The sequence below is a fragment of the Strix uralensis genome, chromosome 22 (assembly GCF_047716275.1).
Source record: "Strix uralensis isolate ZFMK-TIS-50842 chromosome 22, bStrUra1, whole genome shotgun sequence".
Classification (NCBI taxonomy): Eukaryota; Metazoa; Chordata; class Aves; order Strigiformes; family Strigidae; genus Strix; species Strix uralensis.
This window is the reverse complement of record NC_133993.1, coordinates 4,618,933-4,689,408: the sequence shown is the minus strand read 5'-3', so window position 1 is coordinate 4,689,408 and position 70,476 is coordinate 4,618,933. Positions and strand designations below refer to the sequence as shown.

At 53.4% G+C, this 70,476-nt stretch overlaps 2 protein-coding genes and 1 pseudogene across 2 annotated transcripts; 2 read left to right on the top strand and 1 right to left on the bottom strand.

Moving 5' to 3' along the window:
- Positions 1 to 12,697: 12,697 nt before the first annotated feature.
- LOC141953717 (feather keratin Cos1-1/Cos1-3/Cos2-1-like) lies at positions 12,698 to 13,003 on the bottom strand. Its single transcript, XM_074892510.1, has one exon. The coding sequence runs from the start codon at positions 13,001 to 13,003 to the stop codon at positions 12,698 to 12,700; it is 306 nt and encodes a 101-aa protein (XP_074748611.1).
- Positions 13,004 to 14,147: 1,144 nt separating this feature from the next.
- LOC141953261 (uncharacterized) lies at positions 14,148 to 17,596 on the top strand (annotated as a pseudogene).
- An 8,174-nt stretch (positions 17,597 to 25,770) lies between these two features.
- On the top strand, positions 25,771 to 26,076 carry LOC141953714 (feather keratin Cos1-2). The gene has a single exon (XM_074892507.1). It carries the CDS (start codon positions 25,771 to 25,773, stop codon positions 26,074 to 26,076), a length of 306 nt encoding a protein of 101 aa, XP_074748608.1.
- The last annotated feature ends 44,400 nt before the right edge of the window (positions 26,077 to 70,476 follow it).

Below are 70,476 nucleotides of genomic sequence, written 5' to 3'. Positions count from 1 at the left end.
CTGACACAGCTCTTCAAAGCTCATGGTCAGAGGTTCCGAGGTACAGAGTGAAGGATCAGCCATGGTGCCTGTCCCAGCTGGACTTTGTAACTGTGTTTGCAGGGAACTACTGGCAGGGGGACAAACAAGGCAGAGCCACAGGCATGGCCAGGCCAGCACAGGGATCAGCCCCATGGTCACACTCAATCTGCCTCTCTCATCCCTGCCTCTATCTTTCTTCCCATGCTTGCTGCAGGACAGACTGCCTTGATCCTTCTCTCTGCTTGTCTCTGCTCCTTCCCCTAAGCATCCCATGTCTTGCACAATCCCCAAATGCTTTTCCACTACATCCCATAAGAAATCCAATCCCCCTGTAGGCAGAAATGCATTTGTAAGATGATCCTCTCTTCTCACCCTTCTAGGGGCACACATCCCCAGGTAAAGGGGATGATTGTGACACCTGAAGGGATGTGGACAAGCTGTCTGTGAAGCAGAGGGTTGTGCTGGATGTCCTGCTACCCAAGAGAGTGATGTGTCTGACTCTGGGTAGGGGTGGTCACAGCACGTGCTGTTCCCAGAGATGTTTCCCTTGAAGCCGTGGCCTCAGAGGAGGGGACAGGGAGTCAGACACCCCCTTCCAGGTGCCTGTGGCTCTTCCTGGTTCTGCCTCCCTTCAGACGCTACCGAGGGACAAGGAGCACATCAGGGGCTGCCAAGGGGCCTGTCTCCAACCGAGAGAGGTGGGTGCAGGCCCCTGTCTCTGGCTGGGCACTGGATGACAGCAGAAGTTCACCATGGACACTCCTCCCATGCTGGGGACTGGTTGGGCTGGTTGTGGTCATGCAGCCCCTGTTCAAGCCGGGTCAGGTAGAGCAGGATGCCCAGGATCATGCTAGGTTGGGTTTTTGAACTGGTGTCCACTACCTCTGCTCCTGCCAGTGGGCACTACTGAGAAGAGTCTCCATTCCCTCCCATCAGGCATTTACAGAGACTGCCAAGATCCCCCTCGAGCCTTCTCTTCCCCAGGCTGAACACTGCCAGCCCGCTCAGCCTGTCCTCGTAGGAAAGCTGCTCCAGTCCCTGCACCATTTTGCTGGGCTCATTCAGCTATCTGTCTTGTACTGGGGAGCCCAGAACTGGACCCAGCACTCCAGAGGTGGCCTCACCAGCTTTGAGTAGACAGGAAGGATCAGTCCCCTTGTCCTTCTGGTGATGCTCTTCCTACTGCAGCCCAGGCTGCTCTTGGCTTTCCTTGCCACGAGGGTGCATTGCCACAGCAGACTCGGGAACAATCCTGAGCTGCTGAAAATGATCAGGACACAGACATGAGTCTTCAGGAGAAGTATCCCAGCTGCTGGTCCAAATCTTACTCTTCCTCAGCATCCACCAATGAGCATTATAGGGCGAGGGGGTTCTTGGTAGGAGACATAAGTGCTCCTGTGGTTTTACCTCCTGGAAAGAAAAGCCAAAGGAGGGAAGATGTCCTCCTAGCCCTGCATGTGGGGATCAGTGAAAGCCTCAACATGTGACAAAGGCCCATCAGCCAGACACTGGACAAGATGCTCTGTTCAACCCCTTGAGCTCTCCCCCTGCTTTTCAGGTCTCTTTCAGCTCTAGGGACTCCCCAGACTCACCATGGGCTTTCCCCCAGAGCCTTGACTCAAGAGACCAAATTTTCAATGGGGACAGGAGCCTTTCAGCTTCTTGAGGAACTCACACACCTGAGGAACTTCACCAGAAGATACCGTCAGGGCTGAGAGTGGAAGCTGAGAGCAACAGGTTGACTAAAGCTCTCTGATCAAGTCCCCTTCCCTTTCAAAGGGAAGAACAAGTCAAAGGGAAAGTGATAATCAAGGCACACAATGACAGCAGTCTCTCAGGAAGTGATGAGGGAGACAAGGAGGGAGACCAGAGCTCTTCAGCCTCCAATTGATGGGCCATCAGGGAACTGCAGGGGAAGCTTTGGAGTGTTTGAGGCTGAGCTTTGTAAGTGACAAGAAGTGACAAGAGGAACCTGAGGATTTGGGATGTTTGAGGGGGGTCCTATGGGACTAGGGAACAGTTCTGAAAGAATGTTTAGGGGAAGGGTCAAAGGTGGTGGGGAAGAAGGGACTGAGGAGGAGCAAGGGGAGTCGATAGACAGGAGGAAAGAAACGAGGAGCCAGTGGCAGAGAAACAGTGTTCAGTCAGAGCTCATGTTGGGATGTTCCTTGTGCCTGATCACTGTTGACTCCCTTGACTTGTGAAATCCTTTTTTAACCATCCTACTGAAGTAACTTCACTCCCTTTCCCAAATAGCAGTGCTGCAAGGTCTGAGTGCCAGTAACTGGAGAGACTGGTGTGAAAGAGAGAGCTGGGTGCCAGGAACGGGACAACCAACCAATGCCCATAGGGATTGTAGGCCTGGGGGCCAGCAGTTGAATCACTGGAGCTGTGTGCTGTAAAATCTAAGTGCCAGCAACTGGATAGGGGTCACTTGTCATAGAGCCTATCACCCTCTGCACCAGCAGCTGGGGGCACTGGAGTGTAAGCAAGGTCTGGGTGCCAGCAACTGGAGACGGAAGAACATGGCAGAGGGGTCATACATCTTGCTGTCAGCAACTGCAGGGACCACATTGCACGTGTATGTGTGGCAGGTCTAAGAACCAGTGACTGGAGGGACCTCAGTGTGTTTCTCATTCTTCTTTGTGAAATGAACCCGATGGTCACGGGGGTGTATGTGGAATTGGCAGCATATTTCAGGGAGTGGGCAGAAAAGCTGTATCTGAAGTCTGAGACAGAGGTGGGTAAGGGAGCCCAGGGCCCACTCATGGCTGCTAGACAGGCTGATATTACCAAGCCATGGTAATGTTTGAGGGATCCAAGAGTGTGGGGATGATGGTGAGAGGAGTAGGAGATTTCACACATCTTTTTGCTAGTGAACATCAGGCTGGCCTAGCCAGAGAGAAGGAGGAGACGCAGGTGCTGGGCCCAGGCTCCAGGCAGGGCTATTAGATGGGCTGAGGGCCAGTGCTGGTATCTGGGGGATGCTCAACTGTGAGTGTTGAGTGACAGCAGAGGGTGTAGGGGTGTGTGTTTTCACTGAGAACTGTATGTCACAGCCATACTGGAGACAGTCAAGCCATGGGCTACTTAGGTGATGAATAGCCTGGAGCATGTCTTGTGTGGAGATCCCAGCTGAAAGAGCTGGGACTGTTCAGCACAGAGAAGAGAAGTCTCAGGGGAGCTCTCATCACTGTGTACAAATACCGGGAGGGAGGGTGTGAAGAAGGCAGAGCCAGGCTCTTCTGCGTGGTGCCCTGTGACAGGACAAGGGACATTGGGCACAAAGTGAAACACAGGAGGCTCTCTCTGAACACCAGGGAACCCTTTTTTCATTGTGAGGGTGAGGGAGCACTGGACAGGATGCCCAGAGAGGTTGTGGAGAAATTTGTAACACTTTTTTTTAATGCTGGGTGTGCAGCATGGGTCTAGAGAGTCCCAGTAAGAACGAGACTCTGGCTCCACAGAGTGTTGATTAAAATACCATTAATTGGAGACAACAAAATGACAAAAAGGACAACATGGGTGACGTTCAGATTCCAACAACCCTGAGTTCTGCGGGTCGGTGCCTACTCAGGACTCAGGTTAACTTAAACAGTAATGAAGTTTGTTATCTCTGCCCCGACCGGTGCATGGGATCACTTTGGAGCTGAACTGGAAAGGGCGTGGGAGTGGGGCACCCCACCTGTCCATCCCCCTCAGCTTCACATGCCCTTGCAGCTCTGGGGTGCAGGGTTACCCTATGCCCACCGCTGGCAGTGCAGCACTTCAATGGGTGCCTCATGTGCTCCCAGGGAGTGGGGGGGTGACCCACTGATCACTCATCCTGTTCCCTCCTGATCCCTCATCCTTGTCATCTCTGGGTTTGTGGCACCTAACAACAGCACTGGAGCCAAGTTCCTCTCTTGCACTGTGGATTATCCCAGCAGAATAAGACACAGCAGAACCCCTGGGCTGCTGCATAATGGGCTTCATCTCTTTTGGATGATTTGGGGGAGGGGTGGTGTTTCCACGCAGATGAAGAAAGAAAGGGAAGATGTGAGAGAAACTGAAGAGACTTCAGTTCCCAGGAGAAATAGCAGTGTCACCAGAGAGCTGAGGACCTCAGGGAAAGTTGTGAAACCCCTGACCTCCCAGATGGCCCAGCAGTGGCTGTGCAGAAGAGCAGGCGATTCTAGCTGGGGAGGTGAGGACTCCACTGCCAGCTGACCGGGAACAGCCTCTTCCCATAACTGGGACACCCAGAGCCCCCAGTGCCTCTCACTGTGGAGATGCTGAGAATGCCCTTGGCTGAGGGAGCCACAGGTGTTGCTGTTGAGGGAGGGAGAAACACAGAAGGAGCATTTCAGGCACAGGAAGAACAAATCATTTCTCTCCCCTGCTTCTTCCTTTGCTCCCCCAACAGAGTAATTTCCGGCAGCTCTGTTATCTCAGGGCTGGGAGGTGCTTTTCTGACTTTCTCTCACTCAGCAAATGGGCAGGTTGGTCTCGACATGCACCTGGGAAATCTCATCCTCACGGCCTTCCTGGGGCAACTGCTGGGTAAGTTCTGGCTTTCTACAAACACATAGTTCTTCTTCTCAGGAAACCCTCAACAGCCTTATCGGGTCCATACGGGGAAGTACTCTTGAATTACAGGAAAATAATAAGAAATGTTGGCCCCCCCTTTTGCTTTTGCACTGATTCTATCAAGATGCTCTTACTTTTGGAGAGAGGAGAGATACTACAGACCCCTTCTCCTGCTTTTCTCTCCCCTTCAGTCCATTTCTCTCTACCTCTCTCCTGATCCACCTGCTGTCACCATAGGAGATCTCAGTTGTCTCTACACTCCAACATTTCTCCCTTTCCACCACAAATTAGCAGATCTTATCAGTGATGCCCCAGGGACTTGAAAGCTCTCATCCCACTGACATCAGTAGGGTGTCCCATTCTGCCTCTTGGCTGGCACATGCCTGACATGGCCTCCAGTTTTCTTCTGGTTGGCAACACAATCAGGGCTCCCTCTTGGGAGTACATCCAATGGGCTCAGCATTGCATGTACTCAGGGAGCTAGGAGCCCTCTGAGATGACAGAGGTGGGGAAGCAGCAGGAATCTTTTTGCTGGAGGTCCTCAGGCCCCTCAACCTGCTGGACCACAAGACACAAAGGACAGGGATACGATGCTGTTCCCTGCTCTTCTGAGCAGTAGGAGAAGGAGCAGGGAGGAGAAGGAGCAGGGAAACAGCACAGGTCTCCTCAGGATCCACACTGTTTTGAGTGCTCCAAGTTCCTGCCCAAAACTAGTCTCCACCTTGCTGTGCCCAGGCCTCATGATGTTCCTACAGGACAAGGGAGAGGGAGCCTTCTCCTCCAGGGTTTTGTATCCATTCTTGGTTTGCTTACACGAGCCCCTCCCAGCAGAGCTACTGACCTTCCCTTTCTTCCAGGCACCATGGGGCAGAGCACAGTCACCCAGCAAGAAGGACAAGTCACAGTGAAGCACAGAGATACCTTCCAAACAACCTGCACATACCAGATCTCTGGCTTTGATGCCTTGCTCTGGTACCAGCAGAGGAAAGGCCAAGCTCCCCAGCTGCTCTCGTATCATGCAGCAGCTGGCCCCAGGCACAGCCGCTGTCTCACCACGCTGCTGAACACCACAGGGAAATACAGCATCCAGCAGCTGGAGGAAGTCAAGGTCTCTGACAGTGCCTTGTACCTCTGTGCTGTGGGTGTCACCCTGGTGCAGGGAGCTTCCTTGGCTGTGCAAGAAGCCAGGGGAGGGAGGGGATGTGTGTGTGCAAGGCTGAGCTTGGGGGAAGGGTCCCTCAGCTCTCCCCTGGCAGCTCTGCTTCCCTGGGCACCCAGAGATATGCAGGCCAAGATCCTATGATGCAATGTTTTCTGTTCATTCCAGCCACCAATTTATGCAGACATGGTATTAAATCATAGAATCACAGAATGGTTTGGGTTGGAAGGGACCTTAAAGATCATGTAGTTCCAACCCCCCTGCCGTGGGGTCTTCCACTAGCCCAGGTTGCTCAAAGCCCTATCCAACCTGGCCTTGAACTCTTCCAGGGATGGGTCATCCACAACTTCTCTGGGCAACTTATGCCAGTGTCTCGTCACCCTCACGGTAAAGAAGTTCTTCCTAATATCTAACCTAAATCTACTCTCTTTCAGTTTAAAACTGTTACACCTCATCCTACCCCTACACTCCCTGATAAAGAGTCTCTCACCAGCTTTTCTGTAGGCCCGCTTTAAGCACTGGGAGGCTGCTATAAAGTCTCCCGAGAGCCTTCTCTTCTCCAGCCTGAACAACCCCAACTCTCTCAGCCTGTCCTCATACGGGAGGTGCTCCAGCCCCACAGTCATCCTTGTGGCCTCCTCTGGACCCTCTCAAGCAGGTCCATGTTATTCCTGTACTGGGGGCCCCAGAACTGAACACAGCACTGCAGGTGGAGTCTCATGAGATTAGAGTAGAGGGGGAGAATACCCTCCCTCAACCTGCTGGCCACAGTTCTCTTGATGCAGCCCGGGTTGGTTTTCTGGGCTGTGAGCTCACATTGCTGGCTCGTAGTCAGTTTTCCATCCACTAATACCCCCAAGTCCTTCTCCACAGGGCTGCTCTCAATCCACTCATCACCCACCCTGGATTTGTGCTTGGCATTGCCTCAAGACATGTACAGGACCTCGTACTTGGCCTTGCTGAACTTCATGGGATTCACACAGGCCCACCTCTCCAGCCTGTCCATGACCCTCTGGATGGCATCTCTTCCCTCCAGCATGTCGACCGCATCACACAGCTTGGTGTAATCAGCAAACTTGCTGAGGGTGCCCTCAATCCCACTGTCCATGTCATCAACAAAGATGGTAAACAGTTACACATTCCCACACCACACTAAATAAAGGTGCAATCTTCCCATTGCCAATGCACTGGAAGCTCCACTGCCTGGTAAAGTGCAACCAGCACACACACGAGCCATTGCATTCACCTATTAACAATCTGTTCATCTTGACCACTATTAATAACTGCAGGCACATCCATCCTCCCTGACAACACCTGGTTTTGTCTTGTGTCATGGTTTAACCCCAGCTGGCAACTAAGCCCCACACAGCCAATAGCTCACACCCCACACCACCCAGTGGGATGTGGGAGAGAACAGAAAAGATAAAAGTGAGAAAACTTGTGGGTTGACACAAAGATGGTTTAAAAGCAAAAGCTGCTCACACAAGCAAAGCAAAATAAGGAATTCATTCACCACTTTTCATCAGCAGGCAGCTGTTCAGCCATCTCCAGGAAAGCAGGGCTCCATCATGTGTAACATTACTTGGCAAGACAAATGCCATCACTCCAAAAGTCCTCCCCTTCCTTCTTCCCCCAGGTTTATATGCTGAACATGATGTCATATGGTCTGGGATATCCCTTGGGTCAGCTGGGATCAGCTGTTCCAGCTGTGTCCCCTCCCAACTACTTGTGCACCCCACCTTACTCGCTGGTGGGGTGGAGTGAGATTCAGAGAAGGCCTTGACTCTGTGTAAGCCCTGCTCAGCAGTAACTGAATCATCCCTGTGTTATCAACACTGTTTTCAGCACAAATCCAAAACATAACCCCATACTAGCTACTATGAATAAAATTAACTCTATCCCAGCCAAAACCAGCATATATTGTTTCGAGATGGTGATACCCTAATACCGGTCCCATTGTGTTATTTCCTCTTGAAGTTCAGCCATGGCAGTTGATGTAAAGAGGTGGTCTATGCTTTCTTCTCCTATCTATCGATATGGTGATAAATCAAAACAAATGTAGACCATGAAAACCTCAATTCAGGCAGCTCCCAGCATGGGGCATCCATGACCCTCACTCCCCTGTTCTCTCTGGGGAGACAGCCCCAGCCTCAGCCACCTGTCAGCACTACCCCACTGGATCATTGCCCCAGTTTGTTGCTGGGGACATTAGACATTCCAGGGGGACCAGGTCTTTCCCTCCTGCCCAGTTGGGATTATGAACTGGCACGTCTGGTACCCCGTGTCCTGTGTCTGCTCAGTCACAACTGAACAATCTGTGCCTGCAGAACCGCTCTCTTCCTCTAAAGGAGTTTTCTGTCCTTTTCTCCCTGGGCACAGAAGTGGCTCCTCAAGGGAAACATCTACATGAAGAGCAGCTGCTGCAGAAACTCCCCCTGCAGGGACAGGCACTGTCCCTCACTCTGCTGGGTGGGGGGGACACCCAGCACAGCCCTCTGCTTTACACACAGCCCCTCCCCAAGCTTCACGTAGTGACATGTGTGACCTCCCAACTCTGGTGACAGCCAGGGCTCTGGACCCTGTCCCCTGGGCATACCCTTTGGGACAGGCTGAGAGCCTTCTTCAGGGAGATGGGAAAAACCTCACAGGCACAGGCTCTGCTACCCATGGGTGACTATTTCCAGCTCAGTATCTACTGCAGGGACATGTCTGGCACATATGGAAGACAAATTTTTGATGCAGGAAATCCATGATCGCACTAGGGGAGAAGTTCTGTTGGACATGCTACTCACAAATGAAGAAGAACTGTTGGATGATGTAAAGTTCAAGGAGAGCCTTGCTGTAGTGCCCAGGAGACCACAGAGCTTAAGATCCTCAGAGAACTGACCAAGACAAACAGGAAGATTACTGCCCCTGACTTGAGAAGAGCACATCTCAGTCTCATGAGGGACTTTCCTGCCTGGTAGGATGCCATGGGAATCTGCCCTGGAGTGCAGGTCATCTGCAACGTGAAGAACAGCTCGAATGCTAGCTAGCAAGAGAGTTTAAGGGAATCAGGAAAGGTACCTCTGAGCCTATTGGCAGCAAAAGGAAGGCTGAGTAGATGAGGGCTCATTGTTGGTGAGGAAGACTTGGTGACAAATGATAGGGAAAAGGCTGGTGTAATCAATGCCTATTTCTCCTCAGTTTTTACTGATACGGTTTCTCCTCAGGCCTACCACAACCCTCAACTTCCCGCAGACTCTCTGGGAATGAAGCAGTGCCCACAGTAGAAGAAGAAAGAACTAAGGAGCTCTTACTCTCATCTGGCCATACACAAGTTCATGGGATCACATGGGATGTATCCAAGGGTGTTCAAGGAGCTGCCCAGACAGTCTCTACTCAGTCCGTGGAAGGGAGATGGAGCAAATACTCTCAGAAGCCGTTCCTAAACAACTGAAAGGCACAACCACACATGTCACGCCCACAGAGCAACTCATATATATGCCCTTAGAAAGAGGGGTGTACACACATGTTTCCAAAGGAGCCCATGCCCATACCAACATGCACAGCCACCCCCCATGCCAACATGTACGCACAGATATTCACACATGCTTACACAGATGTATGTTCCTGCACACATGCATTTGTATACAGATATACCTGCATGCTCCTCTACACAGATGTACACACACAAAAGCACACATCTACATGCACCTGTGTCCATGCAATTCTGTGTATGCTGACCGGTCACACACACTCATGTTCTCCTGCATGAAGGCAGGTGTCTATGCTAAAACACACGCACAGTTGTGAACACACTTACCCAAACTCACACACACACACAGAGAACATTTGTGCACACCCATGTTTACATGTGCGTTGCCATGGTCACATACATACATGTGAATGCACACATGAGCACGGGCACATGAACACATACGTGACCATGATCATGCACACACACCACTGAGAACCAGGACTGCCAACACCAGCTCTCAGCCCCTCTAGACAACTCCAGGCAAGTCCTTCAGACCCCACAGTTAAGGCAGCGATTCAGTCCCTGCCCATTGCCATCAGCTCTAGTGAGCTCAAGGGTTTGGCAGTGCTTCAGTCAGCTGTTTTTCAGTTTTAGAGACAAACCACAGCAGAGGCCGTGTTGTCATGGCCTTTGCAGACACTAAGCCTCTCCACATGTGAAGTCTGTGTGTGAAGGATAATGTAAAAGCCAGAGAACATCCATATTGCTGCAGCCACAAAGAATCCCCACATTGCAAGTGAGACAACTCTTACAGCCTTAGATGCTCCCAGTTGTGCTTAGTGGTCTCCTGAAGGGAGATGTGGGGGTGGGGCACAAGCCCCTGCTCTGTAAAGGAAATGGTGCCTCAGTGGTGTATTCACACAGCAGCAGAGCGTGGTGTCCCCAGGACAAGCCTGGGTGTCTCCACAGGCTGCAGACAGTGAGGCTGGGGCACCAGAAATGAGAGTGCCTGGTTCCAGTAAGAGAGGTACTCAGCCTCTTCCAAGCATTCCTTAAAATGCCCATTATTAGTGCTATGACAAGAAAGGAAGGGAGGATTATGTCCGTGACCTTACATCCCTTCAAGTGCTGGGAACCCTGAGCTGCTCTACATCAGTTGCTCTCACAGAATGAGAGAATCACAGAGCAGCTGAGGTGGGAAGGGACCTCTGGATGTCATCTGGTCCAAGCCCCCTGCTCAAGCAGGGCCACCTACAGCCAGTTGCTCAGGACTGTGTCGAGGTGGTTGTTTTGAGTATCTCTGAGGAATGAATCTCTCTGGGCAACTCATGCCAGTGCTCACTCACTGCCACAGCAGTGGGAAAACTGTTGTCCCCTCTCCAGGACACTCTACCGACCCCATTCACAGAAAGGTTACCCAGTTTTAGACAGTCAAGCTTTACAGCATATTCTTCAAAAGAAAAAGCTCTGTTCTTCATTTCTAGAGTCAAACACTACCACCCTGACAGTTGTTTACTGGATGTGAACCACTACGAGAAGCTTTCACATGTTTGCTTCTTAGGGTGTAAAACAAATATTTCATCAGGGGAGTAAGAGCGATGTAAAGAACAGCCACCGCTCTGTCTAGTGACCCTTTTGAGGTCAGTTCCCATGGAGGTGAAGACACACAGGCCATAGAAACAGGCCACAGCACTGAAATGGGAGGCAAAGGCAAAGAGAGCCCAGTGCCTGCATCCCGCACAGCAGAGACACAGGATGGTTCTCGCTCTGCACCTGTAAGAAGTGAGGATGAAGAGGAAGCAGCCGAGAGTCACATCACCAATACGGAATGTGATCCCAGCCTTGTTGTCAGATGGGGCAGCACAAGCCATGTCCAGGAAGGCTGGTGGAACACCAGAGAAGTGGTGGATGTGCCTGGGCCCGCAGTAAACCAAGTGGGAGGTGAGTATTGTGTGCAGAGCAGGAGGCAGGGAACCAGCCAGCCATGTCCCTGCCACCTGCCAGGTGCACACAGCCTGATGCGTGATGGCCCCATGGCACAGTGGGATGCAGGTAACCAAGCAGTGGCCATCGGCCATGAGAAGGTGGAGGAAGCATTGGTCCCTGCCCAGGAGCTGGGAGGAGGACAGCTGGGCCATGCAGCTATGGCAGGAGAGGGGTATGTCCCCTGGTTTGAGGAAGCCCTCCAGCATCTTTGGAAGGAAGTCACTGGGCAAGAGAGACTGAAACTTTTGGCCTTCAGTCGTTCTCAGATATGCTTCGTTAGCCATCATTCCCTCTCAGTGGAGGACATTGGGAGGGGGATTCCCATTCTTCCACTTGTACACTTTTGTCAACCATCTGGATTTTCATGGCTGGAAATAGGATCTGAGACTCTAATGGCTGCCAAGTTAGGGGTGAGATTTAGATGTGAAAAAATCCTCATCGCCCCAGAATGGCAGCCAATAACTGAGCACAAATTCTCGGTGGGCACCAATGAAGCAGTCAAGAGCTCTGCACCCGCCTGCAGCTCTCTTGGGAATTGCACCCAGTACCCTTGTCCTTGCTGATCTCCATGTTCCCCTACATGCTCTGTATCAGAGCTGTTTGATTTTTTGTGTGATGGGCGACTTTGTGCTGCGACTCCTGCCCATGTGTGATGGCCATGTTCCTTTGACTGGGTGTTGGAGAGGAGAGGAGCTGGAGTAGCAGCTCTGGGCCATCCCAAGGGCTGTTCTCCAAAATACCGCTCTTGCCATTCTGCAAAGCAAATCATCTTCTGGAGACCCACACTCTCCCACCACCACCCCACTGAAGCTCCAACTAAGAACAGGCAAGAGGAACACGCTTCCTCAAGAGCTCTTGGGGCTGCTGAGCCCTCAGGGCCTCCTGCCTTTCTGGGCATTTGTGGGCACAGACACAGCAAGGTAAGGCCTGATGGTCAGTGGCAGCAGAGCAGCCAGGGGTGACTTCCTCAGCTCCAAGGATGGAGGATGGTGCCCAAAAGAGGAGCCACTGCAGGGTGTCCCAGCCTCCCATTCTCTGTGAATGGAGAAGGGTGTCATTGTGTTCTCACCTGATTTTACCCCAGAGCAACACCCTTCTCCTCTGGCATCTTAAGAAGTGTTAGAATGGGCAAGGACCACATGGAGACCAGACTTGAACGCAGCAGAAATTTAATGAGTCAAAAGAGGGTAACAAAATCACTCCAAGTGGAGGTCAGCAGTGCAGGGATCCCCGGGGGGAAGCCATGACTCTGCAGTTCTTGGCTGTAGAGAAGTTCCTGCCTGATGTTCATCTGCCTGCCCCATAGAGGGAGAGGAGACAGATGGTCCCCACCAGGCTGGACTTGGAGAGATCTTGCTGTCAATGGGAACCAAAGCAAAGAAAATGGAGAGGAAGACAAAGCCATTCAGCTATCCCGAAAACAACTTCCAAAGTGTCAATCCTCTGGCCAGCACAACATTCTGAGTTCTTCAAGGTGTGTCCCTGGGGCTTTGCCAGCGCCTTTAGCAAGGGGGGCACCTTCTGCCACAGTAGCGGCTGGTAATGCAGGAGAGGTCAAAGCCCCCAGAGTTGATGGGCACTCCGTCACAGCTGAGGATGCTGCCAACGGCAGCGGAGGTGGAGGAGCCCACAACGGTGTTCTGTGGGAAGGAGCTGAGGATGGGTCCGGGCAGGGTCACCACCACGGGGGAGGGCTGGATAACGATGGTGGAGTTCTGGCACTGCCTGACACAGGGCTCATTGCAGCTGTTGGCCAGCGGGGTCGGGCCGCAGGGCCGGCATGGCAGGCACTGGTCATAGCAGAACATGTCTCTGAGGGTGGAGGTGCACCTGGGAGAGAGGGCAGGGAGGAAGCAGAGCACAAGGGTGGGTGAGGAGCTGCCTGGTTATCCTGGCACAAAGCAGTCAAGGTCACTGCTGAGTGGGGAACAAGGAAATTGTTCCAGGGGCCACATGGTCTTTATCTCCCTATGAAATGCAGACTGGACCAGAGAGACTCTCTTAATTCATAAACTGAAAAACACCTGAGCCTTCTTACGGACTCTTTCTGGGCAGACCTTCTCCCCACTTCCCTTTGTCATGACAACATCCAAAATGTAGGACAGGACAAAGCAATATAAACTGAGACATTCGTTGTGGAGAGATCTCCTTTGGAAGAGGAGGAGAAGGGGCTTCAGTCTCACCTGGTTCCCAAGCAGAAGGAGCCAAGAGAAGTGCATGAGAGAGCAGGGACTTGGGCTGCCTTTTATACCTGCCCTTCACTGCCGCAGGACCAGAGGCACCTTTGCAGAGGTAACAATGTTCTGACAAGCTCATCTTGAATGCAAACCATCGCAGCTAATGATATGGGCTGTGCTTTCATTTCCTGCACTGCTCCTTTTCATTTCCAGGTTTGTGCCATGCCCATTCCCCAGTGAAGGCTTGTTCTGAGCACTGGGATGAAAGGCCCCAGGATTTCTAGGGCAGGAATGCAGCAGTGCTGGCAGAAGACTCAGCTCAAGTGTTGGATGTTTCCAGAGCAGGCAAGTGATGTCAGTCTGGGTCACTCTATCAGGGCTGTTTGAAGTGTTGGTCTGTTGTTAACAATGGGCTCCCATGCTTGAGGACGTGCCCACGTCCAGTCCATCTCTTTCTTTCCCTCCTCAGCTCACCTCATTGCTCACTGGTTGTTTCCTCCCCTCTGTCTGCGTTGTGCTGCTGGGTTTTGACCCCAGCCTGCCTAACACTGCCCTCAGGATCATTTCTGGCCTGTTTGGATTTGTCTGCTCTCTGTGCAGGCTCTGAACACACCAACAGTGGTATGAGCATTCCTGGGGCCTTGTCCTTGCCCACAATGCTCTAGCCCTGCTGCTCTTGTCCCCAGCTGTCCTCAGCAGAGACCATGTTTGGGTGTGTTCCTACGTGTGTTCTGGTCTTGTGTGATTTTGTGAGCAGCTCTGTTTGTGTGGATGCATGTGGCAGTACGAGTTCCTGTACCATTCCATGCTGGTATCCATGAGCCTGTGTGTGTGTGTCCTTGTGTGTCCTTCATCACAAGGGAATGTGCTGCTCATGGCCCAGACACTCTCCTCTGCTCTGTCCATGAGCACCACAGAGCAGCAGGTTGCCAGGGTCAGAAGGAGCCTGAGTGCAGCTGAACGGTGATGGCACCAGCCTGCTAGAGATGTGTCCAGGGAAGAGGCTCTGAAGTGCAGCCCCTGGCTCCTGAGACCTCCTTTTCTTGCTGTGGGCTGTGTACAGTGGGTAAATGTTCTAAGCCCATCTCCCCTCCTGAATATTTGTCTGCCTGGGCTCAGGCCCAGCTTGGACACAGTGCAGCCAAGGCTTCCCCCCTTCCCTTGAGTGACCTCGGGGAGATCAGTGCCAGGGAGCTCTGCTGGGAGAGCTCAGCCAGGGCTGATTCCCCTCTCCGTGGAGCTGCTGCTGAGCTGAGGCTTTAGTGTAGCTGAGGGCCACCCTCATTGTTTTCTGAGGAAGTAACAGGCACTGTGGACAGGGAAAGGTCAGGGGAGTTGTGTACCTAGAGTTTAGAAAGACCTTAACAGCCTCTCTCATACTTCCATTATGAACGAATTTGTGAGAAATGTGTTCAGTCAATGTGAGTGGAATATTGGCTGGACTACCAGGCTCAAACAGTTGTTGATGAGTGGTGCAAAGCCCGTCTAGCAGACACGTACTGATGGTCTTTCTCAGGGATCAGCAGGAGGATCAATAGTCCAAAGATTTCATGAACACCACGAGCAGTGCGAAGGTCAGAACTTCCTGCAAGTTTGGGGATGACACCCAACCACAGGGAACAGGCAGACACTGATCTCTCTCAGCCAAATTGTTCCTGGCAGATCTAGGGAATAAGTGTTCAAAAGAAAGAGAGAAGATGGACTGGACCATGGAGGTCCCCTGTGACATGAGTCGAGGCAATGGAAGAGGGAGATTTCTAGTTAAACAAGAGGGTAAGAGAAAGAAGGAGAACAGGAATGGATTTCCCTGGGAGATTTTGCAATCTCCATCTGTGAGCAGACTGATGTAATGGGAACTGTTGCAAGCGGGGGTTGATGCAGACAACCTCTGCGGGTCCCTGCTCAGCTACACTGTGACTCTGTGATTCCCCCTGTCCCCTGCCCTCCCTGAACCCTGCACGCCCAGGTCACCCTTGGCCTCCCATCCCCTCTGCTAGAGAGCAGCTCGGAGGCATTGTGCTCGGCCTGCAGAGGGGCAGCTGAAGGGAGGCTCTCAGCCTCCTCCGTGCCATGGGCAGGAGGTGAGTGGCTGCTGTTTGCAGGCGCTGAGCTCGGGGACAGCTCTGGGAAGCTGCTGCATGTGCTGGGCCAAGGCCTTGCTGCTGGCCCAGGCTGCAGCTGGCGCTGGGCAGGCTTCTTGTTGCTGGGGAGCCCTTGCTGGAGGAGGGAGAGAGTGGGATTGCCGGGAGCGCAAGTGGTGGCGGTGCAGAGCCGCTGAGCACTCTGAGCCCGGGCGAGCCCCCGAGCGGCGCCGGCGCAGGGCTCAGCCCCGGGGCGGAGCTGGCGGCGGCCGAGAGGAGCGGAGGCGGCGGAGAGGAGGCGCCGCGGCCGGAGCAGAGAGCCGGGGCTGGCGGGGGGCAGCGAGGCGCGGGCGGCGGAGCGGCGGGATGCGGCGGGGCCGGGGCGCAGGGCTGGCGGGGCTGGCCGCGGTGCTCCTGGGTGCGCGGGGCTGCCGGCGGGGGCTGGGACAGGGGCTGCGGGGGCCGGGGAGGGGCCTTCTATAACCTTATTCATTTCTGTGTCCTCCCTTCTGCCCCCAATAAGCTCATTCCCTCCCAGCTTGCCTCTCTATTCTCTTACTCCACTTCTGCATCCATCCATCCATCCATCCATCCATCCATCCATCCATCCATCCATCCATCCATCCCAGCCAATCTCTTTTCCTCACTGTCTTCTCCTCTTCCTCACTCGGACTGTCCTTCCAAACATCCCTCATACATTCCTGTCCCCAAACAACCACTCTCAGGGAAAGTGTCTCTCCATCCCGTGTTCTCAGATCACACCCCCATCATCTGTGAAGTGTCCCCACTCCCCTCTCCCTCTGCACGACATGTTCAGCTGAAGCAAAGGGATTCTTCTTTTCTCCTCGGCAGTGGCTGCGGGCAGAGCCCAGGTGCAGCAGGAGCCGTCGGCAGAGACCAACGAGGGCACCGGCGTCACCATCAACTGCTCCCACCCCAACATCCAGTCTTACGACTACATCCACTGGTACCGTCAGCTCCCGGGCAGAGGCCCCGCATTCCTCGTGAGCGCTTATGAGGGCTCCGAAGATCTGCAGGCCCCGCCGGGGCGGCTGTCGGTGGCGGCAGACCGCCGGTCCAGCGCCCTGTGGCTCGCCCGGCCCCGGCGCGGGGACGCGGCGGTGTATTACTGCGCGCTGGGAGACACGGGGAGAGGAGCCGGGGCTGCGGCCGGGCACGAACCGCCGCGGGCGGGGCCGGCGGGGGCGGGGGGACAGACCGGGGAGGGCCCGCCAGGGGGCGCTGCCGCTCCGCCAGCCAGGGGCAGCCTCGCCCCGCCCGGCCCCGCCTGTCCCCGGGCCCCGGGCCGCTTCCCCCGCCCGCCCGGCCCCGCCACCAACACCGGCACCACCAGGCCCCCCAGCAGTCAAGGCCTGGCCTCAGCACCTCTTCTCATTGACGGCCGCTGCGGGTCTGTGCTCCCGAGGCCACCAAAGAGCCGCGCTTGGGCAGCGCTGCCCAGGGACAGGCAGACGGGCTGGGCAAGGCAGGCAGGGCAGGGCGGGCTTTCCCCCAGGCTCTCTTGCTGCCTCCCGACGGGCTCAGACTCTGCTGCCTAACGGGGCATCCTCGGGCCTGTCTGTAACGGCCGGCCAGCTCTGCCTCAGAAATGCCTCGCCCAGGGGACAGAGTCCCAGAGCTTTTGCCCTTCCCGGGCACATGCACCAAGGGCTCCCCCAAGGCTGTTAGTACCGCCAACAGCCTCCCTGCACGTTCGACGGAGCCAATTAGCAACGGGGCAATTAAGAAGCCAACGCACCCAGGAAGTACCCGGTGCAGCAGAGCTCCTCCTGCCCACGGGCAGCCGGGCAGCCCTCGGCTCACACGGAACATACAGGGCCCCTCCTCGGGCTCCGGCCTTTCCCCCCGAGGACAGCCAAGGGAACCCCGAGCAGGTGCTTTCCTCTGCCCCGGCCCCACGGGCACTCCAGGGCTGAGTTGCTAATGAAAAGCTTTCCTTGAGAAAGAACAGCCAGGAGGGGTTGCACATTTCGTTACTGAATGAAAAATTGTATCCTCTGGCTAAAGGTTTCATGGAGCTTTCAAACTGTTCCTGCTCCCGTTACAGATTCATCCCATGGAGTCAGGAGTTCAAGCTCCACAGCGAGAGGAGAAGGGGATGTCGAGGTCACAGGCACCTTGAAATGCTCCCCACAGTACCTCAGTGTTGAGACCATGAGCTTCTGTGACACACAGGGGTGTGTGTTTTCACTGAGAACTGTATGTCACAGCCATACTGGAGACAGTCAAGCCACGAGCAATTTAGGTGATGAAGGGACTGGAGCATGTCTTGTGTGGAGATCCCAGCTGGGACTGTTCAGCACAGAGAAGAGAAGTCTCAGGGGAGCTCTCATCACTGTGTACAAATACCGGGAGGGAGGGTGTGAAGAAGGCAGAGCCAGGCTCTTCTGCGTGGTGCCCTGTGACAGGACAAGGGACATTGGGCACAAAGTGAAACACAGGAGGCTCTGTCTGAACACCAGGGAACCCTTTTTCATTGTGAGGGTGAGGGAGCACTGGACAGGTTGTGGAGAAATTTGTAACATTTTTTTTTAATGCTGGGTGTGAAGTATGGGTCTAGAGAGTCCCAGTAAGAACGGGACTCTGGCTCCACAGAGTGTTGATTAAAATACCATTAATTGGAGACAACAAAATGACAAAAAGGACAACATGGGTGACGTTCAGATTCCAACAACCCTGAGTTCTGCGGGTTGGTGCCTACTCAGGACTCAGGTTAACTTAAACAGTAATGAAGTTTGTTATCTCTGCCCCAACTGGTGCATGGGATCACTTTGGAGCTGAACTGGAAAGGGCGTGGGAGTGGGGCACCCCACCTGTCCATCCCCCTCAGCTTCACATGCCCTTGCAGCTCTGGGGTGCAGGGTTACCCTATGCCCACCGCTGGCAGTGCAGCACTTCAATGGGTGCCTCATGTGCTCCCAGGGAGTGGGGGGGTGACCCACTGGTCCCTCATCCTCTTACCTCCTGATCCCTCATCCTTGTCATCTCTGGGTTTGTGGCACCTAACAACAGCACTGGAACCAAGTGTCTAGATAATCCAAGTGCTGGATTATCCCAGCAGAACAAGATACACCAGAACCCCTGGGCTGCTGTGTAATGGGCTTCATCTCTTTTGGATGATTTGGGGGAGGGGTGGTGTTTCCACGCAGATGAGGAAAGAAAGGGAAGATGTGAGAGAAACTGAAGAGACTTCAGTTCCCAGGAGAAATAGCAGTGTCCCCAGAGAGCTGAGGACCTCAAGGGAAGATGTGAAACCCCTGACCTCCCAGATGGCCCAGCAGTGGCTGTGCAGAAGAGCAGGCGATTCTAGCTGGGGAGGTGAGGACTCCACTGTCAGCTGACCAGGAACAGCCCCTTCCCACAACTGGGACCCCCAGATCCCTCAGGGCCCCTCATTGTGGAGATGCTGAGAATGCCCTTGGTTACCAGCCAAGCTGCTACCAGTCGCTACTGTGGCAGAAGCTGCCCCCCCACCCACACCGCCCCCCCCTTAAAGATTCTTAAAATGGCCTCAGACAAGGACTCCCAGGAACTCAGAACATGGCACTGGATGGAGGATTAATCTTCATGTCATTGTTTTAAGAGTAGCTGACCACCTCTGGCTTGGCCCGCAAGGGGAGACTGGAGGCGAGCAGCCTTGGCTTTCTGAAAACGTGACCAATGTCTACCTTTCCTGTCTTCCACTCACCCTTTTCCCTCTTTTCTTTGTTGTGGTTTTGTGTTCCCCTCAAAGCCTGCTGTGAGGACCCCAGAAACCGGCCTGGAGTGACATGCTAGCCTGTCTCCTTTCATGGGGCAGATTGACAGGAAAAGAGAAACAGAGTCTTTGTTGCTTCTCCCTGCACTGGGCACCTCCACTTGGAGTGACCACATTTCCCTCTTTAGATTCAAAATTTGCTGCAACTCTGCCTGTGTCCCTCAGGTGTTCTTTCCATCTGCATACTGACTGCTGATGACAAAAACCATTGTTTTGAGGAAGGAATTAGTTGGGGGACAGGGGAACCCTTCATCACTCCTAGAGGCATTGGAGGGTGGGACACACTGCAGTGAGTTGTCTTTCAGGCACTGCCTCTTGAAGGTGAGGAAGACAACCCTTGGTACTCCACAGCCAGTAGCCAGTTGCCTTGCTGCATCTCTGCTCAGAAATACCTCTTTGACCCTGGAACACATCATGTGAGTTGTCCTCAAGAGAGAAACTGTGGGCATGTAGGAGGCCCCAGGGAGGTCAGCAGTCCCACAATCTCTTGGGGAAGAGTGCTCCTCTTGCTTTGGCTAGAGCTGTGTTGAGCAATGAGACTTAGAATACTGTGTTACCAAAGGATGGCAGGAATTGGGAGTGGGGGGTGGCCCTTACTTCACCTGGTATGTAGGCCATGGCCAGCCAAGAAGGAATATGCTTGTCCTGCCCTGGTTTACCCAGGAGCACTTGTGCATTCTTCTGATACTGTGGATGCGCATTATCACAGAATCACACAGAACCAACTAGGTTGGAAAGGACCTTGAGGATCATCCAGTCCAACCATTAACCTAGCACTGCCAGTTCCCATCTACACCATATCTCTCAGCGCTGTGACGACCCTACTCTTAAACACCTCCAGGGATGGGGACTCCACCACCTCCCTGGGCAATTCATTCCACTGCCTAATAACCCATTCTGTAAAGAAATACTTCCTGACATCTAGTCTAAACCTTCCCTGGCGCAACTTGAGGCCATTCCCTCTTGTCCTATCACTTGTTCCTTGGTTAAAGAGACTCATCCCCCCTCTCTGCACCCTCCTTTCAGGTAGTTGTAGAGGGCGATGAGGTCTCCCCTCAGCCTCCTCTTCTCCAGACTAAACCCCCCCAGTTCCCTCAGCCGCTCCCCATCAGACCTGTGCTCCAGACCCTGCACCAGCTTCGTTGCCCTTCTCTGGACACGCTCGAGTAATTCAATGTCCTTTTTGGGGTGAGGGGCCCAAAACTGAACACAGTAATCGAGGTGCAGCCTCACCAGTGCCGAGTACAGGGGTAAGATCACTTCCCTGTCTCTGCTGGCCACGCTATTTCTGATACAGGCCAGGATGCCATTGGCTTTCTTGGCCACCTGGGCACACTGCTGGCTCATGTTCAGCCGGCTGTCAATCACCCCCCCCAGGTCCCTCTCTGACTGGCAGCTCTCCAGCCACTGCTCCCCAAGCCTGTAGCGCTGCTGGGGGTTGTTGTGACCCAAGTGCAGCACCCGGCATTTGGCCTTATTGAACTTCATACAGTTAAGGCACTTCTTGAACAGGTTGGAATCCTCAGGAATCTCCAGGGGCTTTTCCACCTCTATCTTGTTTTCTTCTGGAAAGGCAGGAGTTATTTTCCCCCATTCCTGAATGCTCTTCTCGTGGGACAAGTACTTTGGAAGAGCTGCTGTAAACATTTTAGCTTTCTCATAGGCCATCAAACCTGGTTTCTGGAGAATGTCCCTCATTTCAGTACCCAAAGGTATCAGCCCTCATGTCTTCCCTGGGTTATGGCAGCACCTGTAGCTGCTCCAGTTGATTTACATGCACCAGATACATTTTTTCCACATAGTCCATCCCTGCTTTACCTAAAGCCCCATGGTGAGTGAAAGAGGAAAACTTAGAAGAGGCCCAATAAACCCTCTGGCTTGTTTCACCAGTAGCTTCTTTCTTTTGAAGGACGTATTTTTACTGCTCAGGATTTTAATGGATTTACATCCCTTTTTCAGCATGTGTACATAGTGAGGTGTTAATATAATGTTTCCCTTCAAGGTATTCAAGGCAATTTCAGAAATGGCCTTTATCAGGTCATCAGAAGGAGCACAGAGTATTGCTTTCTCCTGCCAGTGGCAGGAGCAGAACAACAGCTCCAGGAGGGACAGGTTAGACTTCAAAGAGTAAGGCATCATATTTCCAAGTCTGCACAGGCAGAAACACAGACTGTCAGTCTGGTTCCTCACTATTATTGCCATATTCTTTTTTTCTTTTCTTTTTTTTTCCCAATATGTAAATGGCAGAAAGCTCTGGCGGGAAAAGACCAGTGTCATGGTTTGAGTTATTAGCCTAAAAACCTCCGGGGTAGAAGCATTTGGATGGACAACCAGGAACCCATATGGTGCATCTTCAAATGCCTCTACAGAGAACAGGCCTTGCCAGGATACAGCTGTCTGGCTGAGGACACAATCTGGAGCTTAGAGTGTGGGTTCTTAAATAGCACCATATAGTTTGTGCTGTGAGTGATGGTCCAGCTCTTTTTACCCTCGGAAAAAACATTCTGGACAATGTCCAAGATGCAAGATTCCTATGATAACATACTCAGTAAAAGCTTTCTCAATTTAATGTCTATCACAAGCAGAGTTCTTCAAATCATCAATCACAAACATATTTACTTATTGTGGTGAAATCTTTAAAACCCTTTCTAGGATGTCAACATGATGGGCTGCCTCTGTCAAGTGCTGTATGCTAGTGCATGCAGTCTGGGGAATAAACACAAGGAGATCTGTGTGCAGCTGCAGGGCTGTAATGTTGTTGGGATCACAGAGACAGGGTAGGATGGCTCCCGTGACTGAAGTGTTGCAATGGAGGATTACAGGCTTTTTTGGAAGGACTGTCTGTGAAGATGATGATGATGAGGAGGAGGTGTCCTTTCTGTGAGAGAGCAGTTGGAGTCCATGGAGCTCTGCCTGGGAATGGATGAGGAGCCAAGTGAGAGCTTGTGGGTAAGGGCTGAAGAGAAGACAGGAAAGGGTGGCATTGTAGGGTGTGTCTGCTAAAGGCCACCTGACTAGGAAGAACCAGTGGATGAGGCCCTCTACAGACCCTGGTCCTCATGGGGAACTTCAACCACCACAATAACTCCAGGAGGGAAAAGACAGCAGGACATAAGCAAGGCAGGAGTTTCCTGAAGAGCATTGACAACTTCATCAGCCAAGTCATAGACAAGTCAACAAGGAGAGGTGCTCTGCTGGAGTTCATGCACACCCTGGGAAAGTGATAGAACAGTTAATCCTGGAAAGAGTTTCCAGGCACACGAAGGACTAAAGGTGATTAGGTGCAGTCAGTGTGCATTCACCAAGGGGAAGTCATACTTGACCATGCTGATATCCAGCTACAATGACTAGCTTGGTAGACAAGAAAAGAGTGGTGTATATAGTCTACCTTGATTTCAGTACGGCTTTCTACACTGACTTTCATAGGATCCTTAAAGAGAAGTTGTTGATGTATAGGCTGGATGAGCAGACAGTGAAATGGATTGAAAACTGACTGAACAAAGACTTATTGGGAACCAGTAACTAGTGGTGTCTGAAGGAGTCAATACTTGTTCCAATCCTGTTCAACATCTTAATTAATGATCTGGTTGACAGGGCAAAGTGTACCCTCAGCAAGCTGACAGTTGACACTAAACTGGGAAGAGCTGCTGATACACCAGAGGATCATGCTGCCATGCAAAGGGACCTCGACAGGCTGGAGAAATGGACTGAGAGGAACCTCCTGCAGTTTAACAAGGGGAAGAGAAAAGTCCTGCACCTGGGGAGGAATAACTCCATGCACCAGTATGTGCTGGGGACCACTCATCTGTAAAGCAGCTTTGCAGAAAAAGACCTGGGTTGTTCCTCTGGACACCAAGTTGACAATAAGCCAGCAATGTGCCCTTGCTCCAAAGAGAGCCAACAGTGTTCTGGGCTGCAATGGGAAGGCTGTTGCCAGAAGATCAAGGAAGGTGATTGTTCCTCTCTACTCAGCACTGGTGAGTTCACTCTTGGAGTACTGCATCCAGTTCTAGACTCCCCAGTACAAGGGACATATGGAAGAACTGGAGAGAATCCAATAAAGGGTCACGAAGAGGATGAATGAACTAGAGCATCTCTTCTATGAGGAAAGGCTGAGAGAGCTGGGACTGTTCAGCACAAAGAAGAGAGTGCTCAGGGTGGATCTTATCAATGTATCTAAATACCTCAAAGGAGGGTGCAAAGAAGACAAAGCCAGGCTCTTCTCAGAGGTGCCCAGTGTCAGGACCACAGGCAATGGAAACAGGCTGAAACACAGGAGGCTCTGTCTGAAATATCAGGAAACACTTTTTTACTGGTGAGGGTGACTGAGCACTGTCATGAGTTGCCCAGAGAAGTTGGGGATTCTCCTTCCTTGGAGATATTCAAAAGCCATCTGGACATGGTCCTGGGGAACCTGCATTGGATGGCCATGCTTCAGAAGGATGGTTGGACAAGGTCACTTCTAGTGGTCCCTTCCAACATCAACCATTATGTCATTCTCCAAAAGACTGTTTATGAAATAACTTTTCCCACAGTTTCTAAGGCCTTCCAGGATAGCAGAAAAGGGATGTTTTCAGTGCGTGTCCATGATCAAAAGCCATAGAGGAGGCTTTTAAATTTTTACTCAGTACTCTTGTCATAGACCACCTTCTGCATCTTGCAAAGGAGCCTTGGTTTCTATTACCCACTTCTGCTTGCTCCTGGTGATAGAATGCTGCTCTATCACAATCTTTTTAGGGTCATCATTATCTGGATTTATACCATAATGCAACACAAGATCCCTCGGAGTCTCGGAACTGATTTTTCCTCTGTTGCATTTAGAATGACACCTTTAACCTTTAACAACACTTCTCTTCAGACTGTGAGTAGCTGTAGGATTTAGGACCTGATGACACAAACTCCAAAACATATTCATCTGGCAGAAAATTACCTGACAACTTGCATAAGTCGTTGCCAAGCAGGGAAGTCCGAGTCCCCTGATGACTCACAGGTATCATAGAGTCTGTGTCAAGATAAAGACAATGGTCTTACAGGGCACCTAAGAGACTGCAAAGCTCTAGGTGTGCATATGCTGTTGTGAAGCAAACTATAGAAATGTCAGTACTGTACTCCATGGTCATGAGCCCTTTGGCATGCTTCCATGAAACAATGGCCACGTCCTCATCAGTAACGTCACAAGAGGACATATCATAAGCTGGAAAAAAAGAGGTAACTCATCTGGTTGTCTAACAAAGTTTATATTGGGTAGGATGGATCTCTGTTCAGATTTTCCCCACAGAGAATTTTAAAAGTTTTACAATTTGAGGTTTTGTAGTGTTTTCTTGTAATGTTCAGGCTGAAAAATGACATTATTTCTGCCCAACATCTTCAACATACAGAGTGTTCTGTCATCATTTGTGCACCAAGCTGGGTAGCCTGAAGCTTTGTGCTTCTGGTAGAGGAACAATTTTATATAGTCTGAGAAAAAAAATTCTCTTGGTGGGGTGATGGACTCATGGCAGAGTGCTCTTCACATGTCCATTGTTTGTGGGCTCACAGACTGCACAGAGAGGGGATGAGTTGAAACAGGCCAGAATTTTTTCCAGAGGGCATTATTAGGCAGGCTGGGGTCAAAACCCAGCAGCACAATGCAAACACTGGGCAAGGCAACAAAAAATGACCACTGAGGTGAGCTGAGGAGGGAAGGAAAGAGATGGACTGGATGTGGCACATGCTCATACACGGTAGCCCATTGAATCTGGCGGAGAATGTCTGGAGCTTCCTCCTGAGAACAACTCTTCAAACAGCCCCACCAGAGTGACCCAGACTGACATCACTTGCCTGCTCTGGACCTGTCCAGTACTTGAGCTGAGTCTTCTGCCAGCACTGCTGCATTCCTGCCCTAGAAATCATGGGGCCTTTCATCCCAGTGCTCAGAACAAGCCTTCACTGGGGAATGGGCATGGCACAAACCTGGAAATGAAAAGGAGCAGTGCAGGAAATGAAAGCACAGCCCATAGCATTAGCTGCGATGGTTTGCATTCAAGATGAGCTTGTTCAGAAAATTGTTACCTCTGCAAAGGTTCCTCTGGTCCTGCGGCAGTGAAGGGCAGGTATAAAAGGCAGCCCAAGTCCCTGCTCTCTCATGCCCTTCTCTTGGCTCCTTCTGCTTGGGAACCAGGTGAGTCTGAAGCCCCTTCTCCTCCTCTTCCAAAGGGAGATCTGCACTTGAGAGACATCCCAGCTGAAATTGCTCTGTCCTGTCCTGGGGTTTGGGTCTTCTTGTCATGACAAAGGGACATGGGGAGGAGGTCTGCTTAGAGAGAGTCTGGGATGTGGCTGAGGGGCCTTTAGTTTACAAATTAGGACAGAGGTACATTGGGCCCTACTGCTCTTTGTAGGGCAATGAAGACTGTGTGGCTCCTGGCACAATTTCCGTCTCCCCAGTCAGTAGTGTCCGTGGCTCCTTTGTGCCAGGGTAACGAGTCAGCTCCTCACCCACCCTTGTGCTCTGCTTCCTCCCTGCCCTCTCTCCCAGGTGCACCTCCACCCTCAGAGACATGTCCTGCTACGACCAGTGCCTGCCATGCCGGCCCTGCGGCCCCACCCCACTGGCCAACAGCTGCAATGAGCCCTGTGTCAGGCAGTGCCAGAGCTCCACCGTGGCCATCCAGCCCTCCCCCGTGGTGGTGACCCTGCCCGGACCCATCCTCAGCTCCTTCCCACAGAACACCGTTGTGGGCTCCTCCACCTCCGCTGCCGTTGGCAGCATCCTCAGCTGTGACGGAGTGCCCATCAACTCTGGGGGCTTTGACCTCTCCTGCATTACCAGCCGCTACTGTGGCAGAAGGTGCCCCCCTTGCTAAAGGCGCTGGCAAAGCCCCAGGGACACACCTTGAAGAACTCAGAATGTTGTGCTGGCCAGAGGATTGACACTTTGGAAGTTGTTTTCGGGATAGCTGAATGGCTTTGTCTTTCTCTCCATTTTCTTTGCTTTGGTTCCCATTGACAGCAAGATCTCTCCAAGTCCAGCCTGGTGGGGACCATCTGTCTCCTCTCCCTCTATGGGGCAGGCAGATAGACATCATAAATAAACTTCTCTACAGCCAAGAACCGCAGAGTCATGGCTTCCCCCCGGGGATCCCTGCACTGCTGACCTCCACTTGGAGTGACTTTGTTTCCCTCTTTTGACTCATTAAAGTTCTGCTGCATTCAAGCCTGGTCTCCATGTGGTCCTTGCCCATTCTAACACTTCCTAAGCTGCCAGAGGAGAAGGGTGTTGCTCTGGGGTAAAAAGGGGTGAGGGCACAAGGAGACTCTTCTCCATTCACAGAGAATGGGAGGCTGGGACACCCTGCAGTGGCTCCTCTTTTGGGCACCATCCTCCATCCTTGGAGCTGAGGAAGTCACCCCTGGCTGCTCTGCTGCCACTGACCATCAGGCCTTACCTTGCTGTGTCTGTGCCCACAAATGCCCAGAAAGGCAGGAGGCCCTGAGGGCTCAGCAGCCCCAAGAGCTCTTGAGGAAGCGTGTTCCTCTTGCCTGTTCTTAGTTGGAGCTTCAGTGGGGTGGTGGTGGGAGAGTGTGGGTCTCCAGAAGATGATTTGCTTTGCAGAATGGCAAGAGCGGTATTTTGGAGAACAGCCCTTGGGATGGCCCAGAGCTGCTACTCCACCCTCCACTGCCCTCCACCACTCAGTCTAGGGGCCATGGCCAGCATGGATGGATTGGACTAGCAGGGAGAAGTCACCAATGCTGCTGAAGGTGTTCAGGCTGGAAACAGAAGCCAAGTATGTGAGAATTGAGTTGCAGTGAGCACAGAAATGGGGACAGTGAAACAGTGTATTTCTGAGGGGGATCTAATTGCTCTGAGGCAGAGTGTGCAGGAGAACTTGAAGATCAGTGAGGACAAGGGTGCTGGGTGCACTTCCCAAGAGAGCTGCAGGGGTGGGGCAGAGCTGCTTCACTTGTCCCCTCAGAGAGTTTGTGCTCAGGAATTGACTGTCATTTTGAGGGGAGAGGATTTTTTTATGTTTAAATCTCATCCCTTCTGATTGATGGAGATATATTTTGGCAGCCATTACAGTCTCATATCATATTTCCTGCCAAGAAAATCCAGATGTCTTGACAAAAGTGTACAAGTGGAAGAATGGAAATGCCCGTACTAATGTTCCCCACCATGGAATTATGTCTAATGAAAGTGTATCTCAGAATGACTGAAGGCCAAAGTTTTATAAAGGTGTTTCACTTCCATGCCTGAAGTCTTTTTTCCCTAGTCATGCTATTAATAACCATTATCTGCAGCAGCACAGTTGGACTTCCTATCCCTACCACAGTAAACATTCTAAGAAGCAGAAAGTTCTTAAAGATGATACGATCTGCAGTCATCCTTGTAGAAAAGAGGGAGGGATGGCATTTTTTCTGACAGATTAGAAAGTCCTTTGGCCAAAGAACTGCCAGAGTGACTCTTGGCATGACCCCTGCCTTGTTGGCCCAACAAAAATGATCTTGGAAATGTAGGAAAAGGGCACAGGATCCCTGTAGGTTTTACAATTCAAACTAAGGGCAATGTTGCCAAAAGGTTTTTTTACTTTCTGGTATTTTTAACTGTCTACTGTCAGAGCTGCAGCTGTTCTTTACACTGTTCTTACTCCCCTGCTGAACCCCTTGATTTACACCCTAAGAAACAAGGATGTGAATGTTGCTGGTGTTTGTTCATGTGCAATAAACTTCCTACCTAGTTTTAGTGTTTAACAGTAGTAATGATGATTAGATCTGGTTTTATTTGAAGGAAATTCTTTAAAAGTGTGACTAACAAATGTGGGGTAACCCTTCTGTGGATGGGATCTGCACAGTGTCCCGTGCCCTGGCAAGGAGGCAACACACTGTACTGTGCTATGGGAGTGACTGACAACTGCCATGGGTTGCCCAGGGAGGTTGCCAAACCATTTTCTTTAGAGATACTCAAAAACCACATTGACATGGTCCTGGGCAACTGGCTTTAGGTGGCCCTGCTTGATCAGGAGGTTTGGACCAGATGACATCCAGAGGTACCTTCCAACCTCATTCTGTAATTCTCTCAGCCTCAGTGTTTGCAGCCTTTGGGGAGTCCGGCTTGTTCCGAAGATACCACACTCTGCTGCTGTGTGAATACACCACTGAGGCACCATTTCCTTTACAGAGCTGGGGCTGCTCCCACACCCCCACATCTCTACTAAGGAGATCACTAAGCACAGCTGGGAGCATCTAAGGCTGTAAGAATTTTCTCACTTGTGATGTGGGGATTCTTTGTGGCTGCAGCAATATGGGCATTCTCTAGTTTTTACGTTATCCCTGACACACAGACTTGGGACATGGAGAGGCTCAATGCCTGGCAAGGCCATGGCAGCTTCAGCTCTGCTGTGTTTTCTCTCTCTCTTCTAGTAAGAAAACAGCTGACTGAACCACTGTCAACCTCTTGAGCTCGCTGAAGCTGATGGTGTCTGCTTCCTTGCCTTAACTATAGGGAGTGAAAGACTTGTCTAGAGTCATCTAGAGGGACTGAGAGCCAGCACTGGGCATCCTGGTTCTCAGTGGTGTGTGTGTGTATGTTCATGTTCACATCCAGAAAGAGCTTCTGGTTCACTCCCGTGCTGTGGTGCCTTTTATTTTGTGTAACAAAAAGAAAATTGTACATCTTCTCCTTACATATTGGAAGGTTATTTCTGCCATAACACCCACCAGCACGCAGAACGGGCTGGCACAGGGCACTCCAGCAGATTCCCTTGCAGCAGCTACTCATGCTAATGTACAGGCTTCTACGCTTTTAGTGACAGATCCAATAGAGCAGACATATCTTGCCCAAGATCACTATCTCAAATACAGCTTCTTCCACAAGGCTCCCAATACACCTCCCCTCTCTATGCAGTCTCCCTGGGTACCTGGACAACACTGGTAGCATGATTAGGGCCTTGTCCTTCCCCAAAATGCTCCCCAGAATCCCTGTTAGGGCTGGCCCCGTGGTTTCCCCAGCTGAGTGCACAGTTGGTCATGTTTATGTATGTGTTCTCTTGTCTGCACTTGGCTGCATGTTGGATTTGTGCAAGTGTTTGTCAGTGCAGATTTTTGCATGACTGTACACCATTGTGCATGAGCATGTGTTTGTGTGTCCTTGTGTGTCTTCATGAGGGAATTTGCCAGTCACAGCAGGGGCACTCTCCACTGCTCTGTCCATGAGCTCCACAGAACAGCCAGAGCCAGAAGGAGCCTGAGTGCAGATGAACAGAACAAATCCAGCAGAAAACTGTCCACAGCGCAGGCACTGAAATGCAGCCTTCTGTATCTTCAGCCCTCCTTTTCTCGCCCCTGCAAAGCTCACAGTCCACTGCTGCTGATCTCAGGCCCCAACAAGGATGGTTTGACATCAGTTTGGATTCTTAGTTTAATTCAATATGACAGTATTCAGAGACCCTCAGCATAGCTGGAAGTCACCTCTCTGTTCCTCACCAGCCCAGGACAGAGTTGTTGTCCCAAACACACAGTACAAAAGGATGGAGTTTGCTTTATAAGCTCCTTGTTTGAGTCAAGGAAACATTACTGACTCATTGTCAACTTGGTGTCCAGCAGGACCATCCAGGACATTTTCTGCTGCACATACTGGTGTGTGGGATTGTTCATCCCCAGGTGCAGGCCTTTGCCCTTCTGACCAAAGGGGGAAACATAAGTAACTTGTTGCCCTCCCACAGGCACTGCACCAAACCAGCTCCTTCCTGTTGCTCTCAAAGTGCTCATGTCATTTGGGCCATCCATCCCAGATACCTGCACCATTGCTTCCATGTACTGAAATCCCTCCTTCTTCTGGTACTGGTCATCCAGGAGCAGTGAGCCCAGGTACCTTCCGGGCACTTCTGGGTCTTCCAAGAACAGTGGCTGCTTTGTCCAGGGGATGTTCACCTCCTGGACAGATTTCAGATGAGGGTCCATGATTTACAGGGCCAACCTCACCTTGCAGCCTTGACTAACAGAGGAGTATATTACTGCGGAATTAGATACACAGCAGTGAAGGCTCCTCCCTCCATTGTATGCAAAGTACCCACCAAAATGAGAAACACAGCAAAGGCTGAGGATTTGTCAGAAGGCTTGGAGAGAGAGAAAGGTGATTCCCAGGAGCAGTTCCCAGTGCCAGGGCTGCTCCTTGGCACTTCTCTGCTCACTGGCTCCAAACACCAGGATTTTGCCTCCCACCCCTGTCCCTGTCCCATTCTTGATCCCTTTAATTTTCACTGTGCCAGCAGAGGCTGGGGAGCCCCAAGCCCTGCCCTTATACCTTGCACAGGTATAGAGCTGTGCTGGTGATGGGGCTGCAAACCTACCCACTCCACCACCCACCAGCCTGCCCTGCCCCAGCCCACACTGAGTCAACCCCTCTATGCTGGGAATACCCCCTGAGTCCATCCCCCTAGTCTAGGAATTCATATGTTCACCCATTAAAATACCTTTCTTTCCCCTTTATCAGCTTCCTCCCCTGTCTCCAAGTCCTCATGCATGGAGGAATACTGAACGACTTCTTCCAAAATAACAAAGGCTAAACTAAGAGAAATCTGAAATCTTTTGAAAAGAACACTACACCTGTGTTTCCCAGAGCACTGAACGTTATGAGGAGCCGTTGTGCTTTCAAAAGCCCTCCCACCATCAAAGAGCACACAAAAGCAGATGCACGCTACAGCATGGGAGAGATGTTCTCTCACAGAGTAAATCTTACAAAGGGAGAGGGAAAGCCAGGGAAAAGTGCAGGAAGCCCCTGAGATTGTCCACTCTCTGCTGTGGAGAAAAGTAAAGGTAAAAGGTGAATGGGCCTCCTTCTTGTCCTCCTCACCCCAGAGGTGTGATTGTGTCACACACTCTGGCACGCTCTGCAGGATGCAGTCATTTCATTGTGCTGCCGAGAGTGTCTCATTCTGTAGTGTGCTGAGAGTCTCCGGAGGGACAGGGATTCTGGAGCCAGGGAAAATCATCTTCACCGTGGTTGTACCAGCATGTGTCCTGCTAATGCAGTCAGGTAGGTGTATTCGTGCATTTCCTTTTGTCTCACACAGTTTTTAGTAGGCTACGTGAAGGTCTGTACTGACAAAATGGGTGACAGAAGTAGAGATCTGAACTTTCCTTTTCTTTGAAAAGACAGAAGGGTTTGGGGTAAACATAGCCTTAAACACAGAACAAGTAAGAGAAGGAAGCAAGCTGCTCCACAGACACATTTCTGCCTGTGTTGCAGGTCTTGTTGGAGGTGACCCGCAGACGCAGTTCTTCTCCGAAGTGTCAGCCACAGTTGGGCAGCAAGTGGTTCTGCCCTGCCAGTCCACTACCAAGGATGATGACAGCAGTTTGAATTTCTTCTGGTACCGCCAACTCCCCGGTGAAACCTTGGAAATTCTCCTGGAAGCATATAGAGCTTCAGGGAATGACAAGTTCCGGAACAACAAATTCTCCATGGTGGTCCACAAAAATAGAACAGCCCCCCTAAAAATAGCGAGTGTCTCTTTCCAGGACACTGCGCTTTATTACTGTGTTCTGAAAGACCACGCTGAGCTAAGCCCCATTTCCGCTCGTGCAAAATCTGCATCGCCTAGAACAGCACGGGAGGAGTGAGGCTCTGCATGTTCCAACCTTGGCAGTGCTCTCATCCCTGAAATGTTCCTCTCCTTCTTATATCAACCTTTCCAATATCTCCCATCCCAACTCCTCCTTACTTTTCTCAAAGACCCCATCTATGCAGAGGTGTTCAGACCAGGGACTTAGAAACGCAGTACTATGGGACTGTTTGCAGATGAACCGAGGCACTCAGCTTTCCTCACCTCCTCACACAGAAACCAACACCCCTTGAGGGGCTGATCAAGACCCCTGGACATAACCTCCAGCTGCAGCACCAATCCTTACCTGCTCTTGGTTCCTCCTGGAGCTGACACTGCAAAACCCAATGCTGCTGGCTGACAGTGTCCTGGACGAGCTATGGGCAAAGCTGGGGGATCCATGTCTCTGCTTTGCTCCTGGTCAGCCCTAGCACTCCACACAGCTGCTGGACAGACCACAGACCCTCATCTTGCTCCTCTTTGCAGAGCAACCAAGAAGCAGGAAAGCAGCTTTTACCTTAATGCCCCAGTGCCAGGCAGGGTATCCTTCTCTGTGCTGCATATTGTTAAATGATGAGATCCTCTCACATCCCAATCAGCATAAAGTCAACTTCTTTGGAAAATACTGATAAAGAGAAAAGTTAAAGAAAATGTAGTGAAACTAAGAAATACCTAAGCGACCAATAGCATTGCAGCCCATGAGGCAAGAGGCTCTACATATTAATAAAATGTACCCCCTAACACTGCCCTGAGAGCATCAAATAATGATGATTGATAAAGATGAAGATGAATAAGATGATGAAAAGGAAGGTGAAGGTGAAGGTGAAGATAAAGATGATGATGATGATGATGATGATGATGATAATGATGATGATGGGGTTCCCCCAGGCTTGCGCTCACTGTTTGGTACCACCGGGGACCCGCAGACAATTTGGCTTGGCCAGCCCAGAGCCCAGGCAGGACTCAGCTTGGGAGCCTCCTGCAGCCACATAGGTCTAGTCACTCACAAGACATTTTCCCATGATGTCAGCCATGACTGCAGTACGTTGGGCATCACCACACTGGAGCTGAAGGACACCTTCTTGTATCCTGGCAGGAATGACAACAAGAGACCAAGGGTGCCCTGGCAATTCCAATGACTTTCTCTTTACCACATCAGCTTTTGGGTTCAGGGGTGGAACAGGCCAGATGAGTGCCAAGAGAGTCTGACTGGGGGTCTGACTGGAGCACGGAGTGGGGTGAAGATGGGGCAGGCAGTGGTGACAAGGGTACAGGCAGAGCAAATGTGGGGTAAGGTGGAGGTAGTTAAGTTCTGGCTATGTGGACTCCCGTGTCCAAGGGATTATTTCCAGTCCCAGGAAGAGAGACAAGAACACTCGGTTCCTGAGCACCAAAGCAGTCAGAGCAGCCCCAGCACCTCCCTACGAGCATCTACCACTGCCCACCTCTGCTGTTTTCTCAATGAGGATGTCACCCACAGGAAAACTGTACAACGTAGCAGGAGACAAGAGCAAGAATAGCTGGAGAGACGTGTGGGGCTGCAGTGGGGAAAGGAGGAGTGTGGGGCCACGGGATAAGAGAGGAGGGGATGCTTCCGGCACCGTGTGCCCCGGTGCCCGCGGGCAGGGCCGGGGGTGAGGCCAGGGCGGGCTGGGGGCACGGGGAGGGGCCTGCGAGGGGATGTGCGGGCCGACAGCCCGTCCCTGGCGCTGGGGCCGGAGCCGGCGCCGGGGCCACAAGGGTCCCAGCTGCGCCCGGCCGAGGCGCCGACCCCCTTGGGCAGGGCTCGGCAGGGCGAGCAGGCGGGCCAGCGCCGGAGCCGCGCTGGGAGCCAAGGGCCAGGAGCCTTCGTGTGCCGGGGCGCCGCGCTCCTGCTGTGCCGCCGGCCCTGCCCCGCGGCCCTCCCCGCGCCCCCCCTGCTCCTGCCGCGAAGGGGCCGCGGCCCCGGGGCGCCGGGGCGGGGCTGTTGTGGGCGGGCACAGGCGTCGGCGCTGCCCCGGCGAGGGGCCGAGGCGGCGGGGCGGGCAGGAGCGGGCCCGAGCGCGGCTCCGCTCGGCTCCTCGGCGGCCCCGGCCGGCCCCGGCGCGGCAGGGCATGATGGCGCCCGGGCTGGGGCCGTGGCTCCTGGCCTTGGCCTTGGCCGCGGGGCCGGCAGGTGAGCGCCGGGCGGGGAGGGCAGCGAGCCCGGGGCTGCGGAAGGAGGCGGAGGCCGAGGCGGAGGCCAGGGCGGCTTTGGGGCCGCGGCTCGGGCCGGACGGGCGGCAGCAGGCGCGGCTCAGCCCCGGGGAGGGCAGGCGGGCGTTGGCCCGGGCGCGGGGCTTGGCCGGGACAGAGGCGGGTGGCGGCTGGCGCTGTGCCGGCCCGGGGGGCTTTGCCGGGGCGGCGGGGGAACGGCCTCGGGCCGTGGGCGCGCCCTGCCCGGCTGCCTGCGCTCTCCGTCCGCAGGGGTGTGGGCGCAGCTGAGGCTGCTGGAGGCCGGCGGAGGGCTGCGAGCGCCCGGGGACTCCGTGCTCCTCTCCTGCCGCGGGGCCGGCTTCACCTTCGTGAATTACTACATTCGGTGGTACCGTCAGAGACCCGGTGACAGACTCGAGTGGGTGTCCTACATTAGCTATGATTCATCATACATTAAGTACGGTCAGTCAGTGCAGGGTCGAGCGACGGTGTCCCGGGACAATTTCCGGTCCGAGTCGTCGCTGTCGCTGCGTGCCCTGGGCCCCCGGGACTCTGCCCGCTACTTCTGTGCCGTTCGCACGGGGACAGGAAATCCAGCGGAGCTTTAACACAAACCTGCTGCCAGAGCCACTCGCCTGCTCCGAGCGTGGCATTGCAAGAGAGAAGGGAGGAGTGGACGGCAGAGCCGTGCTCACGGCACGGTCCTTGCCCACCTTGTGGCTCGGGGTAGATGGGGACAAACCTCTGACACAAACCTGCTGGGCCCAGCACAGGCTGCACAAGGTTTGCAGCCGACGAGTGCTGAGGTGGGTAAGGAGTCTTCCCAAGCAGAGAGGGGCCATCACTGGGCACCGCAGCTGGTCCTGGCCTTTCTGCAGGAGCTCCTTTCCCAGCACGGCCGATTTCCATTTCCTCAGACCCAAATGCAGTGCTTTATGCTGAGGTGCTGGTTCCACATATTTCTGTCAGCCACCCAGGCTGGCCACTCTGTCTACCAGCAGCTCCTCACTGTTTTCCCCTTGGTCCCCATCTAACCTAGGGCACCCAAAGCACTTGGGCTTTGACAAATCATTTACCAGGTTTCACTGGCCCTTTCTTGGGCCAGTTTCTTGCACCAGTGAAGGCAAAGCAGTGATGGAAGAGCCCTGCTTTTGTTTCAGGTGCACTTCAGGGTGATGAGATCCAAGCGACGAGGTCTGCAGTGTGGTGGCGAGCAGGGAATAGTGGGAGCTTACGATGCACTTACAGCTCCAAGGCCGCCTATCTCTACGTGGCCTGGTATCGGCAGCGTGCCGGTGGAGCCCTGCAGTACTTGCTGCAGAGCAAGGGCCGGGGAGGCTCCTACAGCCACACAGCCCCTTTTGCCCGCCAGAGATTTTCCTGCCAGGCTGACCAGAGCTCCGGGATGCTGATCATCACGGGGCTGGAGCTGGGGGACAGTGCGGTCTATTCCTGCGCCCTGCAGGGACCACAGTGAGAGAGACTTGGGCTGTGCCTGAACAACATCAGCTTCCTCCTCCCCTGCTGTCCCCTGCGGCATCTTCACAGGGGTCAGGGCCCATCTCAGTGCCGAGTCAGTGAGTGGACTGTGCCTGGGCTCAGAGGGAGGGACACCGCTCAGGGTTACTCCTCGAGGCTGAGAGAATCCTTCTCATGTCAGATACTCGGTAAGTGCATTGGGAATGAGCGTGCTGGAAGTTTGAGATCTTAGCTAAGGGATATAAAGGATGGAGTGCACACATACAGTCCTTTAGAAATAAACCATTAACCCAGTCTGGGACTAGGATTGGATCCAGCCCCACCTGGACTCCTCTCTGAGAAGGAGTTTAGAAAGCAAGTGGGTCCTGTCGGAATGTCATGACTCGATGGGTGGGTCTCCCTGACAGTTCTGTCTGACCCTGTCCTCTATGTAGTAAGAATCAGGTGAATCTTCTCATTGAATCTTATTAAACCACTGTCACATTTACTGTCAAACTTTGTTCAATCTCAGTTTTATATCAATAAACATATTGCAACTTCTCTCTTACGAGGGAGGAGCATCACTCCATCTGCGACAACAGATCACTGACAGCAGCTGCCCTTGGGACTGCATCTGTCAGACTCCTGGCAGAGACCTGCAGCCTGTGGTGTTGCAGTATCCTTTCCTGTGACTCCAGCACATCGCTTCATCCTTCCAGACACGAGTCACCAGCTCTGCAGACCCCTCCAGGAACCAGCTCTCCCTGGAAGTGCCCTCGCCAGCAGCTGCAGACACGGCGACCTATTTCTGCAGCACCAGGGAGCTGGAAAAGGGCCCGGTGCTTGACACACAGGCAAGGCCAGGGCAGAACTGGACGTAAGGGAGTTAAATCCAGCCAGGTCTTTGGTGGTTTACTACAAGAGGGCTTCCAAGACTAGTCTGGTCTGGCTTTTCCCAGAAACAGGCACAGATGTGCTGCAGCAGCAGCATCAGCAGAGTCTCCCACAAGCACACACAAACCCATGAACATGTTAACCTTCTTCCTTCCTTCTCAGGCTCTCCCACAGGCAGGAAGCATCTGGGAAAGAGGTTTTTCTAGCAAGAAGCATATTAAGCATGAAAGAACTAAGATTTGGACATGGAAAGCCAGATTTGAGTTAGATTTTGAGACCTCATATTGTTCAGGGAGCCCCAGAGTAGTGCAAGTGCAGAAGCTTCACTAGAGAGCAGCTTTTCCACTGGGCATGATGAATAGTCTCTGCTGTGTGCTTGGTGTTGCTCGTGTGTGTACACTGAGGGCCAGCATGGTCAGAGACAGCCAGGAGTGCGCCCACAGCTTCAGCTTCTTCTGTTCCTCCAGCCCCTGCCTCTCGCCTTCAGTGTTGTCACAGAGCGAGGGAGGGACTCGCAGGGACTAGGAGTGACTGCAGTGACAGAGGCAGAGGCAGGGAAGATGTGGGCAGAGCTGTTCTGCAGGCAGAGAGAAGCTGCAGAGAGGCGAGGCAGAGCGGGCCTGGCCCTGTGGCCTGCCCTGGGCGTGGGGTTATTGCCCCTCGTAGGGAAGTGAAAGGAGGGGTGCTGCTCCCCCCAGGAACTGAGCAGGCCCCTGTGCTCTGCACGGCTCTGTGGAGCTGTGCTGAGCGCTGGCAGCCTGAGTGCCTGGGGCTCGACCTCCTCACCCATCCCAGCGGGGCACAGTGGGAAGAGGCCTCCTCCTCTTCTCCCTCTGAGTTCGGCCCCTCAGCCCAGCCTGCCTCCTCTGCAGGGTGGGGACAGGCAGGGCACCCACCTGCTGCTCCCACCTCGGGGGGCCTAATGCTTTGCCCTTGGGCTGGACACTCTGCTCATGGGGCACTGCAGCCCATCTTGCCAAGGCCAGGTTTTAGCATGGCAGCACAGGGCCCAGGCCCCACTTGCCTGGGAGAGGTGCTTGTCCCTCCTGTGCTCATTCAGAGCAGGTTCAGGGACAGGAGAGTGGGTTTCTCACCATCCCAGCTTGGCAAAGCCAAAGGGATTTGTCTGCCATGGTGCAAAACCTTCCTGCTTTGAATGGGAAAATCAGAAAGAGTTCCTTGTGTGACAATGAAAAGGAGGGAGGGAAACGTGGTGTCTCCTTCCTTGTGAGCCCTGACTGATGGTACCAGCTCTATTCCTCTGCCCATCTTTGTCAGCTGGGTTCACAGAGAACGACTTAGTTCCCCTCCAGCTCCAGTGCCATCACAATGCCCCCACCAGCGTTGCCCTGACCCTTGCTGAATCTTGGCGTGATCATGGCTTGTTCTTCCTCACTGCAGCAGTCACTGGCCAGGTGGCCTTGGAGCAACACATCAGGCAAGTGGCTGTGCAAGAGGGAGATGGAGTCACCTTCCAGTGCAGCACGAGGGGAGAATGTATGAGCAGCTACATCATGTTCTGGTACCAGCAGGGGCCACGTGGCTCTCTGGACTGGATTTACAGGGACGGTGATGCCTATGCAGAAGGTCTCCAGGGTGGCTTTAAGGGAAGAGTGTTGAGCTCCCAGAACAGACTCACACTGCAGGTGCAAGCAGCCAAGCAGGGGGATGAAGCAGTGTATTACTGTGGTGCCTGGTGCACCGTGGAGCAGCTCTGCAGCACAGTGCTCAGAGAACCCCCTGCCAGGGAATACAGATCTCTCAGCATTTCTTCCCAGCAGCTGGTCACCACAGTTTGGTGTCACACAATGGCACGTGCAGGTGTCACATCCCGAATCAGGCAAGGGAGACTAGTGGCTCACATTCGTAAATCCCCAGTTGACAATGGTGAGACAAGTCTCAAAGTCCAGATATTTATTAGCTTCCCACAATGGACTTATTGGATACATGATAATTGGCTACGTATGTAACGAGTTGTGGCAAGCAATACAGCATGCCTTGTATTACTTCCTAGTAGTGAAGGAAAGGGGGAAAAGGAAAGGAGGGAGGTGAAGGGAATAGAGAAATAGAGATCTCCGGTCTGGGTTCCTGCATCGATCCCACCAGGGAGGGTTCCAGGAGGCATCTGTCTTCTTCTCTTCACTTCACTCTCTGGGTCCCCCCCACCTTTGCCCCCACGTCAATTTATACACCTTTGCCTTGGGTCAGTCCCCTAGGTCAACCCACATACCTACGTACCCCATGGATGGGGAGGGGTAAGGTGTTTCAAGGGATGATGTAATTAGCATGATCTTGTTAGTCTCATTAGCATATTGAGGGGTCTTAACTTTACTATTCATTTTGTGGATAATGAAGCAAAGGTCATTCACCAGACAGATGCCCTTGGAACTTGACCAGGTGCCCCAGAGCAGAACCATCCTGTCTCCACAGGGCTCCCCCTCCAGCTGCATCCTGTGGTATTGGGGCAGCCTTATCAGCTTCAACCTCCACACTATCCACCCCATGACTACGAGTGTTGGAGACATTCCTCAGCTCAGAGGGCCTCCACTCCCCTCCATTATGCTTTATCTCTTTCTCAGGCTGTTTTTCTCAGTCTTTGTTTCTCATAGGCCTCTTTCTTTCTGGACCTATTTTTACAAGTCCTCTATCACATCCCGCCCCCCCTCCCTGTGCCTCAAACCCTCCAAGTTCTTCTTTGACCACCGTGATCTGTACATCAGGAATAGGTACAGGGGTAAAAGAAGACAGAAGGTGAGAGAGCATACATCTAACTGCTGCAAGGCTTTGCATTAAAAGCAAGAATCCGCATAATATCCAAAGACCATATTTACAATCCATTTTCCCACCCCCTGAGTCGCAAGGATCCCAGTGATGTGACCCATGACCTGGGCTTCCATCCATCAAGCCAATCCGTCGGTCTCATTGCTTGAAACAGTTCTCTGGTCCTGTTGGCCATCTCCTTCATCTTGGCACGGGTCTCCTCTAGAGAGGTGGTGGCATTGTGGATGGCCATGCAGCACTCTCCCTCAGTTAGACTCGGCCTACTGCACACTGCGTGTTCCTTCAGCAACACCATCTTAGATGCCTGTTGGGTCTGCACACTTGTTTCCACAAAGGCACACCTTGTTCAATTACCTGGTACAAGCAATTGCTGAGTTCAATTTTCCAAAACTATCTGAGGTTACACAACCACATCAGCAGGTAACATGGCACCTTCTAAGCCCAGGGACAACTGCTGTTGCCAGGTATAGTAATGTGGATATCACACCCCACTGATTATGTGCCTGACATCACTAGGGCCCTCAAGCCCTCTTTGTTTTTGGTGTGAGGTAATGGTGTAGGTAAATAAAATCTTGAAGGGCACCTTGTTGTAAAACTGATAGAACATCTCAATCCAGCCATACTATAGAGATTCAAGTGAGAATACAATTTGATATTCAGGTACACAGAATCACAGTATCACCGAATCATCTCGGTTGGAAGAGACCTTGAAGATCATCCAGTCCAATCATGAACCTCACACTGACCATTCTCTGTGGGAACTGAGGCACAGACTCTCCTTTGAAGTGCAGAAGGAAAATCCTTTATTATTACAATGGTACATACTCATGCTCTCACTATGCTCTCGCTCCCTTAGCTCTCACTTCATGATAAGCCAATCAGCAAGTAGACCATCATCAACCCTCTCTCCCAAAAACCAGTTCCATACTTTCTCTGAGCTGACTTATCTTTCTTCCATGACCTGCTTCTCCTCCAAACCTTGCTGCTTCCCTGGGCCAGCACAGAGCAGAGCTGACACTTCTCCAAGCCAGCACAGAACAGAGCTCCTGCCTGGCTCACCAAGCACAGTTCTCTCAAGCAGAGCTCTGCACCTTCACTGAGCTCCCCAAACAGAGCTCTCTGGCTGAGCTGACCAGCTCATGTCCATTTGGCTCTTAAGTATTGAATCTCCCACAGCTGTGCAGGGCTGACAGGCCAATGCCAGCTCACCTCTTCATTATTTACCAGTAACACATGATTTGACTCTTAACATATTGAATGTCCCACAGCTGCACAGAGCTGACACTCCCACAGATCTCAACTCCACCACATCCTTCAGCAATTTTTCAACCCAACTCTTAAACACCTCCAGGGATGGGGATTCCACCACTACCCTAGGCAGCCGATTCCAACACCCAGCAACCCCTTCGGGAAAGAAATACTTCCAAATATCTGGCCTAAACCTTCCCTGGAGCTACTTGATGCCATTCACTTGTTACTTGGTTCAAGAGACTCATCCCCCCTCTCTGCACCCTCCTTTCAGGGAGTTGTAGAGGGCGATGAGGTCTCCCGTCAGCCTCCTCTTCTCCACACTAAACCCCCCCAGTTCCCTCAACCGTTCCCCATCAGACCTGTGCTCCACATCGTGCACCAGGTTCATTGCCCTTCTCTGGACACGCTCGAGTCATTCAAAGGCCTTTCAGTAGTGAGGGATCCAACACGCTTTGCTGGGTAAAAACCTGGCTGGATGGCCGGGCCCAAAGAGTTGTGGTGAACGGAGATAAATCCGGTTGGTGGCCGGTCACGAGTGGTGTCCCCCAGGGCTCGGTTTTGGGGCCATTCCTGTTGAACATCTTTATTGGTGATCTAGATGAGGGGATCGAGTGCACCCTCAGTCAGTTTGCAGATGACACCCAGTTGGGTGGGAGTGTTGATCTGCTCGAGGGTAGGGAGGCTCTGCAGAGAGACCTGGCCAGGCTGGAGCGATGGGCTGAGGCCAACTGGGGGAGTTTCAATAAGGTCAAATGCTGGATTCTGCACTTTGCCCACAACAACCCCCAGCAGCGCTACAGGCTTGGGGAGGAGTGGCTGGAGAGCTGCCAGTCAGAGAGGGACCTGGGGGTGTTGATTGACAGCTGGCTGAACATGAGCCAGCAGTGTGCCCAGGTGGCCAGAAAGGCCAATGGTATCCTGGCTTGTATCAGCAATAGGGTGGCCAGCAGGGACAGGGAAGGGATCTTACCCCTGTACTTGGCACTGGTGAGGCCGCTTTGGGTCCCTCACTCCAAAAAGGCCATTGAATGACTGAGCGTGTCCAGAGAAGGGCAACGGAGCTGGTGCAGGGTCTGGAGCACAGGTCTGATGGGGAGCGGCTGAGGGAACTGGGGGTGTTTAGTGTGGAGAAGAGGAGGCTGAGGGGAGACCTCATGGCCCTCTACAACTCCCTGAAAGGAGGGTGCAGAAAGGTGGGGATGAGTCTCTAATGAAGTAACAAGTGCCAGATGAAGAGGGAATGGCCTCAAGCTGCACCAGGGCAGGGTTAGACTGGATATTTGGAAGGATTTCTTTGCAGAAGGGGTTGTTGGGCGTCGGAATGGGCTGCCCAGGGCAGTGGTGCAGTCCCCATCCCTGGAGGGGTTTAAGAGTTGGGTTGACAAAGCGCTGAGGGATCTGGTGGAGTTGAGAACGTTCAGGGTGAGGTTCATGGGTGGACTGGAGGATCTTCAAGGGCTTTTTCAACCTTGATGATGCTGTGATTCTGTGACATAGAAGGAGAGAATGAGGGAACTGGGTTGATTCAGCACAGAGAAGAAAATGCCATGGGGGATTTGTCAATGTGCTGTGCAGTCTCCATTCCTGAAGATCTTCAAAACTGAACTGGACAAGGTTGTGGGCAGCCTACGGTCCCTAACCCCAGTAGGCAGCTGAGCCCCACACAGCTGCCTGCGTAGTCACCCACAATGAGATGGGGGAGGGAATCAGAAGGGTAAAAGTGAGAAGACTTGTGTGTTGAGATAAAGAGACTTTAATAGGTAAAGTCAAAGCTGCACGCACAAACCGAGCAAACAAAGGAATTCATTCTCTACTTCCCATTGGCAGGCAGATGTTTAGACATTTCCAGGCCTTCCTGAGGCGTAACAGTTACTTGGGAAAGAAAATTTGTCATAACACCAAATACCACCCTTTCCCCCAGATTTTATTGCTTCACAAGACTTCATGCAGTACGGAATATCTCTTTGTGTGGTTGGGGTCAGCTGTACAGCTGGTGGGCAACATGAGAAACAGAGATGGCCCTGATGCTGCATAGGTGCTGTTCAGCGGCCTCAGGCCTCCCCGCGCCCCCCCCACTGCAGGGCAACTGCCTGCGGCTGAGCCCAGCACCGCGCCCCCGGCCCGCGCCCATCCGCCTCCCCCGAACACCAAAAGCAGCAGTTTTTATAGAAGATGCTGACACTGTGATGCGGCGTCCCTTGTCTGTCACCAGGAGAAATAAACTGATTAAGGCTGCCCCACTGGCATATAAAAATGTAATCATGACTCTTTTGATTAATAAGACAGGAAATCCCCTTTGTAATGTGGTAGAAAAAATACAGCAGCTGGGTGACCTTGGAGAGTGGGGCCCCCGAGGGAGTGCAGGGAATCGAGACACTGGAGACAGCCCTCAAGGCAGTGAAAACAGGAGTTGTCCGAAGGAAATGCTTATGGCTTTGTGAAAAGATGACATGTCTCGTGAAAAAAATTGATGGTGTTCCAAGTGACCAGCTGTGGCGAATATATACACAGAGAGGGCTGAATAAACCTCGCAAGAGAGTGCAGAGTTCTAAAACCAAGGATCCAGGGACAGGTCAGCCCATGGCGCCCCTTCTCGAACCTCAGCGGGCCCCTCCATCTGCCCACGGAGGGCCCCCGTGGGGGGATCAATGGTTCCGGGGGTGAGAGAGGATTGGGCACCGTTTTCTGACTTGTACCCTCTGCAGGAGGCAAGGGAGGGGAATCAATATTATGGTCCCCACAAACTGTAAATGCCCTGATTGATGCTGGAGCGGAAGTTTCCTTAATATATGGGAATCCCAGGAAATTTAAAGGACAACCTGTGATTATCACAGGTTTGGAAGGAAAATAAATTGAAGCTGTACAAACATAAATAGAAATAAAAATAAGAAATCTCCCAAGACGATTATATCAGTCATGATTGTCCCCGTTCCTGAATATATAAAAGTTATAGACATTCTAAAAGGACTAATTTTAAATCATTCTGATGGTCAGTCTCTGGAGTTAAACCCTCCATTAGTGCCAGACCTGTCACAGTCGGGAGAGTAAAAATGTCTCCTGTGCAGATTCCAGCACAGGAGCAATACAGAATTCTGGGAGATGAAGAGATGAAGCGATATCACAGACAATTAACGATTTATGAGATGTAGGAGTTTTAAAGCCAACCACCACAGCTTGGAACAATCCGATACGGCCTGTCAAGGAAAGTGACGGATCCCGGGGAATGACGGTGGATTTTAGAGACGGAAGGCGGCAGACTTATTTTGCAGCAATGGGGGATTCGGCATAAGACAGGTATTGCTCATAACCCCACAGGACAGGCAACAGTCAGACGTGCACATGCTACACTAAAAGCCTTCATTTTAAAACAGAGAAGGGGGAATTCTCTGGACACACCACATAATCAACTGGCGATGGCTTTATACACTCTTCATTTCTTAACCAGAAATCGTTTTGCCTCGGCCGCAGCAGAACGTCATTTTAGCACCACAACAGACTCTATAATAAACCACGGGTCTTGTATAAGGATCCCGAAGGAGACCCGACCTGGAGAGGGCCAGTGGATCTGCTGGGGTGGGGACACAATGCTTGTGTTTTATCGCCCACAGGTCCTCGGTGGATACCGGCAAGGAAAGTCAAGCCATACCGTGAGCTGGAAGGAGCAACCCTCCAACCCGATGCCACAGACCCCTCGACTGACGGTGCAGGAATCGACACGCAGGCTACGTTCCCCTGGGAACCCGGCGACTGCAGCTCTCACTTGGGGGAGTCTGAAACAGCTACAACAGAAGGCAGAAGGCACAGTGGCAGCGGTGGGATCCTGATGTACCAGTAGCAATAACAACACACGATGAACTGGAGGAGCTTGGCTTCCTCCTCGAGACACAGAGAATCAGTCATATCATCTGAATGTGGCCAATATAACGTTGTATGCGGATGCCCCCCCTGTGTGCGTGTCCACAGGAGGAGGGGGTGCGTGTGTGCAGCCACAACAGCACCTGCAGTTTGGACCGTTGTGCAACTCATCCGTATACTTTGTTGGCTGGAAAAGAGGCAGGAATAGGATGAAATGCTTGTAGGTTCTGTGCCAATTTTCCACCACTGGGTACTTCATTGCTAAGTAAAACTGCACTCCATCAGCTCCAACGGAAGCAATAGTACTGGCCGATATCAGATCTTCATCACAGAGCCTCAATATTTTAGTTGTCTATCCACAGCCAATGTATCTAGCCACAAGCTTACAGGAATTTTTTCCTTTGAGATGTAGATCTGAATTTGTAGTGTTAAGGCCTGAATAACAGGCCTGAAACAAGTTGACTTACAGATGAACTTTATAACTAAACATTATCCATTATTAGTTTTTGTTAATTAGTAAAATCTGTATTACCATTAGCATTAATTATTAGTATTTGATCATTAACAAAATATATAGGCTTAGTAGTGTCTACTGAAAGATGTAGCTTGGACAAAATGCAGTTATTAATAAGGATGAAATGTTGTGAGAATGGGTATCCAACTTTCTCTGTTCAGCAATGTTAAAGATTATGAATCCAAGTGTTTGACCTTGTTAGAAACTCCCTTGATTTTCCTCCCCGAGGCCTGGGCAGGCTCTGGGTTGAATCCAACAGGAGGAGGAAACCAGATGTTTCTGCTCAAAGAAAAGTGCAAGTTATTTTGGCTTGCTGATTTGGATAGATGAGGCTGGACCCGCTTGCAGCGACTTTGGCTGCCTCACCTACGCATGGACGCACCGCGTGGGATTTCCCACGTGCAGGGAAAGGCTCAACAAATCCTCGCTGCAACCGGGGCTGCCCAGCGCCTGCGGATCTGGATATTAATACCCCATTGTGTAGTAAAGATTAGGTGCATTGGCCTTGTTCTATTATACATAGTAATAAGCAAGTGACCTATTCTGTACTTTTCTTACTGCTTATTTTTGTAGTCCTTAGTTATATCCTTTGACTATTGGTAGTGAAATCAGCCTACTCTTTTCACTCAGGGGTCTGAGTTTAACTGGCATCCTCGAAATTAGTTCATGGTGACATCATGAGAGAGTCAGGCAAAAGTTTGTCATGGCTCAACCCTTGGCATTAATTTGCAGGTCTGAACCTACGGATGCGGGTTTTAGCAGGCCTGGGATGTTTGATTTTTTTTACAGGATTTGCAATCCTGCGACACGTATGACGCCTCCTGTCCACAGTGACAAAGGCCCAACTGAGACTGATTGCAATGATCGTCATGGAAACGAAGCTACAAAACAAAAGAGGGAGAGATGTGGGAATTAAGAATTGGTGGTTAGCAAAATGTAAACTGGCCTTGAGGTTAGAAGAATGATCGTGGGAAACTGAGGCAGCACCATATAACACCATGTTGGGAGAAAAACAGCAGTAAAAAACACCCCCTGCAGAGTGTGGTGAGCATGTGAGCAATAAACAGGCAGAACCTGAAGGACACTAGGATGTAAAAGTAAAAACAAACCTATGTAAACAGGTGGGAATAAATTGGGAGCTGGCAGAGAGTGCAGTGGCATTTGCTCTTGGCAATGCCCCCCCTTCAACAAACTGGTGTGAGTTTGTCATTGTTCTGCACATCGCCCAGATCCCGGCTGCACCGAGACTGAAATTCAGCAATAGATAAAGTATCGGGGTGTTATCAACATGGCTTTGGTCAGCAAATTTGCGGCTGCCCATACAGGCTGCTATGAAGGAAATTAAATCCATCCCAAAGAGACCATTGAACCTGCTCTTGTCCATGCTGCTGGAGCAGGAGGTTTAAGCCAGACCTCTTGCAGAGGTCCATTACAGCCTCAACTCTTCTACTATCCTACGAACAACATGGGCTCCTCTTGTGCTCCCCTTTCTTATGCTCATTCTGGGGAGCCTGAAAGGACAGCATCAGGCCTGATGGGCAGCCAGAGCTTTGAAGAGGCAGCTTAGGGGGCTGGAAATGCTTTGGGCATCCTCTAGTGTCCTGCTGAGGGGGAAGACCTCTAGTCTCTCCTTGTCACCTCATGCACTGCCAACATGTTGCCATGTACCCCCTGCAATTCCCTGGCAGGGGCCTTTGGGTGGCCGTGAGGGACAAAGGGAGGGCCTCTGCCACTCATTTCCCAATGGAATTGCATCCCATCCCCTGCACTGTCTCCAGGAGCCCTGCCCCCAGCACCAGGCTGTGGCCAGCAGTTGGCCTCTCTGTCTCCAGGAAGCAGCCAGTCACCTGGGCCAATGGGGCTGCATGTTCTTGCTCATCCTTCCAAAGCCAGGCTCTGGGTTTGGCTACGGGGTTGTACAACCCTGTCACATGTGCAGGGACCTGGGTCTGCACCTGCAGAGAAGATCTGTAAGATCTAACAGGAGACTAAAGACCAGAAATACAGCAAACATGCCCAAGCTGAACAGCTCTCCTGAGTCCTCTGGGTGCTACTTTTTTACCCACCCATGTTACATTTGTATCACTTGTGCATTTCTCTCTTGAGTTCCAGCACTGAAACTTGTAGCCAGAAGAGGACACTGAGTTTTCCTCAACACTCTCATAAAAAGCTGTTTCTGGAAGTCATCAGGGGAGGAGCAAAGTCTAAATTTCAGTCTTTCCCTTTGCCCTGGCCCATATCACCCACAAAGCCCTGAATGTGCCTGTGAGTCTTTCCCAGAATCACAGAAAGGTGGAGGTTGGAAGCCACCTCAGGAATTCATCTGGCCCAAGACCCTGCTCAAGCTGGGCCACCTACAGCCCGTTGCCCAGGCCCATCTCCAGACAGCTTGTCAACCCCTCCAAGCATGGCCACCCAACAAGCTCTCTGGGCAACCTGTGCCAGTGCTTGGTCACCCTGAGAGTGAAGTAGGGTCACATCAGGCTGCACATTGTCCCTTGCCCTGTCACTGGGCACCACTGAAAAGAGCTTGGCCCGGCCTTCCCTGCACCCACCCTTCCTGTGTTTCAGCTCCTGCTGGGATGTGCCCTGAGCCTTCTCTTCTGCAGGGTAAACAGTCGCAGCTCTCTCCTGGAAGAGGTGCTCCAGCCCATGAGCCCCTTCGTGGCCTTCGCTGGCCTCTCTCCTCTTTGCCCAAGTCTCTCGTGTAGTGGGGAGCCAAGAAGTGGAGGCGGTAGTCCCGGGGTGAGCTCAGCAGTGCTGAGCAGAGGGGAAGGATCAGCTCCCTGAGCCGCTGGCCAGACTTTGCCTGATGCAGGCCAGGCCACCATGAACCTTCTGTGCCGCAGGGGCACATCGCTGCCTCCTGGACAAGTTGTTGTCCAGCAGAAGCCTCGGGGCCTTTGCTGCGAATGTGTTTTGCATGTGGGCAGCGCCCAGCCCGCCCTGGAGCACGGGCTTGTTCCTGGCCGGCGGCGGGACGTTGCTCTTCCCCTGGCTGAAGCGCAGGAGGCTCCTGTCAGGCACTTCTGCGGCTGTCGCGGTCCCTCTGGATGGCAGCACAGCCCCGGTGTGCCCCGGTGCCCGCGGGCAGGGCCGGGGGTGAGGCCAGGGCGGGCTGGGGGCACGGGGAGGGGCCTGCGAGGGGATGTGCGGGCCGACAGCCCGTCCCTGGCGCTGGGGCCGGAGCCGGCGCCGGGGCCACAAGGGTCCCAGCTGCGCCCGGCCGAGGCGCCGACCCCCTTGGGCAGGGCTCGGCAGGGCGAGCAGGCGGGCCAGCGCCGGAGCCGCGCTGGGAGCCAAGGGCCAGGAGCCTTCGTGTGCCGGGGCGCCGCGCTCCTGCTGTGCCGCCGGCCCTGCCCCGCGGCCCTCCCCGCGCCCCCCCTGCTCCTGCCGCGAAGGGGCCGCGGCCCCGGGGCGCCGGGGCGGGGCTGTTGTGGGCGGGCACAGGCGTCGGCGCTGCCCCGGCGAGGGGCCGAGGCGGCGGGGCGGGCAGGAGCGGGCCCGAGCGCGGCTCCGCTCGGCTCCTCGGCGGCCCCGGCCGGCCCCGGCGCGGCAGGGCATGATGGCGCCCGGGCTGGGGCCGTGGCTCCTGGCCTTGGCCTTGGCCGCGGGGCCGGCAGGTGAGCGCCGGGCGGGGAGGGCAGCGAGCCCGGGGCTGCGGAAGGAGGCGGAGGCCGAGGCGGAGGCCAGGGCGGCTTTGGGGCCGCGGCTCGGGCCGGACGGGCGGCAGCAGGCGCGGCTCAGCCCCGGGGAGGGCAGGCGGGCGTTGGCCCGGGCGCGGGGCTTGGCCGGGACAGAGGCGGGTGGCGGCTGGCGCTGTGCCGGCCCGGGGGGCTTTGCCGGGGCGGCGGGGGAACGGCCTCGGGCCGTGGGCGCGCCCTGCCCGGCTGCCTGCGCTCTCCGTCCGCAGGGGTGTGGGCGCAGCTGAGGCTGCTGGAGGCCGGCGGAGGGCTGCGAGCGCCCGGGGACTCCGTGCTCCTCTCCTGCCGCGGGGCCGGCTTCGACTTCGGCAGTTACAACATTTGGTGGTACCGTCAGAGACCCGGTGACAGACTCGAGTGGGTGTCCTACATTAGAATAGATTCGTCTCACATTAACTACGGTCAGTCAGTGCAGGGTCGAGCCGCAGTGTCCCGGGACAATTCCCGGTCCCTCTCACGGCTGTCGCTGCGTGCCCTGGGCCCCCGGGACTCTGCCCGCTACTTCTGTGCCGTTCGCACGGGGACAGGAAATCCAGCGGAGCTTTAACACAAACCTGCTGCCAGAGCCACTCGCCTGCTCCGAGCGTGGCATTGCAAGAGAGAAGGGAGGAGTGGACGGCAGAGCCGTGCTCACGGCACGGTCCTTGCCCACCTTGTGGCTCGGGGTAGATGGGGACTTGGGGTCAAGGCCTTGCAGCAGCAGCGCTGTTAAGGGCAAACAGCCAGGTCAGCTGGAGCGCAGCCGGACGGGGTGTGCAGGCTCCCTGCTGAGGGGGAGTCCCCACACTTCTGTGGGTGTAGCTGTGTGTCCTTGGAGGGCTGGCGGCCCAGGGCAGGCTGGGCTGAGGGGCCCTGGGGGACTCCATGTACCTCTCCTGCTGAGGATCCAGACCGATGGTCAGTTATTGTAAGATCTCGTCATACCGGCATACACACAGCTCCACGTTCAAATGGGTCACCTTCAGGAACAATAATTCTTCCCATCTCTTCTGCAATGCCACGGTGGCTGGATGAGGCAGCACCTGCTGGGACAGGTCCTGGGTGGTGGCATCTGTTGCTCTACGTGTCCCACATCCCCAGGACTCCACCATCAGCACTTCTTTGCGGTCCCCATGGGGACACAAATGCCGTGGTGGGGCTCAACACCCTCTCCATGCTCACTCCCACAGCACAGCAAACAGGCCAGCCTGGCCCCGGGCTGGGATACCCTCCAGCCATGGGGTGCGCTGCCAGAGAGCCCCAGGGCAAGAGCTGTGCTTCGGAGCCCCTTGGGAGGCTTTGGTTGCTCTGCTCAGGGGTGAGCCAGGCAGGCAGAGCTCTGCCTTCCCTCTGCGTATTGCCGTCTGCCTGGTGATCCCCAAGGGCACACTTGGGCATCCCTGGCTTTGCCCCAGCTATGGAGAGTATAGATACTAGATTGGTCAGGGGAGGGGATCCTCATTCCATCCCATTTTGAGTCCAGTACTGGAAATAGATACCCTGGCTCCAGGGGTCGTTCACAGGCCAGTGAGAGAGCACATGAAGTGAGAGATAATGGATTCCAGGTAGAATGTATTTCAGCCGGCAAGTTGGCTTCAATGGGGGCCCCACTTAAATGCCTCTATGCAAATGCATGGAGCATGGGGACCAAGCGAGAGGAGTTAGAGATGTGTGCACATCTACAGGTTATGATGTTATAGGTATCACTGGGACGTGGTGGGATGGCTCCTATGACTGGAGCGGAGGTCTAGATGGGTATAGGCTCTTAAGGAAAGATAGACAGGGAAGAAGAGGAGGGAGTGTTGCTCTTTATGTTAATGACCAGCTGGAATCCTTGGAGCTTGACCTGGGGATGACTGAGGAACAAACTGAGAGCTTATGGGTGAAGGTTAAAGGAAAGGCAGGGGAAGGGGATATCATAGTGGGGATCTGCTAGAGGCCAGCCGACCAGGATGTCCGAGTAGATGAGGCCCTCTATAGACAGACAGGGGAGGCTTCACATTCACAAGCCCTGGTCCTTATGGGAGACTTCAATCACCCGGGTGTCTCTTGGAAGGATGGGACAGCAGGGCACCAGAAATCCAGGAGGTTCCTGGAATGCATTGATGACAAATTCCTTCTGCAGGTGGTAGAGGAGCCAACAAGAAGGGGTGCCATGCTGGACCTTGTTCTCACCAACCAGGAGGGGCTGGTGGATAATGTGAAGCTGAAGAAAGCCTTGGCTGCAGCGACCATGAAATGTTAGAATTCATGATCCTCAGGGCATCAAGGAGAGTGTGCAGTAAGCTCACCCCCCTGCACTTCAAGAGAGCTGACTTTGACCTGATGTCTCCTGTCCTGTACAAGGGTCCTGGTGCAGTCCGGGAGCAGCGGTGGAGGTGGGAGAGAAGGGAAGCCCCACAGTGTGATCCTTCAGTGAAGGTGCTTGTTTCCCATGGGGCAGCTCACAGTTCTTTGCCAGTGAGCAGCAGCCTAATGTGAGAGGTCAGGTGAGGTGGAGAGCACCTGGAGGGAGGCCACAGGTTCCCTGCTGCCATCCTCAGTCCACTGGGACTGTGTCTGTGTGTCTTTCCAGAGAGGCAGGCCCAGGTACAGCTTTTGGAGGCTGGGCAGGGCTGAAAGCAGCCTGTGGCAACACACAGCTCTCCTGCCAAGCCTCTGCTTTCAGAGTCAAGGCCTGTGACATCGTGTGTTTCTGGCAGGCACCTGGGTGCACAATCAAGTGGGTCTCCTTTATCAGCAGCTCCTGGGACACTGCAAAGAACTATGGGGTGGCAGTGGCTGAGTGAGGCAGCTCCTCCTGGGAGAACAACTCGAGCAAGATGTCTCTGGCCCTCCTGCCCTGCAACTTCAGGAAATTGCCTGCTTCTTCTGTTCCATTCTCACAGGGCCAGGACACACGCCTGCAGCAGCACAAACTTCCTGCCAGGGACCATCCCCTTCCCCTGTGCACTCCCACCCCAATGGAGAGGGCAGAGCTGCAGAGCTCAACCTTCTTTCCGTGTACAGGTGAGCAGGGAGGCAGAGGAGGGCCCTTTGATGGAGCAGATCCCACGCTCCCAGGACGAGCTCTGAGCAAAGCGCATGGTGTTTTGCTGATTAAGGATCCCAATGAAAGTCAGACACCAGAGTGGAAAGAGTAGGGGTATGTTACTGGGGATGACTAAATAATGTAACAGAGTAATGCAGAAAACATACAGTAGGAAAAGATGAATAATACACTTAAAGCAAACAAATAGGAAAATACAGGGTGAAATCATTACCACGAGAGAGGGAGAGAATAGTGATTAAGATAGATCCATCACCACTTGCACCCGTTACCATCACCCAGATCCTCAGTCGCTGGGCAGCCCCAGTTAGAGCGGGGATTTGTTGAGCCTTTCCTAGCAAGTGGGAAATCCTACGTGGTGTGTCCACCCGTAGGTGAGGCAGCCAAAGTCACTGAGAGCGGGTCCAGCATTATATACCAAAAATCAGCAAGCCAGAATAACTGGCACCTTTGCTTTGAGCAGAATCATCTGCTTTCACCCTCCAATTAGATTCCCCCAGGGCCTGGCCAGGGCTCAAGGAGGAAGCCAAGGGAGTTTCCCTGCTTATCTAATTTATTGATGAGCAAGGTCACACATCTGCTCCCAAGGCCAGACAGCTGGCTCCATGCCCTTGGTAACTTGCCCCTACACAAAGAAGGATGAAGATATATTCAGGATAGACATGTTTTATGATATCTCAGCTACATCTTTTAATAATGAACAGACATATGGCACTAATGACTACATACAAAGTTAGCAGCTTCGGCTCGGGGCCTGTTGTTCAGGCTTCAATACTTCAACACTTGAGCACTTTTTACATCAGCACAGGTGGTTTGTTATAACCTGGTACAACACCTACTAGCACAATGGCTATCAGTTATAAAATATACAGGAGTCATCTATAGGTCAGTGCCGACGCGGAAGTCTCGGACACAACTTAGACGACCAATGTGATCAAGTTGATGCCACTGTATTAAAGGCTACACAGCAATTTATACTCTATCACAAGCTTCACGCACCACTATCTTATTGCTAATAGGCTAAAGCTACTTGATCACGCGCCCTTCTGCCCTCTATGATTGGTCCCGGTGTGGTGTTCATGCGCTGCTCTCCCCCCAGGTAGACCCCCTGTTTTTGACATTCCAACATCTTTATCTCTTGGGCAGGAATGTAGTTTCTCAGGCCGTCTCGGCCTTGTTTATGTCCTTGAACACAGCTGCAGCTTGCTGGTACAGTGAGGCCCCTTGGTCTGGATCGCTCACAACATGTCCGTTGTTCTCCAACGATGCCACAAATCCCCCTTTTTGTTTTTGAGCGATGCAGACCCCCCTGTGGTCCTGTGCTAAAAACATTGCACCGACAGTCCTCTGCAGGGCCCTTTGCAGAAGGCCGATAAGGCAAGGCAATGGTAAGAGCACAGTCACTACAATCAAAAGGACTACTCTGACAGTTCTGACTGATGTTATCAACCAACCAGATAATCCCCAACCTTTAACCATCCTTGTCAGCCAGTCCAAGCCATCATCTTCTGTTAAGCGTTTGACTCCATCCTTCAATTGCCAAATGCTTTTAAAGATAGATTCTGAACGATCGGATAGATTCATACCACACATTCCTCCAAATTCAGCACAACCGTGTCCTTGCGCTAGAAGCAAAAGCCAATCGCAGCTCTATTTTATAAGGTAACATGTCTGACACTATCGGCATCAGTTAAAAGACCACTTAAAGCCAAAGAAGTAGCATTAGTTTGTTTGCTAAGCCAAAACCGCAGTGGGTTCGGCCATGTATCCACAGGTATTTCTCCCAAGCATGTAGAGAACGGATTTTCAGGGCTTGCGGTGGTGTTTGGTTGTGAGACCACCCATCCTTCACCCTGAGGCAGGTTCCCATACAGGCTGAACACACCGAGCAGGAACCCAGAGGGAACCGGCATCTGTGAAAACACAAACGTAACCCCTGCTCCAAGTTAATATCTCATTCGGTTTCTGTTTCATCTTTCTTAACTTCCTTTTCCCAGGGTCGCACCCATCTTCTCAGAACCCATCTAGTGCCGGTGTCGGTAATAACGCAGGCACAGCCTCGACCCGTCATTGTTAGTTCCACAGGTCCTTTCCTCTATCCTATAGCAACATCCTTGTACTGAGCAAAAGCACCATCTCCACACCGGCTTATACCGGATTTCAGACCCAGACTATATATTACTACTGGGGGTTCCTCCCTGTCACCTGTGAGCCATCAGTAATTTAACACATACACCGCTTTTGCAAGTGGTTCTGCAGCAGCCAAGACCTCTCCCCCTTTTTGTTTTTGCAAAAGCGCTTTTACAGCTTTGATGTGCTCTCTCCACTATGGCTTGCCCCGTGGGGGGATGTGGTATAGCTGTGATGTGACGTATACCCCAGAGTTGACAAAAAAGAGCAAAGTTTTTGAGAGGTATAGGCTGGTCCATTATCAGTTTCACAGGTCAATTGAACTAATTTCCCATATTCCCTGGCGCATTCCGCCCTACCGCGATGGTAACTTCTCACAGGTCAGCACTTTTCCCCAGCTCAGTGTTGCAGCTGGCCGCTGGTTTTCCCTGTCACCTTGGCACAACTCAGCAGCCTCTCATCTTTCTTCCAAGGCCTGTTCTTCATCAAACCCCAGCTATGGCTCAGAGGCTGTGCAAGGCTGACAGGCCAATGTCTCCCACATCTCCCCTTTCTTTGTTTTGCAGCTGCACATGCAAGACTTATTTTGAGACTTTATCATTTAAGGGTTAGGCAAACTTCAAAAACACAGCATGCTTAAAAAAGATTTACAGAAGGCTAGAAGCAATACAGCAGTTACAGTTACGAGTTAAAAAAGAGTAGGCTAGTTTCAGTACCCATAACTAAGGGATGTGACTAAATACTACAAAAATAAACAGTAAAGAAAACATGAAATAGCACACTTACCTAACGGGGTACTAACATTCAGATCCGCAGTTGCTGGGGAACCCTGGATGCAGCGAGAATTTAGAGTGCCCGTCCTCGCAAAGCGGAAATCCTACGCGACGCGTCCATCCGTAGGTGAGGCATCCAACATTGCTGCAGGCAGGTCCAGCCTCCAAATCAAGAGGCCAAAATAACTGGCACTTTTCTTTGAGCGGAAACATCTGATCTCATCCTCCTGTTGGGTTCCACCCAGAGCCTGGCCACCACTCAAGGGGGAAAACCAAGGGAGTTTCTAATAAGGTTAAACACTTGAGTTCCTAATTCTTACTATTGCTAAACAAAGGAAGTTGAATACACACATTCTTACAGCATTTCATCCTTATTAATAACGACATTTTGTGTAAGCTACATCTTTGACAAGTGACTAGTAAGCCTGTATATCTCATCAAGGAGTTGCAATTACTGTCAGCATTTTCTCTTCAAAGAGTTCACAACCGTAGTGTGATTAAGGACAGAGACAGTGTATTTGCTCCCGTTGCAGCAGCAAGCATTACCCATCCATTCTGCTTAAATGATCAGTTGAAGAGATCACGAACTGTCGGCACAGGGGCATCCACAGCACCCACAGCCGGCTCCTGAGTGTCCACCAAAAGCTGCCTCTCACGCCTCAGGTGTGGTCGCACACACTTTGCCGGTAACAACCGGGGACCGTGACCTGTGGAGACACAACATAACCTCTTCCCCAGGTTATTAAAGGATCTGGTACTTCCAAAGTAGCACTTCCTAGGTTTTTGTTAACAGTTAATCCTTGCCCTGGACTTCTTGTTGATCTGGTGTCTGTGATGAGAAGTGGTGCAATATTGACGGCACCTATTTTAACGATCCAAATGCATTGAACTGAGTGACGTCAGATTGCCATAATTCTGAGGAGTGAGTCCCTGAGGGTTGACACCACTGGCTGTTGAAGAGAGAGAGTCCTTCTGGCACTCAGGGCAAGTGGCAATGATGTCTTTAGCCTGAGGCCTTGATAAAGAAAACTGGTTCTGTATTGCCCTGGCATTTTGGTGGGAAAATTGCATGTGAAAGCCGAGCTTGCTGTGTTTCTGAGATGGCGTTAGCTACACGGTGGAGCTCTTGTTCCGCTTTCTCATGCCCTGCACCTTCAGGAAGCTGCCTGCTTCTTCTGTTCCATTCTCACAGGGCCAGGACCCGTGGTTGCAGCAGCACAAACCTCCTGTCGGGGACCGTCCCCTTCACCCTGTGCACTCCCACCCCAATGGAAAGGGCAGAGCTGCAGAGCTCAACGTTCTTTCTGTGTACAGGTGAGCAGGGAGGCAGAGGAGGGCCCTTTGATGGAGCAGATCCCACGCTCGCAGGAGGAGCTCTGAGCAAAGGCACAGTCAGATGGAGGTTTGTGGGGCCGGGCTCACAGGATCCCTCCTGCCTTCTCCAGGCCCCTGTGACTGTCCATGAGCAGCTGCAGGCATGCGAGCCCCTGCGGCTGGCCCACGGCCCAGGGTGCAGGAGCTGGTGGGGAGTGTTGGCAGGCCTTGGGAGAGTGCAGCCATCACTCCCCACCACGGGCTGATCCCAGCAGTGCTGCAGACAGGTCCTGCCGCCCACCCCTCCTCCCCTCCTTAGCAGGCCCATGTACAGGCTTCACCTCTAATGGGGCTGTTTCCTGTAAGATTTCCTGGTTCCACACAAGCCCTCACGGGTTGCTGTGCTGGCTGCAGTGAAGCCCTGTGGGAGCAGCCCTGCTCTGCTTTCAGTCCTGTTTCAGGGGTTTCTCTGCTTCTCCCACTCCTCCCCCTCTTCCTTGTCATGGACACGAGTGTCACAGGCCAGTTTGGTACCAAGGGTACAACACACCAGCAAGGACAAAGACAAGGAGAAGTGCAAAGGGACGGTGCTCTGTGAGAGGTGCCCATGTTTCCTGGAGTCGGGCAGGGCTCTGCGAGGGGCAGAAATGGGCTCTCACCCCTCCCAGCTTGGCAGGGACAAAGGGACATTGTCCCCCATGCAAGATCTACCCTCCTCCCATGGGGAGGTGATAAAAGCTGAATATTCCTGGGGATGGAGGGAGGGAAATGGGGTTTCTCTTTCCTCTGAGCCCTGGATTCTGGTGCCAGGGCTATTCCTGAGCCAGACCTGGCAATGCTTGTTTCAGAGCAGACAGGTGCATACGTTGACATAAGGAGGCTGTGTGCTGTTATTTCGGCCACGTGCTGTGGCGTGTGCCCCTGCCAGCCCAGCATCCCACGTCTACACACTGGGCAGTGCTGCTAAGGCAGCTGTTTGCAGTCTGGCACCTGCAGGTGCCAAAGTGTGGATTTGCTTTGCCAGCAGCAGAGCGACCAGTTGTGAGCGGGGCTTTCAGAGTCTGACTGTGCCGAGGATGTAGGGTTCCCCCTGCCAGCCCCAGCACTCCAGACAACTCTCACTTCACGCAATGTTCCACATACTGGCAGTGAGCTGCCAGCTGTAATTCTTACCTCTGCCCAGCTCTGCTCTTCCCTCAGCGTGGAATGGACAGGGGATGCAGCCCAGTGGCACTGGTCCCCAGCAGGACAGCCCTGCAGCCCTGCAGGAAACAAGGCCAAAAGCAGTCTGCAAGAGCTGGAGGGAACACCCGGGCTTGGGGGTGGTCGGGACAGGGAGCTGTGCGGTGCAGAAAGTAGGGGAAGGCGGTACGAGAAGGGTCGTTTCCGCACTTTGTGCCCTGTCTGTGTGGGCAGGTGGTGGGAGTTGCCAGCTTCCATTTACCCCGCTATGCCCAGGCCAGTCGTGCTGGGCGGTGTCACAGCTCCAGAGGTGTGGGATCACGTGTGCATGGGGTCATTGCCCGTCCCAGCTACGTGGATAGGGGCAGTGGAGGAGCTGGAGGGCTCCGCACGGGAGAACTTACCATGCCCATGCAGCCCTGTTTCCACAGAATGGTTGAGGCTGGAAGGCAGCTCTGGAGCTCATCTGGTCCAACTACCCCACTCAAGCAGGGCCACCTACAGCCAGTTGCCTTGGAGCATGTCCAGGTGGCTTCTGAATATCTCCAAGTGTCACCAAAATGGGATGAAAGAACTTATCAACACCAATGGGATGTAGATATCAGACACTCTTTTAATAACCTGCGGGTGCGTAGGGGAGTCGTCTCACCAACAACACACACCTAACTCGTGTAGCACGCTGATTATATAGGATACAGTAATACATAGTAATCAAGTTCTCATACATAAACATGATCATTCCCATAACTCATATTCTTATTCCCACCTCCTTCCAGTCATGGGCACTTGAGTCCTGAATGAGTTGGGGGGCTGCTTTTGCGACCACCACGGACTAGTGACCTAAAAGAAAGACCCTCCAATGCCCTTGACCCAAGGATTTTGGCTCACACAGCAATTTTAATATGCTTCGAGGCCCTTTCACAATGTAAATTTTACAATACCTCGTCTACAGGGCAATAAATCGTCCTGACTGAACAGTCTCACAATGGTACCTCATCACCAGTCTTATTCTTTGTATAGAAATCTGGTTAATGATTATCACTAGTCTGCATGGCCTCAGCCTGGGACTTTTAAAAGAACATTGTAGCAGCATAACTGGTTGTATAGTTACTCTAAAGTATTCCTTAATTAAATCCAAATCATCAAAACCATTAAAATCAGCTCAAATTAATAAGAAATCAGTAACACAAGCATGGAGACTCCATAACCTCTCTGGGAAACCTGTGCCAGCGCTCAGTCACCCTCACAGTGAAAAAGTGTTTTCTGATGTTCAGGTGGAGCCTCCTGTGTCTCAGCCTGTTGCCATTGCCTCTTGTACTGTCACTGGGCACCACTGAAAAGAGCCTGGACCCGTCTTCTCTGCACCCTCTCTTCATCTATTTCTAGGCATTGATGAGATTCTTTTGCCCAAGGTGAACAGTCCCAACTCTCTCAGCCTTTCCTAATGGCAGAGATGCCCTAAACCCTCAATCATCTTTGTGGGCCTTTGCTGGATTCTCCCCAGTATGTTCCTGTCTCTCTTGTAGTGGGGAGCCCAGGACTGGACTCAGTCCTGCAGGTGTGACCTCACCAGTGCTGAGTAGGTGGGAAGGATCACCTACCTCAAACTGCTTGCAACACTCATCCCGGTGCCAGCCAGGAGACCATGAGGTGCCTCTGCCACTCTGCTGAGGTAACCTTGGGGGGCTGCCAGAGGCCCATCAACCTGCTCTCTCACCCCCTTCTGCAGTGGGACGAGGGGAGAAAATGACATGAAAAAGCTCCTGTGTCAGAATAAAGGCAGGTAGATTGCTTCCAATCACAGGCAAAGAACAATGGGTGTGTGTGTGTGTGTGTCATTTACTGCATTGCCAATTACAAATATATTGGAGTAGTGAGAAATGACAACAAAATTAACAGCACCCACCATCACCCACCACCCTGGGCCTCCCTCTTCTTCCCAGGCTCAACTTTCCTCCTTCCTTCCTGAGTGTTCTGCCTGCTCCCTGCCCCAAGCAGTGCAGGGAGATGAGGAATAGGGATTGTGGTCAGATCATAACACTCTGTCTCTGCGATTCCTTGCTCCTGACCCTTTCCCCCTGCTCCAGTGTGGGTCCTCTCGCCGGGGGAGAGTCCTTCAGGAGAAGACTGCTCTAGTGTGGGTGCAACAGCTCCTGCCAGGAAACTTGCTCCTGTCTGGGCTTCTCTCCACAGGCCGCAGCTCCTGCCAGGCGCCTGCTCCAGCGTGGGATCTGCAGGGGCTGCAGGTTCCTTCAGGTCATCTCCACCTGCTGCAGCACTGGGCCGGCCCCGGGCTGCAGGGTGGGTATCTCCTGCAGCAGGCTTGTCTCTGGGCTGCACAGAGACAGCCTGCTTCCCCCCAGTATTCTCCATGCGCTGCCCACAACTGCTTGCTGCCTCCAGGCTCCTTTGTTAGGATTAGCTGGCTGAGTTCATCCTGCAACAAGGGATGTGGGCAGCCCAGCACAGGCATGAAGGTCAGGAGATATGGCCAGTGCCGTGGGGCACAAAACATGCCTACACGGCTCCAGAGCACTTGTGGTGTGGATCCCTACGTCTCTGATGGGCAAGACTCCTCCTGATAGCACCACTACACTCCTTCCCTTGACCCACACACCACTGACCTTTTCTCACAATCCTGGAATTTGCAGGTTGCATGCAGAAGCTACCAGCCCTGTGAGTGAGAAAGGGAGAGCCTCTACCAATCTTTTCCTAACTGAATCCTTTCCCCTGCACTGTCTCCGGAAGCCCTGCCCCCAGCACCAGGCTGTGGCCAGCAGTTGGCCTCTCTGTCTCCAGGAAGCAGCCAGTCACCTGGGCCAATGGGGCTGCATGTTCTTGCTCATCCTTCCAAAGCCAGGCTCTGGGTTTGGCTACGGGGTTGTACAACCCTGTCACATGTGCAGGGACCTGGGTCTGCACCTTCAGAGAACAACTCTAAGACTGAACAGAAGACTAAACACCAGAAATACAGCAAACATGCCCAAGCTGAAGAGCTCTCCTGAGTCCTCTGGGTGCTACTTTTTTACCCACCCATATTACATTTGTATCACTTGTGCATTTCTCTCTTGAGTTCCAGCACTGAAACTTGTAGTCAGAAGAGGACACCGAGTTTTTCTTCAATGCTCCTGTAAGAAGCTGTTTCTGGATGTCATCAGGGGAGGACTAAAGTCCAAGTTTCACTTTTCCCCTTTGCCCTGACATATATCACCCACAAAGCCCTGAATGTGCCTCTGAGCCTTTCTCCAAATCACAGGAAGGTTGTGGTTGGAAGCCACCTCAGGAGTTATCTGGTCCAAGCCCCCTGCTCAAACTGGGCCACCTGGAGCTCGTTGCCCAGCACTATTTCCAGGCAGCTTCTGAATATTTCCAAGCATGAAGACTCCGTAACCTCTCTGGACAACCTGTGCCAGTGCTTGGACACCTTCGGAGTCAAAAATGGTTCCTGGTTTTCTGTTTGAGTCCATTGCCTCTTCACCTGTCACTGGGCACAACTAAAAAGAGCCTGGCCCCGTCTTCTTTGCACCCTCTCTTCAGGTATTTCTCTACATTGATGAGAACCCCCCAAGCCTTCACTTTTCTGTGGTAAACCATCCAACTCTTCTCTCTGCAGTCCCATAATCATCTCTGTGGCCCTTCACTGGCCTCTCCCCAGTCTGTCCCTGTCTCCCGTGTGCTGGGGGGACAGGACGTGGAGCCAGTACTCCAGGTATGAGCCCTCCAGTGCTGAACAGGGAGGGAAGGGTCACCTCCCTCTGCCTGCTGGCAACACACCTCCTGATGCACCCAGGACACCATTAGCCACCTTTGTCCCAAGGGCACATTCCTGGGTCATGCTCAAGCTCTTGTCCACCAGAACCTTCAGTTCCTTTCTTGAGAATGTGCTTACCAGTTGAGTAGCCCCCAAGCTTCCTCGGTGCCTTGAGATGTTCCTTCTCAGGTGGAGAACTTTGTCCTTCCTCTCTTTGAACTGCACGAGGTTCCTGTCAGCCCATTTCAACAGCCTGTTGAGGTCCCTCTGCATGGCAGCGCAACCCTCTGCTATATCAGCCAATCCTCCCAGCTTGGCATCACCTGCACATCTGGCGAGGGTGCGCGCTCTCCCATCCTCCAGATCATTAAGGGAGATGTCAAACAGTATCGGAGCTGGCATTGACCCCTAGGGCACACACTAGTTGCTGGCCTCCAACTAGCCTGCGTGCCACTGAGGACTACCATCTGGTCCCAGGCCTGCAGACAGTTTTGGATGTGCCTCACTCTTTGATCCCCCAGGCCAGACTTTATAAACTTCTCTATGAGGATCTTACAGAAGACAGTCCTGGAAGAGTTTCTGTAGTCATAGTAGCCAATAGCCAGTGCTCTGTTGTCATGGTTTAAGCCCAGGGGGCAACTGAGCACCACACAGCTGCTCAATCACTCCTTCCCCCATCCAGGAAAAATGGAAGGACAAAATAAAACAAAAGCCTTGGGAATCAAAACAAGGACAGGGAGGGATGACTCACCCGTTGTGGTCATGGGCATAAAGATTTGATTTGGAAAACAAAACCAAATAAATATATTTGAATCCCACCAATTGAATCAGAGTGGATACTGAGAAATACAACTACATCTTCAACACACCTTCCCCCACCCCTCCCTTCTTCCTCAGCTCAACTTTGATCCTGATTTCTCTCCCTCCTCCTGCCCCACAGCAGTGTAGGGGGACATGGGATGGGGGTTGGGGTCAGTTCATCCCCCGTTGTTTCTGCCGCTCCTTCCTCCTCAGGGGAAGGACTCCTCCTATTCTTCTTTTGCTCCAACGTGGGGTCCATCCCATGGGTGACAGTCCTCCATGAACTTTTCTCACATGCATCCTTCCCAGGGCTGCAGCTCTTCCCAAACGGCTCCAGAGTGTGTCCCTGCCGTGGGGTGCAGCCCTCCCAGTGTGGGAGAGAGGCAAGTTGACATCGGCCTGTCAGCTTGCACAGCCCCTGAGGAGCAGCAAGGCTTTGATGAGAAACAGTCCTTGGGAGAAATGTAAGAAACTGCTGAGTTGTGCCAAGGTGTCAGGGATAAACACCGGACAGCTGCAACACTGAGCTGTGGAAAAGTGCTGACCTGTGAGAAGTTACCACCGCGTGAACAGCGCGTGAACGAGAGGGTGATTGGTCTGCACAGTGCGTGTTAGAGTGGTCTGATGCTGGTAGGAGCAAAGATTGATAGATGTCTAATTGCTCATTTGCTAATTATGAAGTAAGAGCATTGGCGAGAGCATAAGTATGTACTATTGGAAGAATAAACGGCTTTGCTTGATATAACTCTCATAGTCCATTATTCTCCCGCATCCCAGCAACAGACTGTCCCAGCGCCGGCTGCCCTCACAGTCCCGACCTTCTCCAGGCACAGCCCCTGCTCTGGCGTGGGGTCCTCTCCAGGCTGCAGGTGGCATTTCATCCCCCGGTGCCCTCCATGGGTGCAGGGCACAGCCTGCCCTCTCCCCATGGGCTGCAGCGGGGTCTCTGCTCCAGCACAGCTTCCTCCCCTCCTCCTCCTTCTTTCTTCCAGTCACCTCGGGGTTTGCTTTGGTATTTCCCTCCCAACTCCTCCTCACATCTCCCCCTCCTCCTCTCAGGTTCCCCATCTTAAATACCTTATCACAGAGGCACAGCCACCATCGCTAAGTGGCTCAGCCTTGGCCACAGATGGGTCTTACTTTGAGCCGGGGGAGCTTCAAGAAGCTTCTCACAGGAGACACAGCGGTAACCCCCTCCCCTGCTACCAAATACCCCACCACACAGAAACCCAACACACAATATCATGTCTTTTTGGTTCTGTTTATATTTAATGGCTGTTATTCTATTTTTATTAATAGTGACGCTTCTATCTTTCTCTTGTTACTACTCTTCTCTTTATAAGCCACGGTTCTCTTGTGGTCACAGCAGGTCATGGTGTGTAAGATGGGTGAAGTCCCACTCTCACGGCTACCAGTGGAATCCTGCAAGTTATTTTCCCATTTTGAGGGATGTTACTTCATCCCGTAGGACTCTTAAGGTACGTGCCTGCTGACTGGCTCAGGGTGTACCTGGCTCTTCTGTGGCACCATTTAGACACCTCGGAGCCACAGCCCATTGCGGAGAGCCTTGAACGTCTAGTGCAGCGGTAGGAGCGGATGTAGAGAGGGCTGCCCGTGGAATAATTATGTATGTGCCCAAAGTAGCCTTGCCAATGTCACCTGGAGGACAATTGCTCACACGTACTGTGTGTCCATGCAGGCTTATCAGTCATCCCTTGGGCCACCCGTGTTGCAGTTGTGTTGGTGGAGAGATTTGGCTTAGCAGGACTTGGCCTACAGATGTGGCCACCATTTTCCAAATCCTGGAGATACTGGGCTGTTCTCAACTCGGCCATTCTTTCAGAGGTGCCAGTTGCCTACTTTGACATAAGAAGGAGGCTGTGTCCTATTCTCTAGGCCAAGTGCTGTGGAATGAGCTGCCAAGGCAGCTGTTTGCAGTCTGACAGCTGCAGATGCCAAGGCGTGGATTTACTGTGCCACCCACTGCCCAACCAGTTGTGAGTGGTCTGTCAGAGTCTGACTGTCCAGGCAGTCTTGGACTGTCCCTCCTACTCCTGCACTCCAGTCAGCTCACACTTGATGCAGTGTTTCACATACTCGCAGTGAAGTGCCAGCTGTCATTCTTAGCTGGTTGGAGTAGAGGAGGAATTACGGGCTCCTACACTGCAATCCCAAGGGAGCTGATATTCATTTCCTTGCCAGGACTTTTCCACGTGAACGAGGCAGCCACAGCACGAGCAGGCAGACAGATGGCATACGAGCGCTCTCGCTCTGGGGACTATGTGCACTCGCCCACATGCCCAATTGTATGCAAATTTAAGCAGCAGCTAGAAAAACTCATTGCTACCCCATGGCATCTTTCAGGTACCTCTGTCCTGAGCAGTCACACAGAAGTGCCTCGTCCTTTCTCCACACCCAGTTTCAAGCTACCCCCCTTCTAGTCAGAGTGAGAGGTGGAACAGGGACACTTTGATCAGCTGCCCAACGCAGCAGCGTAACAGTTACTGTGTGCCTGGAGCTGTAGCGGGAGGTAGGAACAGGCATCGGGGCTGACGCGACACGAGTAGCCACCCCAGGCTCTTCACTGTGCTTTGGCATCTGAGTTCACCCTGCGACAGGGAAACGAGCAGCACAGCGCCCTGCAGAGTGTCCTGAGCTGTGCACAGCCCCATCTAAGCCTGTGCCTCCTCAGGTCAGCTTCCTACGGGGTCACCAAGTGCTCCCTGCAGAAGAGTCTGTGGTTGGGATACGACACGCACCCAAAGCCCCCGGGGGGGGTGTCCGTGTTTCCCATTTCCATCCCTTCCGCTGGCCCGTGGCAAGGAGGCAGTGGGAGCAATGTGCTGGTGGAAGAGCCCTGATGGTTTCCAGGCCCGATTCCAGCTGAGAAGGCCCAAGCGCGGAGCTCTGCGGTGCAGGGACGAGCAGATGGACTGACTGTGCCGTGTCCTCGCAGGTCCATCTGCGCTCCACTGCCCTGGGCTGTGACTGCCGGGCCGGGAGTGCCCCGGGGCCACAAGGGTCCCAGCTGCGCCCGGCCGAGGCGCCGACCCCCTTGGGCAGGGCTCGGCAGGGCGAGCAGGCGGGCCAGCGCCGGAGCCGCGCTGGGAGCCAAGGGCCAGGAGCCTTCGTGTGCCGGGGCGCCGCGCTCCTGCTGTGCCGCCGGCCCTGCCCCGCGGCCCTCCCCGCGCCCCCCCTGCTCCTGCCGCGAAGGGGCCGCGGCCCCGGGGCGCCGGGGCGGGGCTGTTGTGGGCGGGCACAGGCGTCGGCGCTGCCCCGGCGAGGGGCCGAGGCGGCGGGGCGGGCAGGAGCGGGCCCGAGCGCGGCTCCGCTCGGCTCCTCGGCGGCCCCGGCCGGCCCCGGCGCGGCAGGGCATGATGGCGCCCGGGCTGGGGCCGTGGCTCCTGGCCTTGGCCTTGGCCGCGGGGCCGGCAGGTGAGCGCCGGGCGGGGAGGGCAGCGAGCCCGGGGCTGCGGAAGGAGGCGGAGGCCGAGGCGGAGGCCAGGGCGGCTTTGGGGCCGCGGCTCGGGCCGGACGGGCGGCAGCAGGCGCGGCTCAGCCCCGGGGAGGGCAGGCGGGCGTTGGCCCGGGCGCGGGGCTTGGCCGGGACAGAGGCGGGTGGCGGCTGGCGCTGTGCCGGCCCGGGGGCCTTTGCCGGGGCGGCGGGGGAACGGCCTCGGGCCGTGGGCGCGCCCTGCCCGGCTGCCTGCGCTCTCCGTCCGCAGGGGTGTGGGCGCAGCTGAGGCTGCTGGAGGCCGGCGGAGGGCTGCGAGCGCCCGGGGACTCCGTGCTCCTCTCCTGCCGCGGGGCCGGCTTCGACTTCGGCAGTTACAACATTTGGTGGTACCGTCAGAGACCCGGTGACAGACTCGAGTGGGTGTCCTATATCAGATACGATTCGTCATTCAGTAGGTACGGTCAGTCAGTAGAGGGTCGAGCGACGGTGTCCCGGGACAATTCCCGGTCCGAGTCGTCGCTGTCGCTGCGTGCCCTGGGCCCCCGGGACTCTGCCCGCTACTTCTGTGCCGTTCGCACGGGGACAGGAAATCCAGCGGAGCTTTAACACAAACCTGCTGCCAGAGCCACTCGCCTGCTCCAGCGTGGCATTGCAAGAGAGAAGGGAGGAGTGGACGGCAGAGCCGTGCTCACGGCACGGTCCTTGCCCACCTTGTGGCTCGGGGTAGATGGGGACTTGGGGTCAAGGCCTTGCAGCAGCAGCGCTGTTAAGGGCAAACAGCCAGGTCAGCTGGAGCGCAGCCGGACGGGGTGTGCAGGCTCCCTGCTGAGGGGGAGTCCCCACACTTCTGTGGGTGTAGCTGTGTGTCCTTGGAGGGCTGGCGGCCCAGGGCAGGCTGGGCTGAGGGGCCCTGGGGGACTCCATGTACCTCTCCTGCTGAGGATCCAGACCGATGGTCAGTTACTGTAAGATCTCGTCATACCAGCATACACACAGCTCCACGTTCAAATGCGTCACCTTCAGGAACAATAATTCTTCCCATCTCTTCTGCAATGCCACGGTGGCTGGATGAGGCAGCACCTCCTGGGACAGGTCCTGGGTGGTGGCATCTGTTGCTCTACGTGTCCCACATCCCCAGGACTCCACCATCAGCACTTCTTTGCGGTCCCCATGGGGACACAAATGCCGTGGTGGGGCTCGACGCCCTCTCCATGCTCACTCCCACAGCACAGCAAACAGGCCAGCCTGGCCCCGGGCTGGGATACCCTCCAGCCATGGGGTGCGCTGCCAGAAAGCCCCAGGGCAAGAGCTGTGCTTCGGAGCCTCTTGGGAGGCTTTGGTTGCTCTGCTCAGGGGTGAGCCAGGCAGGCAGAGCTCTGCCTTCCCTCTGCGTATTGCCGTCTGCCTGGTGATCCCCAAGGGCACACTTGGGCATCCCTGGCTTTGCCCCAGCTATGGAGAGTATAGATACTAGATTGGTCAGGGGAGGGGATCCTCATTCCATCCCATTTTGAGGCCAGTGCTGGAAATAGATACCCTGGCTCCCGGGGTCATTCACAGGCCAGTGAGAGAGCACATGAAGTGAAGGGTAATGGATTCCAGGTAGAATGTATTTCAGCCGGCAAGTTGGCTTCAGTGGGGGCCCCACTTAAATGCTTCTATGCAAATGCACGGAGCATGGGGACCAAGCGAGAGGAGTTAGAGATGTGTGCACATCTACAGGTTATGATGTTATAGGTATCACTGGGACGTGGTGGGATGGCTCCTATGACTGGAGCGGAGGTCTAGATGGGTATAGGCTCTTAAGGAAAGATAGACAGGGAAGAAGAGGAGGGAGTGTTGCTCTTTATGTCAATGACCAGCTGGAATCCTTGGAGCTTGACCTGGGGATGACTGAGGAACAAACTGAGAGCTTATGGGTGAAGGTTAAAGGAAAGGCAGGGGAAGGGGATATCATAGTGGGGATCTGCTAGAGGCCAGCCGACCAGGATGTCCGAGTAGATGAGGCCCTCTATAGACAGACAGGGGAGGCTTCACATTCACAGGCCCTGGTCCTTATGGGAGACTTCAATCACCCGGATATCTGTTGGAAGGATGGGACAGCAGGGCGCCAGCAATCCAGGAGGTTCCTGGAATGCATTGATGACAAATTCCTTCTGCGGGTGGTAGAGGAGCCAACAAGAAGGGGTGCCATGCTGGACCTTGTTCTCACCAACCAGGAGGGGCTGGTGGATAATGTGAAGCTGAAGAAAGCCTTGGCTGCAGCGACCATGAAATGTTAGAATTCATGATGCTCAGGGCATCAAGGAGAGTGTGCAGTAAGCTCACCCCCCTGCACTTCAAGAGAGCAGACTTTGACCTGATGTCTCCTGTCCTGTACAAGGGTCCTGGTGCAGTCCGGGAGCAGCGGTGGAGGTGGGAGAGAAGGGAAGCCCCACAGTGTGATCCTTCAGTGAAGGTGCTTGTTTGCCATGGGGCAGCTCACAGTTCTTTGCCAGTGAGCAGCAGCCTAATGCGAGAGGTCAGGTGAGGTGGAGAGCACCTGGAGGGAGGCCACAGGTTCCCTGCTGCCATCCTCAGTCCACTGGGACTGTGTCCATGTGTCTTTCCAGAGAGGCAGGCCCAGGTACAGCTTTTGGAGGCTGGGCAGGGCTGAAAGCAGCCTGTGGCAACACACAGCTCTCCTGCCAAGCCTCTGCTTTCAGACTCAAGGCCTGTGACATCCTGTGTTTCTGGCAGGCACCTGGGTGCACAATCAAGTGGGTCTCCTTTATCAGCAGCTCCTGGGACACTGCAAAGAACTATGGGGTGGTAGTGGCTGAGTGAGGCAGCTCCTCCTGGGAGAACAACTCGAGCAAGATGTCTCTGGCCCTCCTGCCCTGCACCTTCAGGAAGCTGCCTGCTGCTTCTGTGCCATTCTCACAGGGCCAGGACACGTGGCTGCAGCAGCACAAACCTCCTGCCGGGGACCATCCCCTTCACCCTGTGCACTCCCACCCCAATGGAGAGGGCAGAGCTGCAGAGCTCAACCTTCTTTCCGTGTACAGGTGAGCAGGGAGGCAGAGGAGGGCCCTTTGATGGAGCAGATCCCACGCTCCCAGGACGAGCTCTGAGCAAAGCGCATGGTGTTTTGCTGACTAAGGATCCCAATGAAAGTCAGACACCAGAGTGGAAAGAGTAGGGGTATGTTACTGGGGATGACTAAATAATGTAACAGAGTAATGCAGAAAACATACAGTAGGAAAAGATGAATAATACACTTAAAGCAAAAAAATAGGAAAATGCAGGGTGAAATCATTACCACGAGAGAGAGAGAGAATAGTGATTAAGATAGATCCATCACCACTTGCACCCGTTACCATCACCCAGATCCTCAGTCGCTGGGCAGCCCCAGTTAGAGCGGGGATTTGTTGAGCCTTTCCTAGCAAGTGGGAAATCCTACGTGGTGTGTCCACCCGTAGGTGAGGCAGCCAAAGTCACTGAGAGCGGGTCCAGCATTATATACCAAAAATCAGCAAGCCAGAATAACTGGCACCTTTGCTTTGAGCAGAATCATCTGCTTTCACCCTCCAATTAGATTCCCCCAGGGCCTGGCCAGGGCTCAAGGAGGAAGCCAAGGGAGTTTCCCTGCTTATCTAATTTATTGATGAGCAAGGTCACACATCTGCTCCCAAGGCCAGACAGCTGGCTCCATGCCCTTGGTAACTTGCCCCTGCACAAAGAAGGATGAAGATATATTCAGGATAGACATGTTTTATGATATCTCAGCTACATCTTTTAATAATGAACAGACATATGGCACTAATGACTACATACGAAGTTAGCAGCTTCGGCTTGGGGCCTGTTGTTCAGGCTTCAATACTTCAACACTTTAGCACTTTTTACATCAGCACAGGTGGTTTGTTATAACCTGGTACAACACCTACTAGCACAATGGCTCTCAGTTATAAAATATACAGGAGTCATCTATAGGTCAGCTCTGGCTTGGGCCTGTTGTCGAATCCCAAGCACTTGACATGGTGAGATGGAGGTTTGTGGGGCCGGGCTCACAGGATCCCTCCTGCCTTCTCCAGGCCCCTGTGACTGTCCATGAGCAGCTGCAGGCATGCGAGCCCCTGCGGCTGGCCCACGGCCCAGGGTGCAGGAGCTGGTGGGGAGTGTTGGCAGGCCTTGGGAGAGTGCAGCCATCACTCCCCACCACGGGCTGATCCCAGCAGTGCTGCAGACAGGTCCTGCCGCCCACCCCTCCTCCCCTCCTTAGCAGGCCCATGTACAGGCTTCACCTCTAATGGGGCTGTTTCCTGTAAGATTTCCTGGTTCCACACAAGCCCTCACGGGTTGCTGTGCTGGCTGCAGTGAAGCCCTGTGGGAGCAGCCCTGCTCTGCTTTCAGTCCTGTTTCAGGGGTTTCTCTGCTTCTCCCACTCCTCCCCCTCCTCCTTGTCATGGACACGAGTGTCACAGGCCAGTTTGGTACCACGGGTACAACACACCAGCAAGGACAAAGACAAGGAGAAGTGCAAAGGGACGGTGCTCTGTGAGAGGTGCCCATGTTTCCTGGAGTCGGGCAGGGCTCTGCGAGGGGCAGAAATGGGCTCTCACCCCTCCCAGCTTGGCAGGGACAAAGGGACACTGTCCCCCATGCAAGATCTACCCTCCTCCCATGGGGAGGTGATAAAAGCTGAATATTCCTGGGGATGGAGGGAGGGAAATGGGGTTTCTCTTTCCTCTGAGCCCTGGATTCTGGTGCCAGGGCTATTCCTGAGCCAGACCTGGCAATGCTTGTTTCAGAGCAGCCAGATGCATACGTTGACATAAGGAGGCTGTGTGCTGTTATTTCGGCCACGTGCTGTGGCGTGTGCCCCTGCCAGCCCAGCATCCCACGTCTACACACTGGGCAGTGCTGCTAAGGCAGCTGTTTGCAGTCTGGCAGCTGCAGGTGCCAAGGTGTGGATTTGCTTTGCCAGCAGCAGAGCGACCAGTTGTGAGCGGGGCTTTCAGAGTCTGACTGTGCCGAGGATGTAGGGTTCCCCCTGCCAGCCCCAGCACTCCAGACAACTCTCACTTCACGCAATGTTCCACATACTGGCAGTGAGCTGCCAGCTGTAATTCTTACCTCTGCCCAGCTCTGCTCTTCCCTCAACCTGGGCTTGGGGGTGGTCGGGACAGGGAGCTGTGTGGTGCAGAAAGTAGGGGAAGGCGGTACGAGAAGGGTCGTTTCCGCACTTTGTGCCCTGTCTGTGTGGGCAGGTGGTGGGAGTTGCCAGCTTCCATTTACCCTGCTATGCCCAGGCCAGTCGTGCTGGGCGGTGTCACAGCTCCAGAGGTGTGGGATCATGTGTGCATGGGGTCATTGCCCATCCCAGCTACGTGGATAGGGGCAGTGGAGGAGCTGGAGGGCTCCACACGGGAGAACTTACCATGCCCATGCAGCCCTGTTTCCACAGAATGGTTGAGGCTGGAAGGCAGCTCTGGAGCTCATCTGGTCCAACTACCCCACTCAAGCAGGGCCACCTACAGCCAGTTGCCTTGGAGCATGTCCAGGTGGCTTCTGAATATCTCCAAGTGTCACCAAAACGGGATAAAAGAACTTA

Coding starts and splice junctions, on each gene's coding strand:
- LOC141953717 (XM_074892510.1), bottom strand. CDS start 13,003: ATGTTCTGCTATGACCAGTGCCTGCCATGCCGGCCCTGCGGCCCGACC.
- LOC141953714 (XM_074892507.1), top strand. CDS start 25,771: ATGTCCTGCTACGACCAGTGCCTGCCATGCCGGCCCTGCGGCCCCACC.